General features: G+C 33.6%; 5 protein-coding genes, 2 long non-coding RNA genes and 1 pseudogene across 7 annotated transcripts; 5 read left to right on the top strand and 3 right to left on the bottom strand.

Annotated features, from left to right (window-relative positions):
• Window positions 1–2,710: 2,710 nt before the first annotated feature.
• LOC115230927 (general transcription factor II-I repeat domain-containing protein 2-like) lies at window positions 2,711–4,952 on the bottom strand. Its single transcript, XM_029801029.1, has 3 exons — window positions 4,196–4,952; window positions 3,312–4,055; window positions 2,711–2,772 (listed from the first exon to the last, which is right to left on the bottom strand). Exons 1-3 carry the CDS (start codon window positions 4,950–4,952, stop codon window positions 2,711–2,713), a joined length of 1,563 nt encoding a protein of 520 aa, XP_029656889.1.
• Window positions 4,953–16,779: 11,827 nt separating this feature from the next.
• Window positions 16,780–20,704, bottom strand: LOC115230926 (annotated as a pseudogene).
• Window positions 20,705–28,897: 8,193 nt separating this feature from the next.
• Window positions 28,898–30,081, top strand: LOC115230924 (actin-2-like). The gene has a single exon (XM_029801026.2). The coding sequence runs from the start codon at window positions 28,916–28,918 to the stop codon at window positions 30,044–30,046; it is 1,131 nt and encodes a 376-aa protein (XP_029656886.1). The 5' UTR covers window positions 28,898–28,915; the 3' UTR covers window positions 30,047–30,081.
• Window positions 30,082–32,685: 2,604 nt separating this feature from the next.
• LOC115230929 lies at window positions 32,686–33,275 on the top strand. Its single transcript, XR_003883470.1, has 3 exons — window positions 32,686–32,945; window positions 32,976–33,149; window positions 33,181–33,275. It is a non-coding gene; the product is annotated as an uncharacterized LOC115230929 (long non-coding RNA).
• Window positions 33,276–33,830: 555 nt separating this feature from the next.
• On the top strand, window positions 33,831–34,400 carry LOC115230925. The gene is made up of 4 exons (XM_029801027.1): window positions 33,831–33,907; window positions 33,964–34,075; window positions 34,107–34,289; window positions 34,324–34,400. Exons 1-4 carry the CDS (start codon window positions 33,905–33,907, stop codon window positions 34,398–34,400), a joined length of 375 nt encoding a protein of 124 aa, XP_029656887.1. The 5' UTR covers window positions 33,831–33,904.
• Window positions 34,401–34,419: 19 nt separating this feature from the next.
• LOC118761718 lies at window positions 34,420–35,224 on the top strand. Its single transcript, XR_004997590.1, has 3 exons — window positions 34,420–34,658; window positions 34,689–34,997; window positions 35,028–35,224. It is a non-coding gene; the product is annotated as an uncharacterized LOC118761718 (long non-coding RNA).
• Window positions 35,225–35,744: 520 nt separating this feature from the next.
• LOC115230928 lies at window positions 35,745–36,331 on the top strand. Its single transcript, XM_029801030.2, has 2 exons — window positions 35,745–35,950; window positions 35,982–36,331. Exons 1-2 carry the CDS (start codon window positions 35,781–35,783, stop codon window positions 36,244–36,246), a joined length of 435 nt encoding a protein of 144 aa, XP_029656890.1. The 5' UTR covers window positions 35,745–35,780; the 3' UTR covers window positions 36,247–36,331.
• A 3,088-nt stretch (window positions 36,332–39,419) lies between these two features.
• On the bottom strand, window positions 39,420–43,667 carry LOC118761719 (beta-galactosidase-like). The gene is made up of 6 exons (XM_036499863.1): window positions 43,081–43,667; window positions 41,259–41,402; window positions 40,614–40,919; window positions 40,542–40,582; window positions 40,313–40,509; window positions 39,420–39,626 (listed from the first exon to the last, which is right to left on the bottom strand). Exons 1-6 carry the CDS (start codon window positions 43,665–43,667, stop codon window positions 39,441–39,443), a joined length of 1,461 nt encoding a protein of 486 aa, XP_036355756.1. The 3' UTR covers window positions 39,420–39,440.
• Window positions 43,668–72,089: the final 28,422 nt, after the last annotated feature.

Raw genomic sequence — 72,089 nt, 5'->3', positions numbered from 1 at the left:
TTTCAAATTTAAAACAAAGGAATAATACATATCACAATATTGTGAAAAAAACTCATAACCAACAATTTTTTAATTCATGGAAGGTTCTGAGCAAATATTAATATGCATCAAGTCCTTGAATCGAAATAATAATAATTATGAATAAAAAATTAATATATGCAATAAAAGAACATACGAATCGCTGACGTAGTTAATTAAGCAATGTGAATTTATACAGTTTTAGGTTTACCATTTAATAGGCTAAACTCAATAATATAAATAAATATATAATTTAAGTTTTTTTAATGTGCGTAAAAGAATCATGCTGGTTTAAACGAATGTAATAATACTATTTTTATAGACATGACTGTGAAAAGCCTCATTGAGTTGAGATGGTGAATGTGGCCAAAACTATGTTCGGAAGAATGCCCGTGGAAGATGACCTCTGATTGGTGAGAATTTAAATGGTTAATATTGAGAGAATGTTTGAGGTCAAGGATAGCAGTTTGGGTATATTACTACTACATCGTATTTAAACTCATTTGAAATATTCTAAAAAAAATATCATCAAATAAAATGGTGCTAGCAAGCAATAAGGAAAAATAATAGTTGAGACTCGCGTATATAGTAACATCGTCAAATTCCTACTTAAATGCACGACACTTTGTGGAATGGGTAAAGTTTATCCCAAAAATAAAATGACGATTAACCCTTCTTAATAATAAAATGGTATGGTGTGTGTCTGTCTGTCTGTCTGTCTGTCTGTGTGTGCACACCAACTTCAAATTGGCAAAGTAGAGATAAATTCCCCCCAAAAAAAATTTTCTGCATTTTGGTTAAAATGAACAACTACGATGTCCTCGACTTACATGATGAGGTCCTTAAAACCTTCCCGCCAAAAAATCAAAAAATTATTTTCTGCATTTGATTAAAATGAACAACGTTAATGTCCTCGACATTCATAATGAGGTCCATTAAAACCTCCGAGGCAAAAATCTCACGTATTAAGAATATCCTTGATGAAAACGACAGCGAGAATATTAACAATGATGAACTCCTAATTATTCGCGATAAAGAAATTCAATTCATCCTATGATTTTCTCTTTAAAATTAAATGCATATATCATTATCGACCATGAATCAAAATTAAAGCTATTATCATATTTGACTTTGACAGAATGTGCAATTAAAGATTGCACGACCTTGAATAGAGTGTGCAATTAACAGATTTTGAAAAACACTTTGATAGTTGAAAACCACATTAGCACAATCATTAACACAATTTACCACCAATTGACAGCGCAATCAGAAGAATTTGCGTAAAAATATTAACTATTTAGTTAAGTTTTTCGTAAGATAGAATTAATTTTCTGTATGCCTCTTTTTTCCTAATATTTTTTATTATTCAAAAATAATTTTTTAAATAGATAACCGAAGGAGGAAAAACGAAGCTGAAGAAAAACGGTCAGCTTAGGGTAATTAATTAAATCTTTTTGTGTGTCGCTTTTTTGGCTGCTGCTAAGTTTTTTGTTTAGTTTTTTTTTATTTTTTTGTTTTTAAATATTTATTTTTATTTGTTTTTTTTATTTTTTTGTTATTTTCTAAAAATTCAACCGGATTGAATTTTTAAACTCCTTAGATCCCTCTGGAATGCCGAATCATCTTTAAAGTTAAAGATAGGCGTTCCAGTGGTTTTATTACGAAATCTTGCGCCACCTAAATTATGCAACGGAACGAGGTTAGTTATCAAAAATTTGATGGCTAACGTAATAGAGGCGACGATATTAACAGGTAAGTATAGAGGTGAGGATGTTTATATTCCACGAATTCCGATAATTACTGATGAATTACCATTTAGATTTAAAAGGCTGCAATTTCCTTTGAGGATGAGTTTTGCAATGACAATAAACAAGGCCCAGGGACAGTCATTAAAGGTAGTTGGGTTATTTTTAGAGAGTGAGTGCTTTTCACATGGACAGCTGTATGTGGGATGCTCGAGGGTAGGCAGAAGAGAAAATTTATTCATTAAACCAGGTAGTTTTATACATCTACATAAACTTATAGTTGTTTGATGAAACAGGCCCTCCGCAGGAGCTAGGTCGCGGTGAGCGAAGCGAGCTGCCGAGCTAGTTTATAATAAATTAGCTTTCTGGAATTTCAAGAAAGTACGAAATGTTAATGATTTGATTACGAATGTTAACTCAATTTTAGATTGCAGCAATGACAGTTGTCGACATAATGAACGGTTATTCCGGGTGTTTGATTATATAATTCTTTTTCCCCTGACCCCTGTTTCCAGGGTATGTGACAACAGTTGTAGCCATCAACAACGTACGAACCCCCATTTACCTTCGTTTCGTTGATCACTAGAATGTCCGCACTCGTGGTGGCCAACATCCTCTGAACGGCGTCTTCTTTACCGGACAAGGACGCGCTTATGTGTCTGAAACCCTGACACCGAAAGCATTTGGTTGTTTATTTTATCGTAGGTAGGGTTGCGGAATGATCTTTACTTATTTTTTTTTGTGTGTTGGTTCGAGATAGTCTCCAATCTTGTGTGTGGAATTAAGTTGAAAAAATTTCCACGTTTTATTGACTATAGCTCCTGTGATTGCCGAAACAGTGAGAATCGCAATCTGTCTACCGGTTATGGCAAGACACCAATGCCGATGCAGCACACGTACAGCCAAGTTTAACTACCACTCCCTCTCATGTCGTAACATCACAGATTCTAGACTAGATTATCTGTTAATATCTTAGAACTTTGATTTACTTCACGTGGTGGCGGAGAATCTTTTGCAATATAAAAAATAAGTACGAAAAATTATTTTTATGTTAATAAACGAGAAGAGTTAAAATGCGCAGCGGATCGACTGGTAATTCCCGCGCATGATGGCCAATGAGATCCTTTGAAAGAGTCTGATCGACTCGTTGGGATCTTTCGTGGCAATTACGAGCTTAGATCCAAGGCGGCGGAGAAACGATAGCGTCTGCGGGCCGATGACTCCAGAGCAGGGGTCACCAAACTTTTTGCACTCGCGGGCCGGATTGACCCCAACACAATGAACGCGGGCCGGAGCACGTGCATAGGATTATAATTTTACTAGAAATTCATAAGTGTGTTTTTTACAATAAAAACTAATTTAAACAAAAATAAAGTAAACAAAAATTTTAATGAGAGCTATGGAACTGTGATCTTTTTTTGATAAGTTCATCAATATTTGGTTTTAAATTGCTGCATCCTATCATGAGAATTGATTTTAAGTGTCCGTCAGTCAATCTTGCACGATGGGCAGACTTAACATATTTCATCCTCGAAAACGTTTGCTCACATTGGTAAGTTGTGCCAAATATAGAAATCATCTTTATCGCAAAATTCTTTAGTCTCGGAAACTCATCATCCTTGAGATATTCGTAGAACTCAGCGAGTTTGGTCCGTCTGTGACAATCTTTGAGCTGTTCATTTGATTGTAAGTCAATAACTTCTAATTGTAATTCATGTTGAACATTTTCAACATTACAAGAAAATGGATTTTCGAACAAAATTATATCGCTTTCAATTTTGTCAAGTTCAGAAAACTTATGTAAAAAATGATGTTTTAATTCTTTGATAATTCCAATTTGGAAAGTAATGTCGATCTCATTACAGTTTGCCTCACAAAAACTTTTAAAACAAGAAAAGTGTGAAAACTGACGTACTCCAAGTTGTGACTCGAATAACATCAATTTTTGTCGAAATGCTTTAATTATCCTGTAGAAATCACAAATTAAGTTTTCCTTTCCTTGTAATTTCAGATTTAGCTCATTCATGTGAGTTGTAACATCAACCAAAAATGATAATTTTGATAGCCAAGCAAGATCTGATAATTCGGGATAATAGTTATTTTTACTGGTTAGAAAAATATCAATCTCACTTCGGAGTTTATAAAATCTATTTAATACATTACCACAGCTAAGCCATCTAACTGCAGTGTAATATGGTAAGTCAAAATATTCAGATCCAAAATCGTCAAGTAAAACTTTAAACTGACGGTGATTAAGTGAGCTCCCTCGAACAAAGTTTATTATGCGAATAACTGGATTCAACACACATGAAATATAAGAGCCTTCGCACATAGTGCGTGCTGATGAAGGATGCAATGAATGAACAAAGTGTTTGAAATATGTAATTCCTCCAATTTATTAGTTATTTGCCCAACTAGACCCTTTTTAGAACCAGCCATATTCTTTGCCCCGTCAATCGTAACACAACTCAGTTTCTCCCATTCAAGGTTATAGTCACTTATAGTTTGTTCCAATTCATCAAAAATATCTTTTCCAGTGGTTGTTCCATGAATAGAACAAACAGATGCCAGTTCTTCAGTTATGGAAATATTCTCATCAACTCCACGAATAAAAATAAGAAGTTGCGATGTTCCCGAAATGTCAACTGACTCATCCAATGCAAGAGAATACCACAACATATTACTTGTCTTTTCACAAATTTGTAAATATATATTTTTTCCAAGCTCTTCAGTTCTCCGTGATACAGAACTCGCCGACAAACTTATTCCATCAAATAAGGAAGAATTTAGTGGGCACAAACAATTAACTGCTTCAATAATGCAATTTTTGATATACATCCCATCACTAAAGGGTTTCCCGTGTTGTGAAATAATTTTCGTTATCTCGTATCCAGCTCTTGTTACATTTTCATTATTTTCAAAATTTTTTTTTATAAGGCCTTGTTGAATTTGTAAAGTGCGTTTCAGTGATTCAACTTTATCCTCACGTAGCTTTCCAGTGTACTTGGAATATATCGGAGCATGATTCGTTTCATAATGACGTCGAATGTTATACTCCTTCATAACAGAGAGATGTTCGTGGCATATTAAACAATAAGCTTTCTGCTTTAATTCATCTTTCGCAAAAAAATACTTCAATTCCCATAATTTATTGAATACACGGCATTCGCGGTCAACCTTTCTTTTCATATTAGACATAGCAACAAAGAAAAATTTAACGTTAATGCTGATAAGTTTTTTTTCGAATTAAATCTTGCAAAATAGTTTAATTTTTTAATTAAAGTTTTTATTTAAGTTAATTATTAAGGTATTAATTGAATATCTCGAAATAGTGCGCGGGCCGGATAAAATGTTGTCGCGGGCCGGATCCGGCCCGCGGGCCGTAGTTTGGTGACGTCTGCTCCAGAGGTTTCCACCGGGACTGTGGTGAATTGGTGATTCTATAACGGAAATGGTGATTCTATAACAAAAATTTAAGGAAAACTCTAATAACGGAAATAAGCCTGCAAAGCAGACACAAAAATTAGCATGTAAAGAAGTAATTGGACCAGTGGAGGTAGGTTTCGTAGGCTCATGGAAAAAATTAAGTAATTCAATAACTGGAAGGATTTGTTAATGCTTTAAAAATATAGTTTTCAAATAATTTCCTTTTTACTATTTAAAATCTAAAGTAATTATATCGAGAAAATTTAACAAATAAAATATTATTTAGAAATTTGTAATTAATGCAATAATTTGAATTATTGAGGACACTACTACGTAAGATTGCTCCTTAAAATTAAAAATGACCTCCAAAGGAGACAGGAAGGGAAGCTTGTTTACAGCCTTGGTCGTCGAATTTGATATTTATGATGCGTTCGGTTGTTTTCCGGAAAAGGACATTAATAGAATGAAGTTGATCATTTTCTAAGAAGCAGGGTGACCCTCGTAGCACATGATTTAATATTTGGATGCCAAGGGCATTTTTGAGCAGGAAGAAGGCTCTTTTCCAGTAGCATTTCCTTAGTTTCAAGAGCGTCCTTGATTCCACCATCTGTCAATGGGCAGCCTAATATCTCCAGACTGATACTAGGCGTGATGGACGCTCCGGGAATTATCTCACTGAAAGTGGAAACAATAACCTCGAATTCATCACGACGGAACCCAAAATTAATGATTTCACTTTTTGAAGTGTTCAGTATAAGAGCAACTCATTCAAGTCTCGGAATTAGGTCAACGAGCGTCTTGAAGACAGCTTCGGGATGACCTCCGAGGGTGCAGTCATCAAGGTACCAAACATTCAGCGGGGTTGAGCAGCTATTAGCAATGTGATTAATTCCAAGGCAAAAGAGAACAGGACCCAATGGGTCTCCTTGTTGAACCCCCAAGGACGAGGAAATATGGTAAGGGCCATGGACGAGGGTGGATGGTTTCGCGTATGAGCTGAGAACATAGTTGTATATTTCGGGACAAAATTCAAGACGTTCTCCAATATAGAGTAGCGGCGGATGGTGTTAAATGCATTACGGATGTCCAATTTAACAATAATATGGGGGGTATTGTTGTTTATGTGGTTAAATGCACGGATTCCGTGTATTGCAGCTTCACAACCTCCTGGGGTACCAACTCCAAGATGAATAGGGCACATTAGCGGAGTTAATGATGGGATAACAGCCCTGCATGCCATCTTTGAAGCTAGCCGACGGATGACAGATCCAACTGCAATGGGTCGAACACCCCCTCCTTTCTTTTCTAGGGCGATCAGTTTTGCAGAGAAGAAAAAGTGACGGACTAGCTCTGGAAGATCTCCCGAAAGCATTCTGTTGATAAGAGAACAGATCGACGAAAGAAGCCGTGATCCCGAGTTTCCAATGTCCGGCGAGATTAGGTCCTTAAAATGTCCTGGTCGCAGCCCGTCTAGACCAGCCCCGCTGCTTGGAGCGAAGGATAAAATTCCGGCTTTAATGTCATCGTCCGAGACAGACAATGGCTGAAGAATCCCTGGGAGAGGTGGATTTCGTGAGTCGCTTGGAGCGGCCGGATGTCGATCCAGGAGAGCTTCATGAGTCTCAATTGAAGGCTTCAGGAATGGACTATCACTGGAGAGCAGTCTCAAAGCCGAGCGTATTCCCCCTTCCAATAATTTAGAATGAATGGTCCCATCTGCATATCATATTACTTGATGCGGGATGGCGGCAGAGGTTGCAATCTATTGTGAGTAAACTAACACACCATATGCTTCCCCAGTGATTAGTGTTGCCTCTCAAGATGTATCTGCATTTATTGCTACACTTTTATCAGTTAAAAAGATATTTAGATTATCCGTCATTGTCGTAATCCTTATATGAGAATATATATCTAAGTATACATTGTGGGTTGGGACCCATTTTTGAATATGCACATTTTCTGACCCATCTGCATACTACACAGTCAGTAATTTAAAATACTCCAGGTTGAGGGGACGACTGATTTTTGGCGACCGAAAAATGGCATTTGATGGCATGTAACTTTAATGTTAGAATAAGATTTGTACAGAGCACTTAAACTGCCTAGACTTAAAAAAGCATCTACATTCAAGTAACGAAGGTCACTACAGTAATATAGTGATCTAATGATTCAAAATACTTGAATGTACATATAGTGTAGGTGAATCAACCTATCAAATGAGTTGTTTAGTATTCTCTTTAGCGAGTCTCCATCACAAAGACTAGTGTTAATAAAATGTTGATTACAATTGCTCCAAGTTTGTTAAATTCGAGAATATTTCTCCATTTGGAAATGTAACGTTTCTTAAAATTGAAATTGCTAGCGTCCTTGCACTCGATTGTGTTGCCCTTTCCGTCAGTCAGTCTCCCCTACATTCCCCCATATACTCACCTCGTCGAATAATTGGAGCATTATAGTCAGAACGTCAGGATGAGCCTTTTCTATCTCATCAAAGAGGACGACGGATCAGGACACTCCTTTAGTAGATTCGTCAACTGTCCTCCCTTCTTGTGACCCAAGTACCCAGGAGGGAACCCTATGAACCTGGCCACCTCGTGTCGATGCTGGAATTCAGACATGTCCATTCGAATAAAGGCTTTCTTGTCTCCGTGAAGATATTTTGCCATCTGTTTGGTCAATTCTGTCTTGCCGGTCCCCGAAGAGCCCAGAAAAAGAAAAACAAGTGGATGGTCTCGGTCCATCCAACCAGTCTGCTTCCGTCTAATAGCTACCACATCAACGGAAGGAAGAACCTGAGGATACCGTGGAAATGGCACTCTCCTGCCCCACAATCGACTCTCTCAACACATACTCTATCAGATGCTTACGTCGCTCTTCCGCAGCTTTGGAATTCCGTTTTTTAATGACCTATCATTTGGGTTCCGCTTTTAACCTCTTTTATGTGGTTTTCCAACCATTTCTTAACTTTCTTACTACTGGCGTAGTCCGCCGGTTTGTGGCCGAGTTCGTTCTCTACGAAAGGGTCCGCTCCTGTCATGACTGAGGGATGAGACCTGCTTCAAGCAGAGCTACCACAATCGGGATTCTGTTTGATTTTACTGCGTAATGAAGGGCCGTAAAGCCACCGAAAGGTCTGAAAAATGATAATGATTCAATGACACTCGAAAACTCGTTCTTAATGTTGGGATCAGCACCGGCAGCCAGCAACAGCTTTGTCATTCTGTCTCAAATCATTCTTGGAGTACTCAGTTAGACCGTAGAAGGCTGCAATCATGAGCTCAGTCCACCCACGAGAGAATAGCCAAATGGACTCCGAGTCGAAGAACATACAAATCGCTGACGTAGTTAATTAAGCAATGTGAATTTATACAGTTTTAGGTTTACCATTTAATAGGCTAAACTCAATAATATAAATAAATATATAATTTAAGTTTTTTAAATGTGCGTGAGAGAATCATGCTGGTTTAAACGAATGTAATAATACTATTTTTATGGACTTGACTGTGAAAAGCCTCATTGAGCTGAGATGGTGAATGTGGCCAAAACTATGTTCGGAAGGATGCCCATGGAAGATGATCTCTGATTGGTGAGAATTTAAATGGTTAATATTGAGAGAATGTTTGAGGTCAAAGATAGCAGTTTGGGTCAATTACTACTACATCGTTTTTAAACTCATTTGAAATATTCTAAAAAAATATCATCAAATAAAATGGTGTTAGCAAGCAATAAGGAAAAATAATAGTTGAGACGCGCGTATATAGTAACGTCGTCAAATTCTTACTTAAATGCACGACACTTTGTGGAATGGGTAACCTTTAACAGTTGTAGCCATCAACTACGTACGGACCCTCCTTTACCTTCGCTTCGTTGACCACCAGAATTTCCGCACTCGTGGTGGCCAACATCCTCTGAACGGCGTCTCCTTTACCGGACAGGGACGCTCTTATGTGTCCGAAACCAAGCATTTGGTTGTTTATTTTAGCTAATCGTAGGTAGGGTTGCGGAATGATCTTTACATATTTTTTTTCTTGTGTGTTGGTTCAAGATAGTCTTCAATCTTGTGTGTGGAAATGAGTTAAAAAAATTTCCAAGTTTTATTGACTATAGCTCCTGTGATTGCCGAAACAATGAGAATCGGAATCTGTCTACCGGTTATGGCAAGACACCAATGCCGATGCAGAATGTCCGTATCCGCCCCTGCATCTATTGTCACAACCACGGAATGCAAAAAGATGCGGAAGTACTCCTCACTTATGGAAAAGTTCCAATTCCTCCCATTCGCAGTTGAGAATTCCGGTTTTTTGGGCAGTAAGGCAATCAGCTTCGTTCAGGAGATCGGGTCCCGCATGTCTGCTATCACAGGTGACGCCCGCGAATCAAGATGGTTTTTCGAGCGGATATCCCTTGCGATAGTACGCTCTAATTCTTTCTCGATCGCGTCGGTTTCCCGTCCATGAAGCTTTCGAACACTTTTCGTAATAAAAAAAAAGTACGAAAATATACAAAAAATTAAAGTTAAGCCATATTCAGCCGATTCCGGCCATTGGCGATTCTGTAAGACAGGTCCCTCCACGAAACTCTATCCTCCACCAGCTCTGCTATTTCCGACAAATGATGTCCGGTAAGTTTCACTACTTCAGATGTCCAGTTTAGTTTCGGTCTACCCTGCTTCCTTTTTCCAGCGAACGAAAACAGAAGGATTTCTTTTCCTATCCCATACTCCCGAAGCACGTGCCCCAAATATGATAAATGTTGCTTCCAAACTTTCGCCACAAGCGACAGTGTATGTTTAATCCTTTCGAGAACAACATTTGACACTTTGTCGTACCAATTTATGTTCAAAAGTTTGCGCCAGCACAAAAAATTACTTTAAAAAAATAAGCCTGCTAAGCAGACACAAAAATTAGAATTTTAAAGGGTAATTGGACCAAAGAAGTTAGGTTTGGTAGGCTCATGGAAAAAATTAAGTAATTCAATAACTGGAAGGATTTGTTAATGCTTTAAAAATATAGTTTTCAAATAATTTACATTTTACTATTAAAAATCTAAAGTAATTATATAGATAAAATTTAACAAATAAAATATTATTTAGAAATTTTTAATTAATACAATAATTTGAATTATTGAGGACACTACTACGTAAGATTGCTCTTTAAAATTAAAAATTTAATTTTTCGTTACATTTCAGGAAGTATTACATAACGAATTGGAATAAAGTGACTGGATGATATATTTATTAAATTTGACAGTAAATTATTAGCAGAAGCCTCTATAAGACAAGTTTATAGAAAATTTCTAACTGATTGGTGTACCAAAAAAGTCGTGCACAAACCCAAGTTAATGAATTTAAAATCTTGTTTTAATTATTTAATGAAAGCCTTGGTTTTTATGGATTTAAAGTTTCTGATTTAATTAGAAATCTTTTAGACGATGATATATTTTTTGGTTTTCTTGCAGTGGTTTATGAACTTTCTTTCAAGCATATACACTAGGTGCAAAAAAAAACCGTTTTTTTAAATACGGGATATTTTGCAAAGATAACCGTGATTTTTCTTTGTCGATATCGAAAGGGATCATTAAATTAACCCTAAATCAATTTTGTTATATTTTTTTTGTATTGTGTTATATGTCTAAATTACAAATTTTAATTACACGAGCGCAATAAAAAACCGTTTATTCTGGTGAGTGTGACATGAGTGATTCTAAGCTTGAATGCGTTAAATTGGACCACTAAAAAAATATCTGACGAGCTTAATATCCCGCGATCAACTATCGCTGACTTCATCCAAAAATTCATTTAAATATGGTACGACTGAAAGAATGAAAGGTTCGAAGAGACCAAAAATTCTTAATAAGGACGATATCCTTATTTTACTCAACCTGGTTAAAGAGGACCCCCAAAAAAAGCTGATTGCTTAAGGAATGATCTCCGTAAAATAACCGGAAGAACAGTCGGTAAAAGATCCATCGCAAATTATTTAAGAAGGGAGCAAATATATGCTCGTGTATGTAGAAAAAAACCATTATTGAACAAAATAAATAGTGAAAAACGCTATAACATGGCAAAGCATTTCATTACTGTGCCAAACACTGAATGGATGAGGACAATTTTCAGTGACGAATGCAGTTTCGAAGTTTTTAATATTAAAAAACGGCAATATTGTTATCGGAAAAACAATACAGGCCTTCAAAAAAGCAACCTTTCGCCTACTGTAAAATTTGGTGGGGGGAAAGTTATGGTCTGGGGCTGTTTTTCCTATTACGGAATGGGCTCGCTTGCTTTTATACACGGGAATATGAATTTCGCACTTTATATCAACACACTATGTAACCATTTATGGGAATCTGCAAAAAAAATGGAGCTTAGTGACTTTATTTTCCAACAAGACATGGCACCATGTCATACTTTCAAGATGACTATGCGATTTTTTCAAGAAAAGAAAGTAAACCTTTTACCATGGGCACCTCAATCACCGGATTTAAATCCGATCGAACATATATGGGCTCATATGAAGAGGGAATTAAACACCTTTCATCCAAAGAATGTTTCGGAATTGAAAGAAAAAATCGAAAATATTTGGAACGAAATACCGATTAGTTTTATAAAAAAATTAATCGAAAGCATGCCGAATAGAGCACAAAAGCTTTTTAAGGCAAAAGGGGACCATATTGAATACTAACTTTAAATAATCAAAAATAAAACGGTTTTTTATTGCGCTCGTGTAATTAAAATTTTTAATTTAGACATATAACACAATACAAAAAAAATATAACAAAATTGATTTAGAGTTAATTTAATGATCCCTTTCGATATCGACAAAGAAAAATTACGGTTATCTTTGCAAAATATGCCGTATTTAAAAAAACGGTTTTTTTTGCACCTAGTGTACGACTAATTGATATATGGCAAACCTGTTAACATAATAGCCCAACAGTTTGTGAATAAAGTACAGTGAAATCTCTCGAATCTGCTATTTCTCCGCCGTTTATTTCTATTAACGAAAATATTTCATATAACCCATTTGTTTCTACACCTCAAATTTCCAGGATTTTTTTTACGATTAAAGAAGAAAATTTTTTTAAGAACTATAAAAACCTCAAATCAAAATCTGACTTTTTGAATCGAACTGATATCAATAAACATAAAGAGAATTCCTCGGTTTTGCAACCAATGGATCAAGGAATTACAAAATGCTTTAAATCCGAATTTACAAGTTTAAAAATAAATGATATAATTGAAAAGGTTGAGGCAGAAGAAATTGTCAGAACGCAATTAATGCAATCACTTATATGACTGGTGTGACATCAACATTCTTTGCTTGAAATAAAGTAACTCCTACGACTATTAAAATTGTTTCCGTCATGCTCAATGGATAAAATGTGAAACAATCACAATTAACAGTGAATCTAGGAACTACAAAAATAGTTATGAAGAAACAATTAAGAAATTTTAAATTGACGATAAAACCCATGCTTCTCGGGCAAGTTAAGATAAAGATGATCACGAAAATATTATGTAAATTGAGGAATTGTTATGAATATTAAATAATTAAATAAATATTGTAAGTTCATGTTTCCGCAAATTTTTTGCTCTGCTCCCAAATCAGTAAATTTGAGAGGTTTTACTGTATATTTTATATGAATTCATATTAGGTTTGTTCTAACATTTTGGTTTTAGTTTTGACTGAACTTTATTGTGGCGATCTGATTCAAATTGCGCTAATTACTACTAAGACCTATCATCTCAACATGTTGCTATAAATAATTACCGTCAGCTTTATTTACGGAATTTTTGTGCGACTAGAACATAAATATAATCGTTTGTTGATGCTTACAGGTTTTTAAAAAAAATGCAACATCTCTGAAGAAAGAGGGCCAAATATTATTCATACAAAATTTGAGAAATAATAATATTTAATTTTAATTCCTTCGTGCTGTTGCAATAAAAGTCTAGAAAAGCGTTTCAATAGTACTTAACACTGAAGAACATATTGTTATATAAAAATCAAACGAAATTAGAACATTAGTAAAAATTTTAAATAATTCAAAAAACTTATGAATAACTGAGTCACTGGTAGATTGAACTGTAGTTTAAGATTTTATTCAAAAATTGTATCCAACAGTTCCCCACTAGACGCGATAATCTACTAGTTGTCCTATGACATTAAATATCATTGTTCAGAAAGATATTTTCATATACTAGTTCACAGAATCGGCATTTCCTGCAGAAAATAAGAATTCTAAGAAGCGTGTCGATTTTTATAAATAACTAATATAAAAATGATTGAATATTTTTGGCTTACTCTTTAGAATGAAGAAGCTATTATTTATAATTTGCAATTCCGAAAAGCTTGTTAAAGAATAAGCAAACTTTTTATAGATCTAAATTTTTATTTATCGTGTTCTTAACACTATCTAAGAAATTGTAAGGAATTATATTGCAAATTTCTGATTTGCATTTTTAACAAAATTCCATCAAAGTTAAACTATGAGGACTATTATATTTCAAACCAAAAATTAAAAATCAAGAATTTTAGCTTTTATGATAATTAAAATCTAGCAGAATAACTGATATACAGTCATTATCAACACTAAAACAAAACCTACGAATTTATAAAAATAAATAAAACTTTTTTGGCATAGATCAGGTTTTTGAGTTGATTTTTCTTGTTGTACCTGTAGTGGTGTTTACAGTGGTGGTTATATTTGAACAAAATTTTTCTAAATTAACCATAGACTGTAGCAATGAACATACAACTACACAGTTGATATTTTACAAAAAAGAATTATAAATTTCATTTAATCTTAATCAGAGATTCGCTATAAATATTAAAATATTCTAACTGCGAAATGTGTTAAAGTTGCAATTAACAAAATAAATTATTCTTTTAAATCAGTTCAAAAATTAAGCGAGCTTAAGAGCGAAATATCAAATTTTTCGAATTTATATTAAATTTATTTTTATTTCATAAGATCTGATTTTTTTATTCTTGCACTACCTAAAGAGAATATGACTTTAAACGAGCTTATAGACTACTAGCTCGGCAGCTCGCTTCGCTCACCGCGACCTAGCTCCTGCGGAGGGCCTGTTTCATCAAACAACTATAAGTTTATGTAGATGTATAAAACACATTAATCAAATAGATAACTATCACATGTTTGGCCCGTTTGCAATGGAGACGTCGGGAGTCCTCGGTCCCAGAACTAAAAAATTTCTTATTAAACTGGGGGACCTAGCAAGCAGAAGGAGAAACGATCATCGGGAATGGACATGGCTTTTCCAACGCATATCAATAGCCATCTTGCGTGGGAAATGCCATTCCATCCTATCCTCTGCTTAAAAATTATTTTTGAATAATAAAAAATATTAGGAAAAAAGAGGCATACCGAAAATAAATTCTATCTTTACGAAAAACTTAAATAAATAGTTAATATTTTAACGCAAATTCTTCTGATTGCGCTGTCAATTGGTGGTAAATTGTGTTAATGATTGTGCTAATGTGGTTTCAACTATCAAAGTGTTTTTCAAAATCTGTTAATTGCACACTCTATTCAAGGTCGTGCAATCTGTAATTGCACATTCTGTCAAAGTCAAATATGATAATAGCTTTAATTTTGATTCATGGTCGATAATGATATATGCATTTAATTTTAAAGAGAAAATCTCAAGATGAATTGAATTTCTTTATCGCAAATAATTGGGAGTTCATCATTGTTTATATTCTCGCTGTCGTTTTCATCAAGGATATTCTTGAACGTGAGATTTTTGCCTCAAAGGTTTTAATGGACCTCATCATGAATGTCGAGGACATTCACGTTGTTCATTTTAATCAAAATCCAGAAAATAATTTTTTGATTTTTTGGCGGGAGGTTTTAAGGACCTCATCATGTAAGTCGAGGACATCGTAGTTGTTCATTTTAACCAAAATGCAGAAATTTTTTTTTAATTTTTTTTGGGGGGGAAGGTTTTAAGGACCTCATCATGTAAGTCGAGGACATCGTAGTTGTTCATTTTAACCAAAATGCAGAAAATAATTTTTTGATTTTTTGGCGGGAGGTTTTAAGGACCGCATCATGTAAGTCGAGGACATCGTAATTGTTCATTTTAACCAAAATGCAGAAAATTTTTTTTTAATTTTTTTTGGGGGGAAGGTTTTAAGGACCTCATCATGTAAGTCGAGGACATCGTAGTTGTTCATTTTAACCAAAATGCAGAAATTTGTTTTTTAATTTTTTTTGGGGGGAAGGTTTTAAGGACCTCATCATGTAAGTCGAGGACATCGTAGTTGTTCATTTTAACCAAAATGCAGAAATTTGTTTTTTAATTTTTTTTGGGGGGAAGGTTTTAAGGACCTCATCATGTAAGTCGAGGACATCGTAGTTGTTCATTTTAACCAAAATGCAGAAATTTTTTTTTAATTTTTTTTTGGGGGGAAGGTTTTAAGGACCTCATCATGTAAGTCGAGGACATCGTAGTTGTTCATTTTAACCAAAATGCAGAAATTTTTTTTTAATTTTTTTTTGGGGGGAAGGTTTTAAGGACCTCATCATGTAAGTCGAGGACATCGTAGTTGTTCATTTTAACCAAAATGCAGAAATTTTTTTTTAATTTTTTTGGGGGGAAGGTTTTAAGGACCTCATCATGTAAGTCGAGGACATCGTAGTTGTTCATTTTAACCAAAATGCAGAAATTTTTTTTTTAATTTTTTTGGGGGGAAGGTTTTAAGGACCTCATCATGTAAGTCGAGGACATCGTAGTTGTTTATTTTAACCAAAATGCAGAAAAAAATTTTTTGATTTTTTTGGCGGGAAGGTTTTAAGGACCTCATCATCGAGGATATTCTTGATATGTTAGATTTTTGGGTGGAAGATTCTTGGAGGAGTTCATGATTTTAAGCTTGTTCCCCATTATTGGCTAATAAGGGGAAAGGATTTTGACAATTTATCTGTACTTTGCCAATTTGAAGTTGGTGTGCACACACAAACAGACAGACAGACAGACAGACACACACCATACGATTTTATTATTAAGACTAATCATGTAACCCATGTCCAAAATACTTAAATGAATTAAAAAACTCACTTATTGAATTATGTTTATTTCTCAATGTTCCCATTTTGCATGAAATTTTATAACTCATCAAGATTAGCAATTAATTCTCTTACAAACTAACATGAATAGTTCTAAATAATTAATGCGAGTGTTCTTGGTTTGTCAATTAGTGCAAATCGATTTAATTTTTCTCTTCAGAAACATATGAATAGAAAAAATTATGAAATGTAAATTATTTTTGAGGTAATTTTTTCTTTCTTATACGTGAAACTCGTAATCCTCTTTAGGAACCGACCAAAAAATTCTGGCCCGAAAACTCTATTTATAGAAATTCTAAAATATTTTTAAGGTTTCGAAAACCAGTATGGATTCTACAACATATCACCTGGTACTAAGAGAGACGAAAGTCAAAGACCCTCACATGATTATGGATTAGCATAAAATAAATACACAGCTAGCTTGCAACCATCTACTAAAAACAAAAATCCATTCAAAGAAATCAAAAATTATAAATAGAAACCGAAATGAAAAAATTATTTAGGCAAAGGACGCATTGCAGGGAAAAGGAGAACTTCCTAAAATAGGAAACATATAAAACAAAACTTTAATGTTGACATTATCTGTGAGGAGCATTGTAAGCCTGTCGATTCCCATTCCCCAACCACCAGTCGGTTTCAGACCATATTCGAGGGCAGTACAAAAGTCTTCGTCAATACACATGGCCTCGTCATCCCCTTTCTCAATATCCTTGGCCTGTTCTTCAAACCTCTCTCTTTGCACTGCGGGGTCGTTCAACTCGGTGTATGCGTTGACCAATTCGTGGCAATTTACAAACATTTCAAATCTCTCTGTCAAACCAGGTTGTGTCCGATGCCTATGAAATAAAACTATATGTTAAAATCACCATTTCGAAAGAGGACTCATTACTTCAGGATGGTCGATTATATAAGTCGGGTTTATACACTGACTTTCAATATATTCCCCAACAAGCTATAGTAACAAAAACGTGTAAAAAACCTTATCGAGAAGTCGGGCTGAGGTACGGGGCTCAGAACAGTCAATGTTATTCTGTACACACAAACTGTCAATAAATAATCGACTTTCTACAAGAACTAAAAAATAAAACAACCATCAGTGTTTAATGTGCGTGCATCAGGAAACTCAACTTGAAGAATCCTCTCCAATTCGGTAATCATAGGAATACGACGATAGGGGGGTGTAAAGTCAATTGTCACAGCCTCACCCTCCATCCCCTCTGGATGATAAGTAACCAAATAACTTCCAAACAGTTCCATTACCATTCCTTCTATAAACACAGGAGAATATACCAGAAAGCAAGTTTTCAGTGAGTGTCATGAGATCGTTATAGTCAGCATAGGCCATGTAGAATTCGCAAGTAGTGAATTCGGGGTTATGTGTTAGGTCAATCCCCTCATTCCTGAACTGCCGACCGATTTCAAAAACACGATCCAATCCCCCCACAATCAGCATCTTTGATAATCAAACCCCCAATAAATCAACTTTAAGAGGAAGTTCAGGGGCAACCCGGAGATAAAGGTCAGTATCAAGGTCGTTGTGGTGAGTTATAAACGGCTTGGCAGCAGCACCGCCAGCGATTTGACTCAGTAAGGGCGTCTCAACCTCGATAAAATTTTTGGAAAAAAAGAAATTTCTGATGTATTGAATAATCTTTGCACGTCGAATAAAGATTTGTCGATTGCTCGGATTGGCAATGAGATCTAGGTACCTCTTTCGGTAGCGAGTTTCCTAAAATAAATTAATATTATAATTTAATTAAAATAGACTGCTAATTATTAATTAAATAAATATTATTTCATCATCACTAGGGCAACCAAAAAATTGCACTTTTTATAAAAAAAATTGCAAAATGATTTTAAAAATTGTAAAAAATTGCAAAAATAATTTTTTTAATTGTAAACATTACATTATGCAAAAAATTAACGAATTATTTATTGTAATAGGAAATCAAATATTCCTGAACATTTTCAGGTTTAAAGTTCCTCTCTTTACTAAGAATTTTCGTCAAAAGAGATATTGCCCTTTCGATAGATGCTGAACTTGCGCTACATTTTCTGAGATGTGAATAAACTTCTGGCGATAGATTCTTATTTGAGAATTCAAGAATACTTAGTATTCCTGATTTCTCAAGCTTTTTTGATATATAGGATTTTATGTCGCATGGATCTGATGTAAAGTCTAGGGTGTTTAGATCACCATAAGCTGTTGCAATGGAGTAATCAAGCAATTCAGTATTTGAAATCATTTCAATTAATCCCAAATAATTTGAACTGATTTGGGTTAAGCTTGGAAACAACGTAGGATTATTCACTGATTTTTTTGCCTAAAATAATTAAAAACTAAAACATTTTGTATTAAAACTCCATCTCCTTCAAATTCAGATACGATTTTAATAATTTCTGGAAGATTCTGGGAGTAATATTTTGCTGCTTTTAGCCAGCTTCCCCATCTTGTAACCACAACTTCGGGTGGATTTCCGATTCGTGAAAACATCTCCAAACGTCTCTTGTTTTTGACTGTGGCAGCCTTTATAGACGAAATCAATTCATCAACATCTGCGAAGTATGCCTTAATCTTTAGAGCACAGTTGTGCAATAAATGTGACACGCAAGTCACGTGGAAAAGATTTTGGTATATCAATTTCATTGATGCCCCAGCTAAAATTAAATTTATCTATATATACCACTGGTCATATATCTCGCCCCATCTGTAACGAATAATATAAAATTTTCACGTTCAATAGAAAATTTCTTTATTACTTTGTCCACCTCAACACAAATTGTTGAAGTAGTAGGCGGATAATATAGATTGGTACACGATACTAAATGAAGATTTTTTGGAGTGGAGATTTTCCCAATCAAAGTAATTAAAAAACGAGTTCCATTGATTTGGGCTTCATCACAAACAAAAAAAACACATTCCCCACTATTGAATAACTTAAAAAAAACAACAGTAAATGAGTCTGAATGGTATTAATTTTATATTTTGATATTTCTTTAACATTTAACCTGCAAGATGATTCAGATGGCAAAGGATATGTTTCCTGCTCAAAAAGCCGTATGAGGGAAGGATGTCTGATTTTATAAATTGGTATGTTTGCCTCCAAAAACGCTTGTGTTACTTTGATCCCCCAATCCTTTCGAGTATCCGTTATCGCCGAAAGAAATGTTTGTGAACTCTGAGATGAATTTGTCCATTCTATAAATTTAAATTCAAAGAAATACTGTGTGCTTTTAAATGTTTTTTTGAAGAACGGTGCGCATCAACAAAAAATTTTGTGTCACACCGTACAACAGTTGAGCAATTGGAGCAAAATAAATTCCCTTCACTGTCAATAACAAACTCGGGGAATTTCTTTGCATAAAATGAAATTTTCTGTGACACTGTCCTTTTACCCATTACAACAAACAACTAAAACACGTTTTAATAATCTTTTACTTATAATTATATTATTTTTTAATAAAAAATTTTTTTTTAATTTAAAAAAATTGCAAAAAATTGTAAAATGACTACAAAAATTGCAAAAAATTGCAAATTTAAATCGAATAAAAATATAATTAAAATTAATGTCTATTCATTACTTTATTATTTATCGAATTTTAATTAAATTATATTTAATTGCAAAAAATTGCAATTGGTTGCCCTAATCATCACATAACAACGTGGTATTGTTATTGCATCATCAAAATTAAAATCTTGTTAAACCTGATCTTTCAGTCCGTGGTAGGCAGGTATTTGATGAAGACACGGCGAGAGAAGAAGACCAGAATTAGCCACCAAACTAAGCTCGCCTGTTTGTGTTCTACCTGTTAAATTAGCTACATCATTTTAATAAACCAGGTTGACCCACGAACCCCACAACGTCTCCACGTCTTATATCATTTGAAAAATTCAAAAATACTTTCTCAGACTCGAAATTCCTAATTTATTAATTAGCAACCACTAGCCTTGCATTGCACATAACCTGGAGAGTCAGACCATCGCTAATAACACTATAAAAGATCAATTTTGACCCAGATGAACGAATAGCATTAATCCGTCCTAAAAAGTCAGAAATTTAATTATACCAGCAATCGAGACAGTAACGGGGGCTGTCTCTTGGTTGTCGAGGTAAGAATATTTTTCGATAAAAGACGAAAAATAAATGCTGACATCGAATTTGTGTGGATAAACATTGATGTTGTTTTGTTTCAATGTCTGTATCCAACCACAGCGATTTTTATAGTATTCCTATTATGTGAGCACGTTGTATACATTGGGACTGATGGTTAATGAACTTAGGCCCTGGATTTGCTGTCTCTCGGCTTGTTCGGCAATTTTTTGCTCATTTTTAAGTCTTCTTTTTAGTTCACTGTTGTTTATTTAAATTATTGTATTACTTTTTAGATATTGGATCACCATTCTCGTTCACGTGACTAGACATTGTAGTTTATTATTTATAAATACTGTATTAATATCTGCTAGTTTTATATTAATAGAAATAATAATAAAATAAAGTAAAGGAAAATCAAATTTACTGATCATAAATCATTCAGTTACTTTTCTGTTATAACAACTGCCTTCTCAAGTGCACGGCTTATTTTTGTCTATCACTCAGTCTCGTTCTTTAATTAGTCAGCCTATACACGTTTTCTAGTTGATTCGATGCACACATCAAAGTCTCTCATTTTTTTTTATAAAATCACCTCAAATCAGTTCTCCTTGATTTACGGAATCTGTTTTACTGAACTTTGTCTTTAAATGGGTCTAATACCCAACGAACCAATATTTAGCTCATTTACTAATATTTGACATTGCCTTATATTTGTTTCTTGTCTACGGTTGAAACAGTAGCTTTTTTGATTTACCAGGACTATTTTTGGAATTGACTTTTCCAATTTGACTTTTTTACGTTGGGGGGACTGATTGAGATGCTGGAAAGCTTTCTAAATCGGTCAAATTGATGCAGACATCCCTTCAGGTTTCTGCTCCAAATAAGAATTTATAAAACATTTATGAAACCCGTTTAAAATTCTAGCACCTGGGAAGTCTATTTTCTAACTTTTAAAGTATTTAATCGACAGACCCTTAGATTCAAGTGATCACGGAGTCGTACTGGAATCTTTTTGAGTATATCTAAAAATTGAACCTAACCACATTAGCAAATACAGCGAAAAATCACTGAGAGACGACAAGATCTCAGAAGTCAACGTTCGACCATATAAAAATTAGATTTTGTGTTTTCCTTTCTGGTTTGGACAATTTTATTTTTTCCACGGCCTAACGAGTTTTTAAAACAAACAAAAAATCATCAAAGTGTATAGCGAAGTTAAAAGAATGTTATCGAAAATTATGTCAAACAAGTTTCAAGCCATCCTGATTATATATCTATTCGTGCGATCAAATTATTTTTTGCAAACAACATCCTACTTACTCACTCGAAGGTTCTATCGTTCCAAGCGTTCTTTCTACAGAAATTGCGGCTAAACCTCACTCAAGAACGCTTTTGCCACCACAATGGACTAGAAACCTACTTTCAAATATGGTCTGAATAAAACTCTGAACTGTCCAAACTGTGGCTTACTCAATCTAGCCTCATGATTATTTTCATAAGCTTTTCGTTAACTTTACCATATGTTATTTATGGTATATGTAAATATGTGTTCTATGGCAACGATAAAAAGAAATTTTAAAATTAGCAAGATTTGATATTTCAAGTGCATTTGATTTCTGAACAAGAAATAATGTTCCAAAAAATCGATTTGGTTTTAGTCCTCCTTCAGAAAAAAACAAATCCATGTCCGTTTATGCCAGCATTCAACAAAATGTCTGTCGTTTGAGGTTTTTATTTTCCTTAGGTCAGATATCTTTCTTGATTAAAACATATTCTTAAATAATATATATTTTTCACAGAACTTTCAATCTTCAAGTTCACTAAAACTTAACAAAAGTGGATAAGGTTATTTTCAAATGAAAAAATGTTTCTAATTAATCAGATTGAAATAGCAAAACTCCGACAATGATTTAATCAAAACTTAAGATTTTATTAATGCGAAATTCTTTTAAAAAAATTAAAACGGCTTGAATATAGTTTAAACAATTTTCAAAATTGAAATTAATAACAGCATGTGATTAGGGGGTTATAACTCTTTAAATAATTCAATTTTTCACTTAAAACAGGAAAAACCAATAACCAGAAATTATGTTCTGAATAAGCAATGTAATTTTAATTAAAATTAAAATAGTTAAATTTTTTAATAAAAATTATTTTTTTGTTTTTTTAATCAAAAACGTTTGTATTGAATAAAATACAGTTACAGTGAAGTTTTACTTTTCATTTAATAGGATTTTAAATAAAGTACTGGAAAACTCGATTAAACACCTTTCGAATAACTTTCAAAGTTTTAATGTCACAGGCGCTAGCGCTGCGGGTTTACCGAATGCTCGAATTTAACATTTTAAGCATTTTTTATAAAAATTAAACCTAAATTTTCTTAGTTATTATATTAAATTAAGAAATATATAATTTCAATATTTTTAAAAGGCGCAGCATTTGATAATTTTTAAATTGATGATTTAACATGCGTATTCTATAAAGTTTTCTTGATGCCTCGCTGTTTTGTCTAAACTGTCCAAGAATATGATGATATAGTTAAAATATTGGAAGAGCAGGGGATCATTGGAATATCTAAACAAAAAATACAAATTAATTCAAAAGTCGAAGAATTTTACTTTCATTACCGGACGGCTATATCTTAAAGACTCATGTGGAAACCATAAAATAGTCATTTCTGCAGACAATCATGAGGAGATGTAATTAGTGGCTACGCAAATTCATCAACTGACTCATTGTGGACATAACACGTTGGAAAAGTTTTGTAATTAAAGATATTTGTTTGTTAAACGTGAAATTATCAGGAAAGTAGTATCGGAATGTGATATACAGTAAACATCGGTTAATTGCATATCGGTTAATTGCATAAATCGGTTAATGGCATAAATTCATGTTTAAAACCATAACTTATATGGTTTCCATTGAAAAAATATCGGCTAATTGCATATCGGTTAATTGCATATGGACAACTTCTATGAACTAGAAAAAAGCGTCCTACGCCTTTGCCGAAGACTAGACAGTCCAAAATTAATGATTTTTTTAAACGTTTTTGATTATTTTCTTTTCTTGACTATTAAAAAAATTATTGATTTTTATTAAAACATCGATTAATTGCATATATCGGTTAATTGCATAAGATTTTTCGTGGACAAATGTTATGCAATTAACCGATGTTTACTGTATGTCGATTTGCGACACCATTAAAAATAGTTGATCCTGAAAATCACATAATAGCGTTGCAACCAAATGAGAGATTTCAGATAGATCTGATTGATCTCAAAAGGTAAGACTTTAGTATTAAATAAATTCAAGGTTTAGTAAAAAAAACCAATCTATTAAATGGCTTCTCACGTTCATTGATCTACAGTGCGACCCCGGATTGGAAAAAACCAAGTAGCGGGGGAACCCTCTTTTTTGGGGAAAACCTTGCTTTTGTGGAAATATTTTCGCCATCCCTATAAAATACGATGAAATAAACCCCCTACTAGAGAAAAATTTTATATTATCATAAACGATTCATTAATATATTTGTATAACTTTTGATTTATTATTATTTATTGTAACCTGTTTTTCCAAATTTGTAATCAATAATTTGTAAAGTTATAAACAATGCGGAATGCGCATTCACAATGTTGCTAAATGTTATTAAGCAAGAGACTTCGGAAAATGTACTTGATGTATTCAGATTCAAAGCAAATATTATGAGTTCAATGCGAAAAAAACAAAAAACTCGATTAAATTAACTGATTTTTTTATTAAAAAATAAAAATTGTAGTTATTCGTCTCGGTTATATTATTAAGGTAGGATATCAAACAGGAGAGACCTAAATTTAATGAAAAACCTTTTTTTGGAAAAACCTTAAAATTGGGGAAAAGTTTCCCCAATTCGAGGTCGCACTGTATATCCAAAATATGGATTCACAAAAAATTTGAAAACTAAGAGTGGAAGTGAAGTTGCAGAAAATCTTAAAGAAATTTTTTTTTGATTTTGGACCATGCCGATTCTTGCATTCTGACAATGGAACGGAATTTAAAAATTCCTATGTTAGAGCATCATGTGATCGCTTCAATGTTCAGCAAATTCATAGTAGACCTAACAATCTAAGGAGCCAGGGAATTATTGAACACTTCAATCAGACAATCACAAGATCATTATCTAAGATGATGTCCGAAGATAAGTGTTGGACAAAGAACATAAAGGAAGAAGTGTATTTTTATAATCTGTCTACCCATTCCTCAACAGGTAACATTTAAAAAATATTTTAAGGCAATACTCCATTTTACAAATATCGTGGGATCAATGGATTCAACAGCATTGAGATTAATAGAGATATTGGTAGTTTAAATGAGATAAATAAAAATTTTTTAGATTGTGAAGAAACACTAAATGATGAAAACTGTGCCGACATTGCTTTTGGGCAAAATGAGCAAGCAGGTTTTCATTAACATTTGATTTTGAAGTCACGTCATTTAAATTTACATTTAATCTTTTGGCCGCTCACTTCCTGACGTTGTTAATTTGATTTTATTATTATTTGAAAATAAAATTTCAAGTATTTTTTCTTGATTATTTTCTAAGTCGATTCGGGTATCCCGTAGCGCTCGGTAACGCCCAGCGCCTGTGACATAATAATAAAATAAAAATTGAGCTGTTTACTGAACATTTTTTAACGAGAATCAAACATGTAGTAGAATTGAAAGTAAAAATAATTAGTTCTAAATAGAACTTTTAGAACTAGAACTTTTACTACGATATTGTACAAAACCAGATTTTAACGTCGGTTATTTTTTTTTAATTTGAAGTATATAAAGTAGTGACATATTGGTATTGATCATGGAATATAGAAATCAATAGTAATTAATATTATCGTCACGAATCTTAACATTCGCAAGTATATTTATAAATATTAAAGTAAGAATACAAATTATAATGAACAATGAAGAGTCCATAAATGATATCAGCAAACTTCAGCCGAGTGATTCAACTTTGAGAAAGAAAAATCGTGCGCTAGAAATATCCCAAATTTTCCAAAATACTCTCAAAAATAAAACAAACAAAAAATCTTATCTCCAAATACTCAGAGAATGTCAGGTTACTATCAATTTTTATCGAAAAGACAAAACCTGTGGCATTTGCTGTTATAACAAAAGTCAGCTACGACTCAAGTTTGGACGAAGGAGTTCCAGTGAGAGATAAAGCGGTCTCTTTTCGTTCACTTGAGTTTATTCACATAAAAGAGGTGAAAACTAAGTTAATTTAAACCAGAAAATCAACGATGAATGGTGGGCAGGTCGGTTAGTCAAAGAAGGGGCAAAGGTGGGATTTGTTCCCAGTCCCCAAAGGATAGAAAAGATAAGACTACAACAAAATATGACATTAAAAACTAAATTTACAAAGTATGAACAAAGGCTAATTTTTAGAATGAAGGATACAAATAAAATAGTAGATGAAGACCACGGAAATCAAGAATACAATAAACTAATCAATTCTCGAAATATATGGAAATATTTTTTCAAAAAAGTAAAATAAATCCAGTAAGAGTAGTCCGAAAATACTCCTCCATATGAAATAGTCCCTGCGATGAGACCAATATTCATACTCGGGCCTTCTCTTCGTTGCTATGCTGTGACAGAATTAATGCAAAAGGCTTTGATAGATCACGTGCAAAGAAGGTTTGAAGGCAGGTTTTGACTGTATGCGATAAAAGTTTAGAATAGTCACTAAACGAATTAATGTCGATCTGTCATTGGCAAAAACTCAAACAAAGGGCGGTGATAGTATGTTTGAAATAAGTTACTTTTAGGAATGTCAGAAGTGCAGAGAGAAGTAGAGGGAATATTTGAAGTAGCCAAACTGCTTCAGTTGGTACTGGTGGATTGTCCTCACATCAATTACCCATCACAACTTATGAGGACTCCACTAGCCCCCATTCAAATACAAATAAAAATAGATTCGCAGAAAGTTCTCCAAAAACTTATAAAATCTCGTGGAAAATCTGAAAAAAAACATTTGGGAGCACAGTTAGTTGCAGCAGAAAAATTAAATGGGAGTAGTGAGGTTAGAGTAACAGATGTATTTATAGATGTTTGACGTAGTCCTAATTGAGAATGAATTGGAGGAGGCGGGAAACCATATGTGCAGCTATTTGGAGACATACTGGTTGGCAACTCATCCAGATAATTAATTTATAAATACAATATTTTTACATTTGAAAAAATAAAACTATCGAACTTCTTTATTAATAAACTAATTTAAATGTTACAGTGCTAAAAAGATCCTCAGTGCTGTAGGAACACACTTTGGATTTTGAATGAAAAATAAATAGGCGGAAAAAATTATATGATACGAATTATTCTTTTACTTATATTGAGATTGTTAAAAGAATATGTTTATGGAGTAAAAAAATCAATTTGAGGTCTTCCCCTGTATCATGTCAGAAAACATAATGAATACAAAATTTGTGATATTTATTGAGTATTTTAGCATTGGTTGTTTTTTGAGTTAATGAATTGGCAATAAGGGTGGGTTCCATCAGAACTGAGAAGGTTTTTAGCAATGTCAAATTTAATAATATTAAAAATATGAAATTTCAACAATTAATCTCACATATTAACTTCTTTAAACTTCAAAAATAGATTGTTAATCTTTTTGATCTGGTCATCTTTGATAGAATTAGAAGGCTAAAATAAACCAAAATCATTTTATACCAATATTTGTATTTAATAATCTATGTCTACCAGACTTTTATTAAAGAACAATTTATTCAACAAAAAAATGGATAATCAAGATTTCAACTGATTGCTATCCACTCTATAATTGAAAAACTAGGATAACTTAATGAAAATACGATTTCGATAACATAAGACTTTGTAATTTTAAATTGTAATAATTTTTTATACATAACATTTTATTATTGACTAGTTAACAGTACCATGTGGGGAATTATAAAATTTGATTGGTTTCTATAAATTTATTTCTATTCGTACTGTTTAATAACTGTAGAATTTAACCCATTATTTGGTTTTAGCGTGAGTACTACGTCTAATATCGAAATCTAACGTTTAGAACAATATCAAAGAAACAGTCTGAATACTCATCAGTGAAATATGTTTGAATTGAATTCTCACTAGTAGAATTAGGGCCTCAATCAAAATCATTTTGATTGTTATTAAAACCATGGTAAAATTCTTTTTAGCAATAAAATTTATTTATCTTAAAATTAAAAAGAACAATAAAACAGATTTAACTAAGAAAACTGTTTTTTTGACATGTATTTGAAGTTTTGAATAAAATTTGAAAAGATTTTCTTGCTATAAAATTTTGAAAATCATTCTTTTATAGAAATCTTTTAACAATATTATCTCATTATCTTCTTAAACATTTGTTAAATAAAATGTTAATTTTTCATGACTCTGAGAGGGTAGGAAATTTGTTGGAAACTAAACTAAAATTGTCTAGGCAATTCATATTTCATATTAAGCGTTTTTGATTGTAAATCTCGAACAAATTATACAACGTAAAAATTTATGTAAACGAGTCACAGATGGACAGATATGATCAATTAATTTAAATTAAAATCACGTGATTTTCTAAAAAAAATTATCTGAGCATTCTTCGAGGTAATGCTGATTTAAACCCGAGAGAACCTCCTTTAAATAGCCTTGAACTTATTTTCCACTAAGCTATTAATAGAGGTCAATAATAAAAGCTGTGATGGGATTATCTGTTACGACTGAGGTTTCAAATGCTCAATGAAATGGCACATTTTTATGATACATATTAGATCCACATTAAAGCAAATCTCTTCCTTAGAAATAAGTCGCCTATTTACGCTGTAGCCAAACCCGAGATGCTTTTCTTTGCAGTCTTAAAATTATCAAAATATTGGCCATTTTATTACATCGCTGTAATGCGCTTTTGTTCTATTCTTACATTTACAATCATATTTCATGGACTTTGAGGGATCAGCAACTCTTCTTTCATGACTGACCATGGGAAACAATTATGCTATCTGGTCTTTTTCTATCTGGACTGACTTTAAATCGAGTGACAAAATCGTTAATCTTCTTGTGTCTAAAGGACCTGTCGGAGCATCTTATATTTAATAACTAAGTACTTAACAGAATATCAATGAAATTAATCGACAAGTTTTAGGCTGTAATTCAGCAACAATTGGTTTTTATGGTTGCCTGATAACATACAATCTAATCGATTATCTGGAATTTAATATAAATCGATAAATCCAAATTGAAGAGTAAAGAAAATTGGATTACATGTTTATATAATATAAATTACGCAGAAAAGACCATGATACTAATCTATAACTTCTCTCTTCTGAATTAAGTTATATAAATACTAAAAAATATATGGTAGTAATATCATTTTCTAATTAATTTATATAGTTAAATTATTTTTAATACATGAATAAATCTCTGTCAATAAATATAATTTACCGACAATCAAGTGCTATTAAAAGTTCCTAATTAGGAAATCGCATCGTCGGTTATATAACAACGCGCTCAGTGAGCGTTATTGTTAAAATGGGTGACGAGGAGGTTGCTGCGTTAGTTGTTGATAATGGTTCTGGAATGTGCAAGGCAGGCTTTGCAGGGGATGATGCTCCCCGTGCAGTGTTCCCTTCCATAGTGGGCCGTCCACGCCATCAAGGAGTAATGGTGGGTATGGGACAGAAGGACAGTTATGTCGGTGATGAGGCACAGAATAAGCGAGGAATACTCACATTAAACTATCCAATTGAGCATGGAATTGTTATAAACTGGGATAATATGGAAAAAATATGGCATCATACGTTTTACAACGAACTCAGAGTTGCCCCTGAGGAACACTCTGTCCTCTTAACTGAAGCTCCTCTCAACCCAAAAGCAAATCGAGAGAAAATGACCCAAATTATGTTCGAAACATTTAACTCTCCGGCAATGTATGTGGCAATTCAAGCTGTTCTGTCTCTCTATGCCTCTGGAAGGACAACTGGGATAGTAATGGACTCGGGAGATGGTGTCTCCCACACAGTTCCAATCTACGAGGGCTATGCACTTCCCCACGCCATAATTAGAATGGACATTGCAGGGAGGGATATGACAGATTATCTAATGAAAATTCTGACTGAACGAGGATATTCTTTCACTACAACAGCAGAGAGAGAAATTGTAAGAGACATGAAGGAGAAGCTGTGTTATGTCGCTCTTGACTTTGAGAGAGAAATGGCCACAGCCGCGTCTTCTTCTTCTCTTGAAAAGTCGTACGAACTGCCAGACGGACAAGTAATAACTGTTGGGAATGAACGTTTCCGTTGTCCGGAGGCAATGTTTCAACCCCAGTTCCTTGGATCCGAGTCTGCTGGAATCAACGAGACCACTTATAACTCGATTATGAAGTGTGATATCGACATTAGAAAGGATCTCTACGCTAATACTGTCTTGTCTGGTGGTTCGACCATGTTCCCTGGCATTGCTGATCGAATGCAGAAGGAAATTACCTCTCTGGCTCCTTCTACGATGAAGATTAAAATTGTAGCGCCACCGGAGAGAAAGTATTCGGTCTGGATTGGGGGATCTATTCTTGCTTCTCTTTCCACTTTCCAGCAAATGTGGATCACCAAGCCTGAGTATGACGAGTCTGGCCCAAGCATTGTTCATCGAAAATGCTTTTAGTCTATTTTAATTAATACTTTAATTTCTGATATTTTCCCGTCTTATTTCGTATATATTATTCTTTATTAGGTGTGATGAGTAATCCTGTCTCTTTCAATCGTGATGTTAATTGCCATAATTTATCATTGAGTTGTCAGAATTGAATTATTGACATCAAGGTAACGGCCGCATATGTTGTTTTGTCGATATATTTGATTGTTGTTCCGATAATTTAAAATGATTTTGATCCCTTTAGTCCTGTTGATAAGGTGGATATTTACAATTAAGGATCATAAAATTGGTATTTTTAATCATTTATTGGATAATTACAGTTTATATGAATAAAGCCTGTGATTCAACGATATCTCTTTCCTACACTGATTCCCTCGATGTTCTTTACTCATATAATTCTGGATATTCCCCCACTGTATATATTTTCCAAAAAATTCTAAGAATATTTCATGTGTCCTCATGATTATTTCAGAAATGCCACTCGATATTAGATTTATCATAAATATCGAATTTATCGACCTCAATTCCGATTCTAACTTTTGCGGGGCTACAATCAGTGATGAATTCCTACAACTAACAGACGGAGATATTAACAGTTCTGGTAAAGAATTCCTTATATAAATAATTCCGAGTACTCTGTGGACATTCCATAATGAGGCATGGATTGATGACTAAAAACGGAAATCTCAAGATTACATTTACAAGCAAACACGGCTCTAAATTCAGTCGTGGATTCCGGCTTATAATAACGCCGTTTCGAACAGGTTTTCTACATAAACACTAAAATTAAGGAGAATGTAGGGGATTTGAAGATTTCCAATGCAAAAATAAAATTTCTTGTATATTTAGTCATAATCACTGTGATGGGATAAACAACTGTCCTGATGGAAGTGATGAAAATTGCAGTTGATGACTGTTCTGGTTATTATAGATTATATGGAGACGACTTTGAGCATTATACTTTCAGTTTTAACTTGCATAATATCTTATTCAATATTGTTCTTCGCAGTTCTCAAGGATAATAAACAAGTAGACATTGGTCGGGAGGATTTAAATGACGACTTTTAAATATATAAGAAAATATGACACCCTAAACATTTATTTAACAATATTTTGTTATTGATATAAGCAGTAAGTCTAAAAGCTATTTAATACCAGATTTCAAAAAGTGGAAAAAACTTTATATTTAATTTTTTTATATTTATTGGCACTGTTGCTAGCTTACAGCACTAATAATGGTTACAAGGAAAAAGTCATTAATAAAAACAGAAATTTTAAATGTATTACGAAAATTACATTTCAGGAAATTAACAAACCGATGATAATATTTGTTACTCCAAATAAAGCCGAAAACAACGATATAGTCAAACAGCTATGCATTTCAGTAAACCAAAAACGAAGAAAGCTTTTTACAGCAATCACTAAAGAAGAAATATTAAAAAATGTAAAAATTAAAATTTATTTCAGATCAAAATGACACAACAGGGAATGAAAACCGTAAAGGAAATTAACACAACGGGAGAGCTTCCAGATAATGAAGCTTTAATAGAAACACAAGCTTCGATTATATCAGAATGTATTTCACAAATCTTGTCGCAAAAAGAAATACAAAGTACATCAGATAAAAAGGCGAGAATAATTCAAATAATTTTTAGGCTGTCCAAAAGCCGAAAGATAAACCAAAAGGAAAAGGTTCAGCGAAAAAAGGTGGCACAAAAACCGTCGAGAGTACGCCTCCAAAATCAGGGACAACTCTTAAAAAACGAGGGGAAGAAGGGGGTGAAATAAAAACTGTCGGTTAGTAAATTATTTTAACAATTCCCAGATGACGAACCTGTTGATGGTCGTATTCATTACATTTTCATACAAGGAATGGAAAATGTCCAACTGATAAAAAAATTGACAGAATTAGGAATCTCTGTAGATCTTGTTTTAAAGATCACTCCTGAGTCGCAAACAACTGCTAACCAAGTGATTGCATGCGCCACAAAATTCCTCAATCCACCGTCTCCAGAAATGATCGATCAGGAAAACCAAATGCTGGACAATTTTTGGCATGATTTAAACGACTATTTTGACAAAAATGAATCTGAATCTATCATAAAGGACACATTAAGATTTGATTATACGATCGAAGAAAGTTTGTTTTTGAACAAAGATGAGATTGACCTGAAAGTTAATTCTATTTGTATAAAATTAATAGGAAATATTTAATAATATTTTTGATCAAGTCGCAGAGTTGATTTATCGAATAATCGACCTTGAATGGGAGCATAAACAATATTTGAATAATATTAAATATATAACGGTCACAGGTAATTATATAAACATATTAAGATGATAATGTTTCAAATACATTTCCATTTTACTCCGAACTACTCGAGCCGCTCCCTGTCGATTCTGTGAGCATCCCTTACATGATTCACTGCATTGTTGAACATGTATATTGAAAAGATTCATTTAATTAGGTAGTTCTGGATTTGGAAAATGACATATCACCGAGAGAAGCCTACAATAATAATCGCGAAAAAAGATTATTTGACATTGATACTGCAAATAAAATTGAATCATTAACAAAAAAATTAGGCTTAAATGAGTCTGAAATTCAAGTTAGAAGATAAAATCTAATTTTAAGAGTTTAAGGCAGCACATTTCACCCGAAATTAAATTTGAGAAAAAAGCACTCCATTCACCGGAAATTATAAACTACGGAGATGATTCAAAGCTAAAGTACCTTCCACTTACAAAGTGGACACTGAAGCAATTCGAGAAGCAGAATTCTCAATTCTTTCACTACTGCCCGAGTGCCAAGTGCTATTTCCAAAATCGACACAAATTTCATTGGAAACCTTAAATCGAACCCAAAGACTTTTTGAATTGTTTGAAGACAAAAACATCAGTTCTTATGGTGATTTTGAATAAAAAGTTTATATTACAGAAGCTGACAGATTATTAAAACAGCTAATGTTTGAATCAATGAATTTATCATCAGTGGACCCTTCGGGTCGCCTAGTTAAGGTATCCAGTGAAGGATTTAAAAGAACATTTTTTTGGGACGATATTTTTACAAACTTAAAGAATCAAAACTCAAGACAAAGTTCAAAGAATTCAAGTATTACAATAATATTGATTAAAATGATCAGTCGTGAAGTTTGTGACCAGTTTGAGCGGAGAGGAAGAAACTGATTTAGTAGAGAAGTACAGAAAACGAAACCTCAGTTCACATTGCTGTAGTGAGTTATATGACAGATATACTTTAATGCAGGTTTATAATCATAGATTATATTTTAGATATTCAGTGAATTAGTACAGCAAATGCCTGTAATTGATAAACACGAATGCAGAACTGATGGAAGCACACTGGTGGTGTTTAGTGCTCCATTCAATCAAGAAATGTTTAGTTACGACTGTTGTGATTTTTGGTTACATACTCGTGTCGGATTAAGGTCTCAAGTTAATCGCTAAAAATAAACAGAAATTACGTTGAGCACGTATCAGAAGAAATATCCCCGTGGATGGAAACAGTCAAGGCTCGTCATAGAGAACTCAAATTAGCAGAAAAAATGCAAATGGAAAAGCTGTCAAGGGAATCGTCCAAAAGTATATCAATAATGTAATATAGACAGTATGTAGAAGTACTGAACGACTAATAACAGAATCGTATGTTTGTCAAGATTCACTTAAATCTTTATCGTTAAAAAATAATGACCTTCATGAGAATCAAAATTCTGGAAAAGTTGTTCTTCCTATAGATTATAAATATAGCGTAAAAAAAGTCAAAAATTTAGCAGCTGTGCAAATCTAAATGTCCCCGAAAACTTTGAAAATTTAGTCAAAGAAAACAACGAGTCAGAAATAAAATCTTTAATGGTATTTGTATAATCGATAAAATTTTAACACTATATGATTAATTTCTATTTTAATAGTTCAACGGATATGATTTTGGAAACCATCTTATTAGTGTGACCCGTTCAACATCCAACTGGTATCCAGTCGACGGAGGGAATATCAAGATTGTCGTCGAGGAACATTTGATGGGTTCAAAACTATTTAATTTACTTTTTCTAAGGAAATAGAATGATAAACGTCTCTGTAAATGTGAACGACAATATATTCATTATAAATAAAGATGAATCAGCTTATAAAAGTTCATCCAGTCAATTAGATGAACGGATTTTTACTGCTCTTTTGTCTAACGGATTGAATATTGCAGTCAAATCTGATCAAATATCTGTTCCTTGTGATAATTCCTGTATTCATAAATAAGCATTATTTAGTACAAATAGACAATTCTAATAACGAGATGCTGAGTATAGACGATGCACAAATAGAGAATTTTGAGGTTTTTCTATTCAGTAATTAAAATAAAGGAAAAAATAAACTCAAATAATTCAGAAAAATCTTTCAAAGAATCAGCCAATTTTATACAACTCTGTGCTTCTACAAAAACTGGATTATCTTTTAAAGTTGAACAGGATCAATCAAAATCAATTTTTGTGAGACAAACCATTTTTCCAAAAATCAATTTGAATAGTAATTTATCAAATCAAAATGGAGAATACGAAAGAATATTTTATAAAAGTGGAATTTAACAAAAAAGTATAAAAATGGAGAAATGACGGTGACTATTTAAATATAAGTGAATTATTAGTTTTATGAACTACAAGGAAATATTTATTTAAAAAAAGAAATACAAATCGCGATTCCGAAAGTAGTCAAGGAGACAGAGGGCAGAAAATTAAGCTTGCAGAAATGTGACTAAATGATTCTTATAAAATTAGCATCTTCAAAGCGTAAGAATATCCAGAACGAACCGACAGAGAACATAACTTATGAAACAATCACAGAATGGACAGCGACGAGTGTTAATGGGGACAAAATTGTCTCATTCTCAAACGACAGTCCTCCTTCATTTACAAAATTGGCCATCCATGAAGTGACCGACCCCGAAAGTGGACAAGTTATCATTAATTATTACATAATAATTCAGAAAATGACAACGCGTGAAGACGGGACTGTAATTATAAATTTTCCAGACGGAACGTGTATTTCTGAGTTCCCAGACAAGACGAGGATTACATCATATACTGAAATCTTTGAGGGTGATAGCGATTTGGTGAAATTCGTCAAGTTTGAACACCCAGATTACGCAACAGTCTTATTTAACCAACAAACCAATAGTCTGATGTCCATGTTAGTTTAATGAATTCATATTAAGATTTCCTGACAAAAGTTTGCTCACTCACACTTTCAATGATGGATACAGTCTTCAAAATGGAAGAGATTGTTTGCGAATTAGTCCAGACGGAGAAATATTTTATTCATTTGTCAAAGAAACACCATTTGTTCAGTCAGAATGCATTTATACCTTTTTTTGTTCTCACGAATGTGACTTGGCCAAGGTTGTGGACTCTGATAAGAACGTATTTTCTATAAATTCTGAAGGAGAATGTCATGTCGATAGACTAGCAGGATTTATGAGTCCTGAATCTGTTTATTTGTTAAAATTGGTGATTTTAGGACGATTTTCCTTCTCCTCTCAGACGATATTTTGTTGTTAAATCAGATGGGTCAGGACATGAAGTAATTCGTTATTCTGAAGTGGAAGAATTCATTTCTCAGATGGATGCTAATTCTCAAATATACAGAAATGACATTGAAAATATCCCTGGTCTCTTTATTTCTGTTTATTTTAGGGTCATATTTTTTGACTGTCCATAAACCTCTGTTTGTTGGGGAAATTATGCCTCCCACTAAAATAATTCCTCCTGGACTACGTGATCGGGACTTTAAGAATTGGCCTCAAAATAGTTTTAATGAAGACATAGTATTTGAAACTGACAAGTCTCCCCAGGCAGTGCAAGTAAAAAGGTTGGTCATAAATGAAGATCTGACTGATAAATTACTTAAAAAGTATCAATAATTATTTATTTGCTTTTAAAAGGTTTAAAGAAGTGATTGGAATATATCTCCAACAGTCTTACGAGGAAGGAGATTCATTTGGCTTATCGAAGATTGACGAAGACCAAGAACAAACTGAAATTGCTCAGAGGGTCAAATTAATGAGGACGCTTCAGAAATTGCCAAAACAATCTCTACAAGATGATTCTCAAATTGAGAATAATGACTTCAAAGACAGTCCTCAAAATAAAAATCAAATTAACATTGTTGAGAAAGAGTGCACTATTGGGATTGGTTATTTCAAATAATGTCAGATCTAGAAAAAATATTGGAAAAAAGAAATTTAGAAATTCTTAAAAATAGAATTATTCCTACATTTTTTGAGAACGAATATTCACTAGAAATGCTCCAAAAGGTGATTTATGTATTTTGACAATTAAGAGTTCAAATGGAATTCAATTATTAAATCATTCAACTAAAGAAAAAGTGAAAATTAAATCAAAGAAGAATTTATCTAATTACCAAGAGAGTTTAAACCAAATTGATATGAGTCAAACTATCCAAGATCCGGAGAGTATTAAGATTTGTTCTGGTAAACTATTATTAAATAAATGAAAGAAAAAGTATTTATTAACAAGGAGAATACTAATGTAACTAAATCTGATTATTATCACCAAAAATGTGTAAATACTAATATCCCACTTCCACACTATTTTAACTACGGCAGGCCTGATGAAACTGTCGATTACAAAAAAGTAATTTTCGTATATGAATATTAATTTATAAAGAAAGAAGATATTGTTCTTAGAACTAAAAATATTTCTACGATTGGTTCATTTACTCCGGAAAATCTCTTGGACATGCAAGGTCTCCGTATATCAAAGAATTTGATTGATTTTGGCACCATCGCGTATGGAATAGAATACAGCAGGACTGTATTTGCTATTAATAGTGGGACTGACATTTTGCGATTTAAAGTTATTCCCCCTCCTAAGAATACTGGAATTTATGTCTCCTATCCTCGCGGAATTGTATGATAATTTTAATATATTTAGATATTCCCTGGACTGAGTAAAGAAGTAAAAATTTATATTAAATTGGAAGAGTTTGTCGACGAGGATTGTGTAAATTTCAAACTGGAAATAGTCGACGAATTCAGAAAATTGTATTTGCCGATAAAGGCTAAGGTCATTTGGTTGAATGAATATAAATAAAAAATTAATATTCTAACATACACAAATTTAACAATAAATCATTAATTAGATTCGTTTGACTTTGATAATCCGCTTTTCTGAGTCAGAGTCCTTTATCATAATTTAGCTACTGGTCAAAATTGAATGATTTGAACAACTTTATTTGAGATTAAGAAAATGTTTTATTTATTCCATAATTCAAAGAATATATAATAAATGACAATATAAGAGTAATTACTCCCAATACTAAAAATATGATTGGTAAAAACAATCTCCGAGCACCAAAAAAACTTGTGTTTGTTAACACCAACTTTTTAGAACCATGAAATAAAAGTACAGGATAATCTAAAATATTTGGTACAAATACAATACTGTATTCAATTCTGAACCGATACATTCCAACAGGAAGTCCATTTGTGAAAGTATTAACGCTATGATTTACACGGCGATAAAATTTTTTAGAATTCTGAGTGGCGGATACTTTGATCCACACAATAAGATCTTCATTTTCGTATCCATTATTAGAGGAATCATTAGAATCAAGTTCCCACACATTTTTAAGCCAATTGGGAGGATGAATTGTATTATTCCATTCTATAATTAGTATTTCAACAAACGTGCTGGGTTTTTGAATTTTTCTTTATCATAATTCCATGCAATCCCTGTTTTTATCAAGGGGACCTCGTGATATGTGAAATTGCTTTCTTTTTCGAGAGTTATGGAATCTATAAGTTGATAAATAATGTATAAATGCCGTTAAATAAACTGTTTGCTATTATTCCACACGGGGCATACTCTAATCCCGCCGGATTTAGCCGATATGGTTCACATTCACTTCCAATATTCCCGGTCGACCCACTCAATTGTTTCCAATTCACAGAGCTTGCATACAATCGATGGTTTTGATTGTAGTTGCTCAAAATGTAGTAAATATATACATTTTTCTAGAACAAAACAAATTTAATCATACATTCATTTTGTGCTGTAAATTAAAATATATATAACATGTACATGATGATTTGTCCGTTCTGTTTATTTGACGAAAATGACCACAATTAATTTTTGTGGTATTATCTCTGCAACCTGTATATTCAAATATCATTTCTACAAGCTGCTCTATATGAAAATATAGTATTTACATTTAAATTAATGTAAAGAAGTACTGATCCAAGAATAAAACAAAAAATAGAACTTATTAATAAAATATTCCCAAGACGGAACAACGTGAGCAAATATTTTTTTGAAGGCAGGGTTTGCTGTTTAAAATATTCATCTTAAAATTATTATTAATTCGATTCAACTTATTCGATCATTTCTAATTTTTCTTGTTAGTTTTTTGAACTTTGATAATTCTTTATTAGAATTCATCTACAAATAATTCTTTTTGATAATAAAAAATATTTAATTACAGCATTAAAGACCATAAATTGTATCTATTAGAAACATAATTTGATATTTTTTTATTATCAATTTAATAATAACCGCAATATAAGCAAAGATGATACTTGTGATTAAAAACAAAACAGTTAAAAAATTTAGTAATGATAAATATGAATAATTAGAGAAAATTAATTTTTTTGAAAAATAGTTTGGCTAAATTGAAGGCTGATATTATCGAGAAAGCAAAAATCTTAAATGTCATTTGACCTGCCAAAAAATAATCTTCCTCAGGTCTATAAAAAAGAAAAAATGTAAACTTAGTAAAAAATGTTTCTTATCAAATTTAATTGAATATAACTTTAACTATTAATCTAATAAAATTTTCAAACAGTCTTTTTCATGTGACACAGAAGAAAAATTCTTTTAGTTGTTGAACAATGCCCATTTTATATCTATTTTCAAACAACAAAACTACAATTCTACAACAAATGAATTTAAAGGACATTTTAATCAATTAAAATTTTACTATATGGAAAAAAATCGAAAATAAATAAAATCAATTCGAGTCTTATAGGAAAATAAATTTAAAAGACGGTCCTTTTTTACTCATTTGGAATGGAAACAAACTGAACAATCAAAAGCTGTTTTGGTTATTTAAAATTGATTCAATGTGAATTAAACTCAATAGATATAAAACCCAACTATAAGAATACCCTCCAAATAACATGTACTAAAAATATTAAAATATGATATAAAAACCTCACTATATTGTAAAACAGCCTGCTTACACTGATTCAATATGCCTTTAGGTCCACAAAATTTTTATTAACCAATCTTATCAATAAACTTTCAATTATTTAAACAAATATATTTAAAAAAAGAAAGTTCAGATAACCCAACAATTATTAACAAGGATTATAAAAATTAATTTAATCCCAAATTGCTACATCTGAGAACTCCAAGTAACGATTGACCATTCCAGCCAAACCAGACAGTTCCAAAACAGCAAAACGATTAATCCCCTCAAATAAAAACGGATAAGGAAGATAAAGGGACCTCTGAGGTCCTATATTCCAAAACCTCCCAAGATTGAATCCATTAACAAACACAACCCCCTAAACTCATTCCAAATATATTACTCTGCCCCACATCGACATGTCCAGAAATGTGCTCGAAATATTCCCCGTTATTTCGAGTGACCCAAAGTATATACCACGTCCAGAACAGTCCATTTTATACCTTGGAGGTAACCTCGATCGGTAAAATTCCATATCTTTGTTCGATAAACCAGAAAATTCAATTCTGGTCATCTTCCATCCTTCCAATATACTTTTCCTCTTTTTATTCGCCACAGTAACATTGGAAAGTAATCCCTTTTAATATAATATTAAATATTATTATTTAATTATAATAAATATTTAAACTTTAAATGCAATATCAATAGCATTGCAACTTCTTCCTTGGTTCTCCACAAGCAAACTCAATGTGAGTACTTTCTGTGGGTATAAAACGTGGATAACCGGAGAGGTGGCATTAATATCTCCATAATATATCTATCGATAGAAAACAGTGATTTAACTTCATTAATATAGATTTGAGCAATATCTGCCACTTTTGAACATTTTAAAGTAAAGTTATTCCCATAGTTCCAAATACCAGAAAAAGTGTACAAAACAAATCCATAAGGCTGATCTATGTCTTCAAATTTAAGTGGATATTTTGAATGGACTGAGCCATTTTGGACAAATTGGAGCAAATTAAAGAAAGAAATTGGCTATAGTAACAATCACCTACAATAAACCTGAGATAAACTGATTTTGGGGTATTTTATATTTATTACAGGAGGGGGAACTTCTGGGGGATTCCAGCCCAAATATTTGATTATACTATTTCTAATGGAGTAATAGAGTGGCGTGTAGGTTCCCCCTTCTCCCAGTGGAGCAGAATAATCATAGCTTGTAATTATAGGACTCAGTCTTTGCCCACTGTAATAGCCTCCTGTATCAAGTCATTGGCACCACCAGACATACCATTATAATATTCAAAATTGGTTCCGCCTTCGTAGACATAACTATATTATAAATTTAATAAATTACAAATTAATATTTGCTTTCATATAAAGCATTTGATTAAAGCTTTTTGTGACAGAATTTACATTTTGTTTGACTTTAATACCTCCCCAAGTAGTGAACCATCCAGGATAAAACTCACTGTTTAGAAGAGGCCCGTCCTCTTGCACTCTCCTCATGGCCAAAAATGCCTTAAAAATATCTCCAGGACCAAAATCGACTCCAGTGTAGACACCTTTAATAGAACCTCTTTTCAAGGCAGACTCCCAGTCACCGTCAGTAGTAAAGAGGACACTTATAATTGGTCCGCCCATTTGGTATGTACTGGGAAGTAGTTCTCTGAGTAATACAGAGTACCATTCCTTTACACATTGCATGTAAACTAGACATTTCAATACATGTCTTTACATTTGTCTTTGGATGAACGAAGCTTCACAAAAGTCCGATTTGAAAGCAAAAAGTAGGGAAGTCCACCCTAGACAGTGAGGATTGGAAAATAACAAATTCCCATTCTGCATCGATGTAGGGACCTGGTCTGACGATGGCGAGCATTTGGTGTTTTTTAATTAAATTGAAAAAGTTTGAAATATTTCTATTTCCAGCAAAATTATATGATCCGCGGTATTTTTCGTGGTAGTTCCATGCGATGTATCTTGGCTATGATTTGGGGGGCCGAACGTTTGAATTGCGTTTAATCCACCTGCTTTCATTCTGATGATCCGGTCTTCCCATTGGTCTTGGGTCACTCGAAAATAATGGAGTGTCCCGGAGACGTATTGGAAGCAAACTTCATTTTTGGTAAAACAATTTTTTTCATAGTTTATCGATACTTTTTCTTCATTTTTAATCAAATTTAGCTATTTATTTATTATTAGTAAAGAACCAATAAAAAAGCCACTATATAACACATTAACTTTGATATTTAGTAAAATTGATTTATAAAATGTTATTTTAAGACTTTTTTGTTAATTTCTCAATAATTAAATAAATTTAGTTAAGAGATCTGGCCTTTACCTTTGAATTTATTATTCATTTTCACTATTCTCAATTGATCTATTCATTTATTTTGAAACCGCAGAGCTCACATTAATTTCGATTGTAGCTGACATAATTTTTTTTGTTAATTCAAAATATTTGATTAGGAAATTTAGTTATTAGATCTCTGGACATGGATGGCCTCGCAAACGCAACTATGTAGGATTACTTTACAAACTTTTTTAGACTAGGGACCACATTTAAATTATAAAATTTTGTGGGGACTACCTTAAATAAAATAAACATTTTTTGCTATTACCGCACAATTTCTGACCTTTTCAGGAGCAGGTTTAGACATGCTTGACTATTTAATATATTAAAATAAAATGAACATAACAGACAATTTAACAGTAATTCAGTGAGATTTCTGATCTTGTTTGCTAAAAATAATTTTACTTATGTCTGACTCTATCTTCAAAAATTGGGAATTTTTAGACTTTAAAATATTCATGTGAGCAACAAGTTTCTGGCTGTACAGACTCTTTGTGGTACTTAAGTTGAAAGGTTTCAGTTAATTGTTTCCCAAAATTCTATAGAAAATCATGCATTTTGCATTTATTTTATTATTTGAGGAAGTGAATTTAGTCAATCCAAATTCAATGTAAGAATCCGATCAAAGACGACGATTCAATCAGGTTAATTTTAACGTTTTAGGTTTATACTTAAATACAAAATTAGTTTTAACTTTAATATATTTTTATTTTTTCAAAATTCCTGGGATCACTAAAAATTTTCTGGGGACCATGGTTGAGACCTGCTGACTTAAACACGCACCACAGTTTAGATAAGGATAGCATTCTTAATTGTATTTGAAGAGAATTTCGAAATCATTTTGAAGCAGCTTAAAAAGGAAGAGGATCTCGAAGTGTTATGGAAGCCAGCTCGAAATAGAACGAAATGATAAGGTTGTCCAGGGATCTGACTTATTGTGTTCCACATGTCACAATCGATGGCATCGTTAGTCTAATAATAATTTATGCTCGACCCGGATTTCTATCGTCTCGACTGCCAGTTTTTATAATTTAAAATATATGAATTATTTACAAAAAATATAATTTAACGTACTTTTATTTCTTGGCGACATTTGAATGAAAAAGCAAAAATTGGGCAGATTTTCCTCTGTATTGAATAAATAATTAATATAGATACCTTTTTATTGTTTTAAATTGATTTTTATTTTTTCCGATATAAATTCAAAATGAAATCATGGAATAGAATACCCCTTATACAGTCTTCCCTCTATTGCTCGCCATTTTTGGGACCAAGCCAAAATTGGCGACTAAGAGAATTTGGCGAGTAAGAGAAATAATCAATATCCTATTTTCTATCAACAAAAAATTTCTATAATTTTTAACTATCTAAACATTTAAATAAATAGCCGAAACATTTATTTAAAAAACCAAAATTTTAAGTAAAGTAATCATTTATAGTTTTTTTGTATGATCTTTTCACTATATTTTTTTGCATTTTTAATAATCTTTCTAGCATATTCACATCAAAATTATCGTCATGTGAAAAATATTTTTTGAGGTCCGAAATACATTTTATCGCATCTCGATGTGTAATACAGTTGTTTCTTTCACAATCTTCAGTAATTGAACTGTCTAAAATTGCATTTTCATCGTTATTTTCATAGTTATTGTTTTGAACAAATTCATGAAGTTCGTCATTTTCAGAGTACGTAAAGTCTATAAACTCCTCCTCTTTTATGGGATCTGTGATCATTAATTTTTCTATAATTTGTTCGAAATTTTTTATTTTATGGTCTCCCATAATAGGTTCTTCAATTCTGTTTTCCCATTTGGCGTGCTGAAAACATTTTGATATTGTATCCACTGACACATCTTTCCAGGCTAGATAAGAAAATAAGATTGCATCTTTCTGGGTTAATTTTTTATAGCATTCAATAGTTGCGTCACCGTAGTTTATTTGTTCAATTATATGTTTAAATTTAAATTTGTTGAAATGAGATTTAAATGATCTAATGATTCCTTGATCCATCGGTTGAAGCACAGTAGTCGTGTTTTTTGGTAAATATAAAACTTCTATCATACTTAATTCGATTGTTATTCTATGCGAAGGACAATGGTCTACAACCAAAAGTATCTTTTTTTGTTTTTGTTTGAGAGTCTTGTTCCAATTATACAACCATTCGTTAAATATTTCCATGTTCATCCAAGCCTTTGAAGAATTCCGGTATTGTAAATATTCATCAACGTTCAAGCTTCAAAACACCTTGGTTTCTTAAACTGCCCGATCATCAAAGGAGTTCTTTTATCGGATCCAGTCATATTTGCGCAAAGCATTAATGAAAATCTGAAAATTGGCTAAAAATGTTAAACCTATCTTTAAGTAATTTTTGTCCTGGTCGGCGTTTCCTGCAGACACTTTTTGATGGAATGGTCTTGTAAAATACGCCGGTTTCGTCGGCATTATAAACATTTTCTGAACCATATTCATTTATTTTAGAAGAGATAATTTTTTTAAAGTCTTCGATTTGATCTTTGAACTCATCCGCAGTATATCCCAATTCACCATGAAAAATTCTTAGTTTTACATTGTGCCTTTTTTTGAACTTTTCAAGCCATCCTTTACTGGCTTTAAATTTGAAGAGACCGTTTAACGCAGCAATTTCAGTTGCTTTCGACAAAATTATCTCATCATTGAGGTAAACTCCAATAGATTCCATGTAATCTATCCAGGCAATGATTTCAGAATCAATTGCTGAATATCTAAGTTTCGAAAAACGAGAACTTCTCCCATAAATTGGATTAATTCCAAGAATCTTCTGTTTGTTCAATTTAAGATCGTTAATTGCACGTCTCGAAATTGATTTTTTGAAACGCGACGAAAAAATTTCTGAAACACGCCTTAGACCAGGGGTGGCCAACCTTTTTCACCGGCGAGCTACTTTTCATTTTGCGATTTTTTGGAGATCGACTTATATATTTTAATATCAAAAATTTTATTTTACAATTAAAAATTAATGCGATTTTTGGCATTGTAATTCACTTGCGATTATTTCAAATTCTGGCTCGTATAAGCTTATTGCTATTCTCATGCAATCCCCAAGATGGTCATCCGTTAAACGTGTCCTGTATTGAGATTTTATCATTTTCATACTTGAAAATGATGTTTCGGATAAATATGTGCTTCCAAAGCATGAAAGAATTCGTTGATACGAATCAATCAAAATTGGATATTTTTCCTGAGACATAAATTTCCACATGTTGACATTTGAATGTAATTTTAAAGTGATGTCATTTTTTAGATTTATAATTTCTACTAGCTCAGCAGTTCGCTTCGCTCACTGCGAGCTAGCTCCTGCGGAGGCCCTGCTCGCTACGCTCGCAGTTTCCTTAAATAACTATAAATTTATGTAGATATATAAATGCGACCTGCTTTGATATAACCTTATTCTAAGGCCTGTGGATAAACGATGTTTGCAGTCCGTCCATCCTTGGCAAATATAAATAAATTTCTCTTCTACCTACCCTTGAGCACCCCACATACAGCTGGCCATGTGAAAAGCACTCGTTCTCTAAAAATAAGCCTACTACCTTTAAAGACTGTCCCTGGGCCTTGTTTATTGTCATAGCAAAACTTATCTTCAGCGGAAATTGTAGTCTCTTAAATCTATCGCAGGCCCTTTCATGGTCCATAATAACGTCGACCGATTTATATATTCTTTCTCTGCCAGGGATTTTCATTAATAAATCTAAATTTATATTAAGTACCTCATCATTAAGTGGAGCTAATATAGCTCGTTCACGCAGCCAGTCGAAATTCACGTAGTGTTCAGATAGTTCGGAATAGACGGCATTCAATAATTCTTCTGCTGTTTCTACGAAAATACATAATTCTTCCGGTAGCCTAATTTTCTGGTCGTGCATTTCTGAAGTGATTGCCCCATTTCCAATATCTAGAAGGATTTGTGGGAATATGCTATTAACGCCTTGTAAATGTGCATGTACATTTACATCTAAGCTTACCTTTTTCACGTGTGTCCACAAATATGACGATTTGAGGCAGGCATTCAATTCATCCGCAGGCGTCCCTCTTTGAATAATTGGCAGCGTCTGTCTAAAATCACCTGCCAATACAACTAATGCTCCCCCAAACAAATGGTCGCTACAATTCTTGATATCTCTATATGTTCGGTCAACTGCTTGAATGCGCCTTTATGAGCCATCGTACATTCATCCCAAACAATTAACCTAGAATGCATAATTCTATTACCCGTAGTTGAGTCTAACAGCAGTCCTGACCTTGTTCAGCTGTTGTCTAAGTTCCCTCACCATTTAAGCACATCTTCCCTTGTTTCTCTTTTTTTGTTATATGGTTCATATTCTCTTGTTTGTTAACATTCTCAGATCTCTCTTTATAGGACATTCTTATGATTTTGTAAACGCGAATCAGTAATTTATATTAAATTTTCTACGTAAATTTATTTAGTGAAATTTATGTAAAGTGTATTATCCAATCAAAGCCATTATACTTAATTGCCTCTATGTTTAAAGGAATTGAAACTTTAGCATAATCGAACTTGTCTGTTTCGGTAAAGAAAATGATAATCAGCTTCATCTTTGTAGTATTATAAGGAAAAAAATTAAAGCCTGTTAAATCAAGGAGATTTAAATATAGGCAAATTGAAATTTACATGACTAATTTAAATTTTATTTGCCTCTATCTTTTAAGAAATCTAAACAGTAGCATAATCGAATTTGTCAGTTTCGGCAGTTAAAAAGAATCAATTATGTAAATCTCTAATAATTTTTGCTTTTTCCTTTTTAGTGGTTTTCAAAATCTGATAATTGCACAGTCTATTCATGGTCGATAACAATTAGAGCTTTTATTTTATTTTTTTAACGAAAATTTAACAAAAAAGAATTTATGTCATCGAAAAAAGATAGCTAAGCTAATTAATGGCCTCACGAGGCTTGAAGGTTGTGGAGGACCTCATCATGTGAGTCGAGGACTTTCTTGTCGTTCATTTTAACAAAAACGCAGAAGAAAATATTTTTTTTAATTTTTGGCTTGAAGGTTTTGGGGGACCACATCATGTGAGTCGAGGACTTTCTTGTTGTTCATTTTAACAAAAACGCAGAAAATAATTTTTTTTAATTTTTTGGCTTGAAGGTTTTGAGGGACCACATCATGTGAGTCGAGGACTTTCTTGTTGTTCATTTTAACAAAAACGCAGAAAATAATTTTTTTTAATTTTTTGGCTTGAAGGTTTTGAGGGACCACATCATGTGAGTCGAGGACTTTCTTGTTGTTCATTTTAACAAAAACGCAGAAAATAATTTTTTTTAATTTTTTGGCTTGAAGGTTTTGGGGGACCACATCATGTGAGTCGAGGACTTTCTTGTTGTTATTTTAACAAAAACGCAGAAAATAATTTTTTTTAATTTTTTGGCTTGAAAGTTTTGGGGGACCACATCATGTGAGTCGAGGACTTTCTTGTTGTTCATTTTAACAAAAACGCAGAAAATAATTTTTTTTAATTTTTTGGCTTGAAGGTTTTGGGGGACCACATCATGTGAGTCGAGGACTTTCTTGTTGTTCATTTTAACAAAAACGCAGAAAATAATTTTTTTTAATTTTTTGGCTTGAAGGTTTTGGGGGACCACATCATGTGAGTCGAGGACTTTCTTGTTGTTCATTTTAACAAAAACGCAGAAAATTGACTTGAAGGTTTTGGGGGACCTCATCATCGAGGATATTCTTTCTTATTAAAATTTTTTGACAGGAAGGTTCTTAGAGGATATCAACCTTTTATTGTGCCTCATTATCGAATAACTACAAAAGGGAAGGTTTTGACAATTTGATCTGGTTTGTAACAATTTGAATGTGGGTGTGCACAGACAGACAGACACACAGACAGACACACACCATACCATTTTATTATTAAGATTTGACTTTTTCTTCGATCAACGTCAAAAATCTTGCTAAATTCTTCTGAAATATTTTCGATGTCTACATCCATGAACGGAGAAACAAAGAAACTGCATAATATAGTAATTTTCTTGAAATCGCTAAATCTGTTATTAAACTCGTTCATTATTTTTTCTAGTACCATAGCAAATTCATTGACATAATGATTTTTATTCACAAGTTGTTTTGTGAATTCATCTTCAATGTTAGGAAAATGGGTAAAATTTTCTTTTCTGATTTGAGATATCCATAATTCCAACTTCATTATGAAAGCATTTATTGAACTGATCATATCGATAATATATCTATTCTTTCCCTGTAATTCTAAATTGAGTTCATTCAGTTTACTGGTAATATCGGTTAAAAATGCCAAGTTTATTAGCCAATCAGGATTTTCAAGAAAATGCCAATTCTTGTTGTTTTCTTTAGAAAATTCTTTAATGTATGATAATAATTATCTGAAACGACGGAGAATTAATCCCTTGCTTAACCATCTTATGTCACAATGTAAAGGTAGATCGCCATAGATTGCATCGACTTGTTCTAGAAAAAGTCGAAATAATCTTCTTTGTAGGGGCTTGGCTCTGATGGAATTAATAATTTTAACTGTTGTCTCCATAACATAGTTGAAATTTAACATTTTCCCACATAATGCATGTTGTTGAATGATGCAATGATATGATAAAAATTTCGGAAAATGTTCATCTTTCCGACAAAATGCAATAAATCCATTTTGATTCCCAATCATTGCAGGGGCTCGATCTGTTGTTATGGATACAAGTTTCTTCATTAACGGTAATAATTCGAATGATAACAAAAACGTTTTGAAAGAATTATAAATATTTTCACCAGTTGTTCTTTCTTTCATAGGTATAATAGCAAATAACTCTTCCTTGACAGTTAGATCATGGAAGATTAAACGGGAAAATACACATAGTTGGGCGACATCAATAGCATCGTTTGATTCGTCAAACTGTAGAGAAAAACACGAACATGCGTAAAGATCCTTTTTTAACTGCGAAAGAAGATTTTCAGAAATGCTTTCAGCCCTTCTGACAATTGACTGTTTTGAGAGCTGAAGCTCTTTGATGCAATTTGAAATTTCCTGTTTATTTTTCATACCATCAAATAGTGAATCGGCAGCTTCCAAAAAACAAGATTTTAAAATTTCCCCATCAGTGAAAGGTTTTTTGTGTTTTACGAGGAGACGAGTCACTCGCAATGATGCAATTGTTGCAGATCTGGACGAATTAATAGACTTTTTCAAAATTGTATGTTGTGAAAAAAAAAGATTTTTTTAATTGTTCAACTTTCTCTTCCCGTAATAAGGAATTTAAAGGAAAGTGTTTGTTGAACTCGGGATGTAAAGAATTAAAATGCCGACAAAGATTTCCCCTTTTTGGTAATGAAATGATTTTATTGCATAGCATACATGTGCATTTTTCCATGTGCATCGTAAAAATATAGTCTTTTTCCCATTTGGCATTAAATTTATATGATTTGGACTTTTTGTTACACCTCATAACAAGACACGTGAAAAATACTTACTTTAATATTGATAAATATTTTTTTTATAATAATTTAAATACAAAAAAAATAATTAGCAATTTATATATCGAGCGATCGACCACGAAACATGCCGCGATCGACCGGTTGGCCACCCCTGCCTTAGACTTAGAGAAGAATTATCAATAAGATAATTTATAATTTCTCTTTTTTGATCATAAAATAATCTTGAGCACTTCCTCATGTTACAAAAAAAACACGCGGTATAAATATTTGAAAAAATTATTTTTTTAATAATAAATTTTAATTTTTTAATACTAAAACGTGGCGAGTAAGAGAATTTGGCGAGCAATGGAATTTCCTTAGTAAAAATGGCATTTTTTCCAAAAAAGTGGCGAGTTATAGAAATGGCGAGCAATAGAATTGGCGAGCAATAGAGGGTAAACTGTAATTTGATACAACCATCTATTGATACATAAATAATTAAAACCAGGATGTGTCACATTATAGTCTAAAAAATGAAAATATGAATTTATGAAACATAATTCTGATATCTATCTTGACATAAGACATCAGTAATACGTTTTAAACGGTCTTATTTAAGAATAGTCAAAATAATGAATTGCCGACTGTAAATTCGAAAATAAATTGTTTTTTTTAAATAATTGAATTCAAACAAAGACAGAAATTCAATATCGGGCAATGCGATGTACGATCAACTAGAAAATTTTGGTGAATAATTTTGAGATTAGCGATAATCGAATAGATACTTGCATTTTAAATTAAAATTTAGAGACATAAAAATTTTTGATTAAAAATAAAAATAATAGAAGTGTTTTGATTAATCACTAAAATGATTGGTGTTATTTTCATAAATCATAATAAAATGCTTTTAATAATAATAAAAATATATTTTTTCTCCAAACCCACCATCAACATCAGCCCTCGGGATCTCTTGGAGCAATCAATAATAGCTTCCCGTTTAGCCGCCAGGCTTCTATATCGGGGATTAATAACTACATAGCTTTTCTTCCATAACTGTGTCTTATGTACGTTTCCTTTTTTCGCTCGTTCTAAAGGTGTCCGCTGTACGGAAAAAATTAACTTGTTGCGTTAATGATCGCGGTGTTAATTTAGGAAGTGTCCTAAATCAAACACCAGGCTTTTCAGATGAACCTAATTTTATTTTGACTTCTTTATAGGTTTAAAAATCAAATGTTAAAATAGAGATAACATTTGGCATACACAATATGATTTTTTAATATTTACTCGAACCAACCCTCTTTGAAAAATATAACTGTACATGTGCCAAAAATAAATGTGTAAAAATTGTAACTAATTTTAATTGGAACACTTTTGGTTACGAGCAGCATGTTAATTTATCGACTATCAAACATATAAACAATATCCACAACTGAAAACCATTAAATATATAAATAATCTACGAATTAAATTCACATAACCTCGTTTCTTTTAATAAATGAATGAAAACACTGATAAAACTTTAAACTGTAAAAAAACAAAATTTTTTTTTTTTTTTTTTTTTTTTTTTTTTTTTTTTTTTTTTTTTTTTTTCCAGTAAAAAAAACATAATTAGAAAGAAAAAAAGCTGTTTCTATTTTTATTATTTTTGTTATCATTTCATTATTCTATCATCTATTAATCTATCCTGTCGTTATCATTCTATTAATCGTTCCTTTTCCTTTTTCTTTCGCTTTATTGCATCATTCTTTACATGGCAACTTGTTCCTCTTGTAAATCATCCAATTCCCGCAAGAAGGGCCGCTTGTGCTCCTCTTGCGATCTGTACTTCCATCTATCCTGCGTCGGGCTCTCCAGGGCCAGCTCGGCCGTTATCCAATGCTGGAAGTGCCCGAGTTGCCTTGGTCTACCCAAACGCATATCCCCAATTCCCGGGAGCCATTTTACCCCTTCTCAATTCCTCAAATCCTTATCTGCTTTCCGAAGCGAATCATTCATCCCAGTAAGGATTCCAAAATCGGCCAGACCCACTGTGGCCAAGTCCCTCGCAGCCTTGATCGACCAGGCGCTGGCTTCCAGCGCTCCTGACCCTTGGTTCAAGCTGTTCTCTTTCTTTCCCGTTTGCCTCAATTCTTCTCCTATGCGCTCATGCGCTGCTAATCACGTTTCTTCTGCCCAGCGGATTAAGGACCGTTGTACATCTTACGTCCACTCAGAGTTCAACTCTGATTGGCTGTCTGTCTCTCTTACGCCCCCTTGTAAGGAGGCACCTTCAAAACGGCCCGGTCTCGCAGAATTGCGCTTTTCCCGGGCAGTCCGAAGCAAACTCCTCCAGGGCGATATCTCTGGAGCAGTGCGCGCAATTTCATCCAACTCCTCTGTGGCTCCTCGGTGTGATGCTGTCCTGAATCAACTCCGCAGCAAACACCCCCAAGCTCCCACCGACCTCCGTGCAACACCGACGTTAGTTTCGGCTCCGTCCAACCCGATAACCTCGTCTGAGGTTTCGGCCGCTCTCGGGTCTTTTGCGCCCAGTAGCAGCGGCGGGATAGACGGTGTAAAGCCCATCCACCTACGCGATCTCCTGAGCCCATTGACCCACGAATCCGGAAAAGACCTGCTATCTTCTGTCACTCGTCTTTGTTCGCACATTGTCTCGGGCGAGATTCCAACCGTCGCCAGAGATCTTCTTTTCTCTGCTGGCCTCATTGCCCTGTCGAAAGCCGATGGCGGCGTGAGGCCCATTGCGGTCGGTAACGTTTTCAGGAGACTCTCGGCCAAGATAATGTCCCGCAGGGTGGTTCCCCCCCTGAGTCTGGAGTTTCTCCCTTTCCAGTACGGTGTCGGCGTCCAAGGTGCCTGCGAAATTCTCGCGCACGGCACTCGCCAACTTGTCCAGTCAAAGCCAGAAGACTGCAAGTTCATCGTGAAGCTGGACGTCAGCAACGCATTCAACTGCGTCCGCCGGGACCATCTGCTCGAAGTGGTCTCGGCACGTTGCCCCGTTCTCTTCCCAATTGTAAAGCTGGCATACTCTGCCCCAAGCTGCCTTCTGATCCATGATCAGATCATCATGTCAGAATGCGGCATTCAGCAGGGTGACCCACTGGGCCCATTGCTGTTTGCCCTCTCCGTTGACCACATTGCACGGAACCTTTCTTCCACTGTTAACTTCTGGTACCTGGACGACGTGACGATCGGTGGACCTACAGAGGTCGTTATGGAAGACGTTAAGAGAATCACTTCCGGTTTCTCCAAGATCGGACTATCTCTTAACGGCGAAAAATGCGAACTCGTAAACATTTCTCTTGCCCCCGCCGCTCTCCGCAACACATTCTCCTCTCTCAGCAGCCTGATCGTTGGGTTAAGGCTAACGCCCACCAGCGATCTAGTTATCTTGGGCTCTCCAATTTCCGCTGAAGGCATAGAAAATGCCTTATCGTCTAAATGGGACGAAATTAAACTACTCACTGATCGGATCCGTGGGCTTGGCTCGCATCTTGCGTTTTTCTTGTTGAAGAACTTTCTTTTCGTCCCCAGACTGACCTATATTCTCCGTTCCTCCCCGTGTTTCGCTGCCACAGACTCATTATCCAGAATCGATAATCTTGTCCACCAATCGCTAACATTCCACCTCAATTTGAGGTTCACTGGTGACGGTTTTACCCGTGCCAGTTTACCAACTCGCTTCGGGGGGATCGGGATCCGCTCTTGTGCGGACCTGGCCCTACCCTGCTATCTCTCATCCATGTCGGCTTTCAGGAATTCCGTTTGCTCAGTTCTACTTCCCTCTCTCGAACTTAATGAGCTCTCGGAATTCTCATCTGCATGCCGTACGTGGTGCTCACTCGACCTTGATTTTCCCACGATCCCTTCAGTTCAAAGGGGCTGGGACGAAATTCTCTGCTCGAACACATTACGAAAACTTCGCTCCAAGTCGGACCAACTCCAGCTGGCCACCCTTAACTGCGCCTGTCAGCCGCACACGGGTGACTGGCTCAAAGCTCTCCCCACTCCTAGTACGGGGTTACTACTGGACGACGAATCCTTGCGGATTGGGATCAGCTTACGATTGGGTTTGGACATCTGCCAGCCCCACCCTTGCCGGTGCGGGTCCTCAATTTCGTCAAACGGCTTGCACGCCTTGTCGTGTAAGAAGAGTGCCGGGAGAATTCCCCGTCACACTCATCTGAATGACGTTGTGAGGAGGGCTCTAGAGTCGGCTGGTTTCCCTTCCACCCTAGAGCCAGTCGGCCTTTCCCGGAGCGACGGCAAGCGTCCCGACGGGATGACGACCTTTCCTTTTAGGGAAGGCAAGTCCCTGGTTTGGGATGCCACGTGTGTCGACTCTTTTTCGGCGACAATGCTTCCCAGGACTGTCGCAAACCCGGGTTCCGCCAGTGCGCTGGCTGAAGAGACAAAGATGACGAAATACCGGTGTATTTCGGACGCTTTTGAGTTTGCCCCCCTCGCCTTCGAAACCTCTGGAATCGTCGGAAAGGCTGCGACTCAACTCCTCACCGCCATTGGTAGAAAAATCTCCACAAAAACAAACGACCGGAGGGAGACGAGCTGGCTGTTCCAGCGAATCTCGGTTGCTGTGCTCCGCGGAAACTGCCACTCAATACGCAGCGCGGCATCGTTGAGCTGACCCTCAGGCCCTCGACAATTCCCTTAGCCACCCAATTGCTTACTTTTTTCTTTCTTTCTAATTATGTTTTTTTTACTGGAAAAAACAAAAATATTGACAAATTAAATGACTGCGAAAAGACGAATTTTCTTATAAATGCACGAAGCCTGTACATTTTCAATAATTCTAAGAGACATTGTTTGCTCACGTTCCCCCTGTTCAGAACATCCATAAACACGATAAAGATGATATGCAGATCCAATAGAAATAGCAGTCTTTATCTCATTTAAAGAAATAGGCATAAAATCCTTCTTATCATAAGCTGTGGACTTGACTTCAATATAGCAATATTCTTCATTTTTCTTCTCCACAATAAAGTCGTAAGGCAGCCCGGACTCGTGCATTTGATTGAGCCATTCAACATGCACTAAATCGTCCTCTCCTGCCTTCAGCTTCCCCATCAAATATTCAAATACAAACAACTCTCCTCGATACCCAATGTCCAAGGCATTCTGACTGCTCATCACGTCAGGAATAGAGGAAGGCAATTTATACTCGTTTTTATTAGGCAATGACATCTTTTTATTCCCACCAGACACCAAAGACGTTCCAATTCCACGTTTTTCAGGCTTTACTGATATTGTCCGATTAGAAATGGAGGGAGCATCCACCAAAGAATTAGTAACCATCCTGAAATTATATAAGCGCAACTTTACTCAGGAGTTCTATGAATAAGACTATCCATAAACTGAGATAGTTCCTTTCTAACTTCAGAATCGTCAACCAAGTGACCAGCAAGTGCATTATTGAACTCACTCAATAACTCTACACAGTCTGTCCTTCGGTAAAATTCCTCAATGTTGTGCACTGCCTCCATAGAATCCATTTGACAATAAATAGTATTCGCCATTGTAGACACACCAACCAACTCTGATACGACCACACGCTTGTCGACTCCCTGTGCCACCAGTCTATACTCCACAGAGAAGCCACAAGTCTTTGAATTACAAAATGCTAAAAACAGCTTTAATACGAAGATTCGGTATCTTTCGAGCACAGTCCTCAACCCTCGATATCTCTTTTTTGAATCTACCCGCCAAATACTGTCGGACTAATGGAAGAACTCGATTTGTGTAAACGTAGAGAGATTCAAATTCAAACACAGGTCCCTCAATACCAACGACTTCACTAAAAATGCTTTGACTCAGTCTTGGGACACCAAGATTAGTCAATAACCCTTCAATTTCTATATCAATAGTCACTAAAACGAAAATACTTTCATTTCCAGAATATAAACGTCTAACCACAATCTTGATAAATGGAAATATGTCAGAGGAGTCTCCAATGAACACTTCTGACAACTATTTAAAGAAAAAACAAAAAATTAACCTTACATACGCCCCCATCCATCACAGGGATAAATGGAATATGGAGGAGATCATTTCTTAGTCTCTCCCATGTAACTCCCTCACTGGCGACAGCGTCAAACAACGCTGGTAGGACTACCACCAGATCATCGAGACAACACTCTCCATTCACTCCCATTCGTTTAATCACAGACACACATTCACTAACACTAAGACGATTCTCCAATCCCAAAATTCCAAAAAAACTCAAAAGCTTGAATTTATGACCCAAAACTCGAACCTTCGGATATACAGTTTGTAGCGAAATTCCACAACAAAGTCCATATCTGGACAGCAGTTGAGCATTGGCGTGACAACACACTTCTCCAACATGCAGAAATACACCACTCACTACATCAGTACCATCATAGGGCAAATTAGGGACAAATATACACGACACTTTCCTAAAAAACGTTCGAATATCATCAAGCGGACACTTAATCATCAAAAATGAATAAATAAGTGTCATTGATGATATTGAGGATAGAAATGGTTTAGGTACATCTGTTTCTCTTTGTCCCCAAAGGGAAAGTAGAGACATTAATATGGAAACAGATATCGAAGAGGCAATTCCACAAAAATCATAAAAATTCCTACATTGTGGCAAATTGGCTGGACATTCCAAATATACCACGTGATTCCCCAACATGTCTTCAATTTCTTTCAAAGGAAGAAACACTCGACTCGGCCTCATAAGAACAAGATTAGGGCATTCCCCATCATCTGCCCCGACTGGTAATTTCACACCAGGAATCCAACTCTCGTCTACCAAACTACTACCAAACGAGCTCAACTTGGACTTGTCCGACATCTGTAGTTGTAATATCAACGCAAAACATACATAAGAATATTTAGAATAAATGGTCATCCAATTTTCTCCAATATGCTCAAAAAGAGCTCTTAGCTTGAAACGTTTTTCAGGAGATGACGACTCAAGGCATGTTTTGAATATGCTAGTCACTTCAGGACATTCAAAATCAACGACCCCCTTAACATAAAATTAAATAAAAATACATTAATTGTTTTGCTTTCAAAATAAAACCCATTAGAAACGCCACAATGTGACAAAAAATCAACAAATAATGACAAATTTACGGATATGGAATGTTTATTGAAATATAGTGGACTTATTTGGTCTGCGAATTGTCCCACGTTTACAATTGACTGCCCCTCCAATGGTCGGAGGTGTACTTTTCTTCTCATTTCTCCTCTGATTAGTTGATTATTCTCATCCAATATTGGGAGTTGTTTCAAATCAACTTCATTGGACGACTTTTTCCATAAAATGAAAAAAACAACAGTAATTGCCACCAGCAGTTCTCGATCTGATTCCAATAAACAATTCAAATGAGATATCGAGGGTATAATATGAGAATTAAGTAGTCGAATCATCGACACAGATTCAATACCAAGTAAAATAAGAAGCTGCTGTGCCTGCGAGGTTACTACAGAATCAGAGTCCTTAAACAAATCCGAATGAATAAAACTGAGATTTTCAAAAAACGGAGACAAGATCTCTAAAAATACTTTAAAAAGAAACGAACCTTTATTTTTAAAAGAATTGACCTCTTCGAATTCAGGGGAGGATGTCTCATGAAAATAAACCCGTTTTTCATTCAAAGACACAAGAGAGCAGTCCTTTAATGGAAATAAAGGCAATTGCATGACGTAATTCATCATATGACCACTTACAAGTCCGAATGAAGTGATATGCTGATAAATTGAAGCCAATAGAGCACAAATATTAGATAAATTATCTATAAAATAAAAGCATCTAAAACCAAACTAAGAATAACTTCTTTTGGCCATATAGCCAATGATTTAGACACTTGAAGTGCTAAATCAACAGAGAATCGCCTCACCCCTAACTCCCACAACAAAGTCTTGTCTACTTTACCAGCAAAACAGACATCGACAAGTGACAGTTGGGCCACATCAGACCAAAAAGTTGGCGAAAAATCAGAATGAAGTCTCAGATCATCAAATAAGAGACATTCAACTGTTTTTTGCATACCCTCCTGGCCAATGACAGGAATTAAGGGCATTTCCCGAATCAAAACCGAAATCGAAGAAGCCATTGATTGAATACAACATTGACTTCAGATTTCCTCGGAACAAATTTTAAAAAATTCAAAATAGATTCATGTTCCGAATAATGTCGCGAAAACGACTCAAAACCATCAGAAACAAACATTCGAGGGAAATGAGCCAATAAAAACTGATTCCAAGCACTGTCACATAAAATGTCCTCACGAGACGACGACAAATCAAAGTCCCCGTGGAGAGCAAATCGAAGTCCATAGCTACGAACTGGAAGGAAGGCATAGACCGACTGTTGACCTCGTCCATCATCAAGTGGAAAAGCTAATTTTATTGTCGTAGTACGACTATGTGCAACTTCTTTACTCACAACAAGCCAATCACTGACTGTCCTTTCGAAATTATACTTATAAGTCTATCCGATTGATCTTTCCGATAAAAATCGGAAATTGTTTCATTCTGAAATATTAAGTAATCACATATAACCTCATATTGTACCACAATATGCCTCAATTTGTTAAGGAATAACAGAACACTTCCATCAACATCACATAACTTGTCTTTAACAGAAATATCTCTATTCAACGGGAGGATAATCCTTGTATTAGGGAGTGATGGCACGTTCTCCACCAATTCTACTCGACTTGTAAAAATAGATAACAAACCAGGAACAATATAACCAATTGGCTCAGATTGACTTGAAAACTCAATATGGAGATTGTTTGAGTGGATTTGCGGACAGTCACTTACTTTGAATACTGACTTGAACCCGATCCCTTTCCTACCTATCGACGTTGTCTTGTTACTACAAGCCACGTCACATATGCTTGTCAAGTCCCCCACAGTAAAACCCAATTCATTATTCCATATTTCCACCTAAAATGTCTCAGACATAAACAAACTATATTTTTAGACAGTTTAAACCAAATTGTAGGACGGTCGTTCTCATATTGGTTGTCGTCCGCATTTTGGATTAATTCCAGGACAAAATGAATATCATTCGAATACAAGTCCTTTTAATATCAATAATCTGGTCATACAGATGAAAGCTGTTGGATTGTTCGAGACAATCTTCTTTGCTGCATTTGAATAACATTCATTGTCAATTCATCACAGACATCAATTCCAATTCCAAATTGACTTCTTCTCAAATCATGTACCTCTTGACTCCACTCTTCCAATGACAATCCACGACGAGTATCCAAAGTCCCTAAACTCCACTTAAATACTACCAACTTGTTTCTATTTGTGAATCAGTTTGAATTGTAAATTCTTCTTCAATGTGATTTTTTTCAATTTCTTCTATAACGATGGACTCTTTAGTAGGAGAACGAATGTATTTTTGTGTTTTAATATGTTCTATTGGAATGTAGTCCGGTCTGTACATCCTTAAAATCATACGAAGTCTGAGTCTTTGTTGAACATTTATAGAGTCAAAGATAAATAAATCGTCCAACACGGCAAGACCACATTCAATGAATGGGAACAGAATTATCTAAAATGACAACCAAATATCCTCAACCTTATAAGCGAGTGTGGCACATGTACGCCAAGGGAGTATCTCAATACATTTCAATACAAATTCGATTCCCTCGTACTTATCGAATTCAGAAAAGTGCTTTTTGGTTATTTTAACTAACATTTCTATTTTTTGGGGACATGAGGGACTGGCAAGGAATGACATGAGGTGTGCACAAAATAAACGAGAGTTGTACTTTTGTAACGAACTTTCCAATAGACCAAACGAATATTCTTTAGGAATTTTGTATATAATTTGAGGGAACGACTCAATAAACCGACAATTCACATCTATTACTGAATAATCATACAAAAAACCATGAAAACGTACAAAATCTGTGAAAGAACCCAAACTCTGCTGATATTTTACTTGCCAAGAGCAATACTCAATAATATTAGTCATGTATGGACACTCCTCAATTTCTACAATAACATTGGAGACCAATTCATGTAGATTGACATACGAATTACATGTGATAATAGACAAAAGACTAGATTATATAAAATCATAAATAACCTATCATTATCAAGTAAAACACATTCATAAACAACAGGTGATTGACTATAGTCGGATAATTTATACTTATTTAAAAGCCCGTGATTATCAGAACCACTGCGATTCCTTTCAGAAGAGAATTTATCACCAATCCAACACTTATTAACAGCTCGTCAATCTCATCACCACTGTGACTTGCTCTTAAACACAACTGATCTGCAATGACTTGTCCACTAACAGGCTTAAATAAACAAGTTAACATACATTTGGATTTATATCCTTTCTCTGCTGTACAATCTCCTTTATTCCCTCCAAGAGTATTCGAGGGATATGTTCCTCCTCAATTTCTGGCGGAGTATCCTTCTAAATATTGATTATAGACAACTACTGGCATTTGAATTCCGTTTTCATCCATAAATGACGTTAGTGACCCAAATCCGAGTTGTTCGAAAGACTTGATGGAATACTCTTTCTTTAGAGACTTCTCCAATTGTGACAAACATTTTATAAACGCAGAAAAACCAGTAAATTTCACCTCCTTAGATATCAAATCAATTAAATATTCTAAAATCATAAACAAGACACAATACCCCTAGAAAGTTCAGGTTTGTCTATCCGAGCTGACAAAAAATGTACAAAAAAGTCATCATCGAAGTCACTTTTACTGACACAAACTGCATATTGAACAATAAGCTGTAGTAGTTCATGAGAACGTACGATCCGGTCAAATTTAACAATTGCATCTTTGGCCACATTTAACTGAAAAATGTTGGAAAGAAATACCATCGTTCTAATACGAGGAGGAGCCTGTGTGACAGCAGCCTGCATGAGCCTCCTCAGTTTGTCAAAAACATCACAAGCCACCACATTGAATGGCTGAGTGGAATACCACAACCTTAGTTTGTCTATCACTCCTTCATTAAAGAAGCTCTCCTCCAATTGGATAACTGAAGTCTTTAACCTTCCACATAACAGTCTTAAAAATGAAAGTCCAATTTCGGGTTGGTTTCCTCTGTTTGCATTTAAATACTAACAATAATTGGTTAAGAATACACCGTGATTAAAGCTGGGAAGTTTGCAATCACAAGACCCAGTTCGTAAGGACTTTGTGACCTTGTTTTATGGACAACAAACTGAACAAAGTCAAAAACTGACTGAGTTCTGAAATTTCCCAATTTAATGAACTCTTCTAAGAAATTTAAGACGTCGGATGTTGTTATTTGAGCAACATGGGGCATTCCATAATTGATCTAATATTAAGAAGGGGAAATACGTGGAATAATTCGATCACTGTTGGGTATGTTGTGAAAGGACCAATTTGATTTTGTGAGAAATCAGAGACTCCTGTCGTTTTATTGTAGGCGATTATTAGTTCGTGGAGAGTGCAGATTGACCGGCAGTGGACAAATGTCCGAATAAAGGCATCAAAATTTTGCATTCGAGCCATTTGATTTGGAGGGCGATGAGTGTTCATGTATATATTTTTATATGTGTAAAGTGTACACAACAAATTAAAAAACGTGAATTTATGATTTAGAAAAAATTAATTTTATTTATTTTATGAAACCAGAAATACTTTAAATTTAAATTTAAAAATATTAAAATAATCTAAGAAAGGCAAGCCGGACAGTCTACCACCCGATTTTTTATAAAGTAATACGTACTCATTTTATTTTTAACTAAATGTATTAATAATAAATATTTACTGAGATAAATGTGGAACAACGTCAACATGAGAATTGGGATCGTAACCAATGCTACCAAAAACATAAGTATCAGTGCACAAAAAATCCAATAAAAATCATGAACATTGATCCAACAGATTTTCAATCCAGAATATGTAAAATAGACTCCTATTTTTATCACTTAAAAAAACTATTTTTTAAATCGCTGGTGGTTTGTAGATCCACGAGACCATCTTGTTTAACTAAATATAATTTAAATTATTTTTTCAATACAAAGTAAATTTGATTCTTCTCTTTTTGCAAAAAAAATATAAATTTCCAGGAAAATAATAGTCAATTTGAAAAGATTACAAAACGATGCCAAGGATATCAATGCAAAAAATGAACTACAATCATTTTTTCAAATTACCGATAAATTCTAGTTCCAATGCATTTGTTTACCCAACTACAGTGGTGGTCAAACCCGATAATGCAAGTATTACATACTCGACAGTGTTTTGAATTTCTATACCTAAAAAATTATAGTATAGATATTTAGAACACATTCTCTTCGCAAAATAAGCAATAAACGTAAACTATGCTGTTTGTTATGTCAATTATTTTATTTCTGTTGAATTGTGATTTTTTGTGATTAAAAAATGAAATTCGAATGTAAAGACACCAATAAATTATATATTGAGGAAGATAAACCTAAATAAACCGATTCCAAATTTTTATTATAAAATAAATAATAAATAAAAATACCATAGAAATTGCAATAAAATATTCTTTGTTGAGAACAGGAAGAATTATAGATACAAACAAAAATCCAAATATGATTGAGATGATAAATCCAATTCTTTGTTTTGATACATGTAAGTAACTCATTTATTTAAAAACTGAATTAAAATACAAATAAACTTACATATTTAATATATAGTAAATTTGCTAAATTAGATTCAAAGACGTCCTAATATCTAACAATCAGTATTTTACATACGCATTTCATGAATCAATTTGATACTTTTCTATGTCAACTAATTAGTATTGTATTTTTAACGTTAACCAAAATTTTTTATAACAATTTTCTGACAAATGGACTTAAAATATTTTATTTATCGGTCTAATAGAGAAAATATTATTTTAAATTGATTCTTTGTCGCAAATTAATTTTTATTTGTTTAATATAAAATTGACTACGATAGGTATTCCTCTGATGCAAATAAACTTGCGGAGCTGGAATGTCGCAAGGTACTCAGCTAAATAAAGAAATAGTAGCAGACTTTGATAAAGAAATAGCAAAAAAAACTTTGAGACAAATTTTTTTTCCAAGCGAAGAATAGAAATATTTGAAAATATAAGCCAAACTCTTAATTAGATAATTTAATTGTTTATTGTTTGATTTTATAATTAATGTATTCATATATAAAAACAGATAAAATAATCTAATTTCCCAATTAATTGAGTATTCAAAACATTATTTTTAACCGAAGCAAAAAAGATTTTCTCAACATAAAAATTTATCAGAATCTTGGTTTTTTGGTGAAAGTACTACAATTTCTGACATAAAATATACAAGTAAATAGTCTCTTTAATAAGTTTTTTTCCTTCAATATTCTATATTACAAATTGATATAAGCAATTCTTCGATTAGTTTTACAAAAATTGAAAATAAAAACATAATTGTATAAAATTAAGATAACATTCAACAAGCATAGAATAATAAATCTATTTTACAAAATACAATTTCAACATCCGTCGAAAATTTGGATTCTAAGATATATTTATGTCAATTTCACGAAAGATTTCTAGCTGGCCCCTGCTTTAAAGTTATTTCTCATTTGCTTGCTGGTGGCTACCACTGTTTATTGAAATTGCTTTCCAAAAAAGTATTAAACTAATTTCTTTTTACACCTTGAATAAAAAAAAGCTTAATCTTGCAAAAAATATTAAAAAAATTATTTCTAACAATTTCCAAAAATTATCAGGTATTTAGAAATAAAATACAAAATAGTATTCTAGATAGTCACTCAACTAGGTTGACAACGACAACCAAGTGTAATGAGGATTCAAGTGTTATCGCCTATTGCCATAAACCCAGTGGAATGTTCAAAAACCAAATCAAATCCACTTTTCTCAGCCAGTTCATCTCGCTAAGTCGTCTACACTCTTCTCTTAATAGATTTGTACTTTGCTAAAGTGCACGCGTTTCAAAAAATGCTAAATTTGATGGCACAGCTTTTACAAAAATTGGAGCCATTTTTACGTATTCTGCTCAGAGCCGCGGTAGCAAGCATCTTTCTGCAGGAAATATCTTCACTGTCTCCAAGTAGGGAGCCGAGTTTGTTGACGTTCCTCCATGTTTCACCAACGTTATCGTAAATCACATAAATAAAATTTTGAAGCATTCAGAATCGAGAATTTAATTATTTTATATTATATTAAATTTAGAATAAATATAAACCAAATATATACTGGCGCATATTAATTTATTACGCAACAACAACTTGTGTGTTTATTCAGAGCAACAATGGACCGACGATTGTATAAAATTAATATTAATTATATTTTAATCTTCAAAAATAATGTCAAATAACAACAACTTTTAGTAAAAAAAGAATATTAAAGGAACTTGGAAATAAAAAAACGCATAAGCTTCTTCTCCCTGACGGTAATTGCTCTGCTCTAAACAACTAGAAACCCAAATCCACCCAAATGACCAAGATCACGACATTAGCGGATTAGAAAGCACTCGTTACGAAGGACAGAGCCATGGAAATCCTCCACCAATACAAGACAGGAGCATTATGGTTAACAATTCCATCTTAATCCCACAGAATAACTATCTAAGCCTATTTTCAGCTCCCAAAGATAAGACAAATCATCCATCCGTAGTAAAATTCCAACCAAGGTCATCAAATGTGGGCAGAAATAGCAAAAAATCTGAAAAAACCACCGAATTGTTCCCTGGGGAGTCCCCTATCATGGATGACATGCTAAGAAGCGCTGAATATGCCAATTTAACAAAGTCCTTAAAATCCTCAATTAGAGGACCTGTACAAGGATTGATTCCTCGTAAGGTTTCTCACCCAAAGTGGCCGAATTCGACCTACAAGATGAGTATTGAGCAAGAAAAGCAAAACCCTTTATGGAGGGATGATCCCCAGGATATCTCAATCGCCTCAGTTCAAAGAGACTCTACACAAAAGAGTCAGAATAGACCTGAAATGATATCTTTGGGCTTTCAAGCTGGGACAGATGTGGATAGAAGTGATTATTCTTCTGATTTGGCTGATGAGAACCCCCAATCCTCTGGACAGGAGATAGAAGATGTCGAAATTATCTACGAATTACCTTCTGGTGTTGAAAATAGCAGAAATTCAATCCGGAGAGCTTCAAGGATGACGAGAAATAGCCATAATAATCGCACTCGTGAAGTTTCCTATGATAAAAATTCTGATAAAACGCATTTGTTGGGACAAGAGACTGTTATGAGCAACGAAGGTTCCAATTTGAATATATCTGACTCAATTTCGTCAAAAAAGTCGTCAAAAAACTCGAAAAGATTGCTCAATAAGGAAAACTCTAAAGCCAAAAGTCATATAATACAAGATGAAACTGCCATTCCCCAAAAGAATCTTAATTTTGGACAAGAGACTGTTATGGGCCACGAAGGTTCTAATTTGAATATATCTGACTCAATTTCGTCAAAAAAGTCGTCAAAAAACTCGAAAAGATTGCTCAATAAGGAAAACTCTAAAGCCAAAAGTCATATAATACAAGATGATCTGTCATTCCCCAAAAGAATCTTAATTTTGGACAAGAGACTGTTATGGGCCACGAAGGTTCTAATTTGAATATATCTGACTCAATTTCGTCAAAAAAGTCGTCAAAAAACTCGAAAAGATTGCACAATAAGGAAAACTCTAAAGCCAAAAGTCATATAATACAAGATGAGCCTGTCATTCCCCAAAAGAATCCTAATTTTGGACAAGAGACCACCGATGTCCCTCATTCCAAATCGACAGTGTCCATTTTAAAGAAAGGTCGAAACACGACTGCACGTGAAAACCTTTCCAGACGAGACAAGAGCAAGAACAAGACTCATTTTGGCGAGGTGGGCAAGACTGTTGAGAAGGAAGCTGTTCATTTTGATTTTGAGGAATATCTATCGAAGAAAAAAAGAAGAAGAGTCACTTTTATTGCTAGTTCTGATAGCGAACCTGAGGATGTGATCCTCGTTGGCCCCTCCTTGAACAAAAATCGAGAATCATTGAATTCCGGCAACATGTTTATTGAAAATAATCCTAATGTGTCATTTTCCGCCTCTTCGACTGTAAATTCGGAACTCAATAGTCCAATTCGAGTAACAAATTCCGTCAAAGTTGGGTATGTTGTGTCCTGATACACATTTTTAGTGATCCTAGTCTGTTTACTGATGAAATTTTAGCAGAAAAAGTGGTTAAGGAAATTAATTCTCCTGTAATGGTTGATAAACAAATCGGGACGGATCTGATGATGGCTGATATCCCTGATGGATCACCCCGAAAGTGGTATTCTAAAATATTAGTATATATATATCAGGAAGGCTAAGAACAAGAAAAAACGACGTAATAAAAGGAACTTCTCTCAAGTGGCAGAATAAATGATTCGATGATGCCCATAGCCGATGAAGAACCTATCGCTGACATAATCGCCAGATTTGAGGGAATCAACGAGGTATGGGCGTGTTAACTAAACGTACATAGCGATTGGCAGCGGATGGAATCCGTGCTAGAATAAGTTTGTGTGTAACTAATTTAAAGTTGTGCCTGAATTGAACCCGTTGTCATCTCGCCAGTCAAATCGAGTACGAGTGGTCGGGCTAGACCCTTTTAATGGAGAGAGGATTAAATATTCGGATTTTGGCTATGGGTTGCAGATTGTGGGGATAACAAAACACCTCCGTTCATATCGTGAGTTGGTATAAAGTCAATTTAGTTCATAACGACCCAATCAAGTCAAAACCCAATAATGTCATTATCCCTCAATTTACTTCTAATTTGAGGGAAGTTAGAGATCAATGTTATTTTAGTTTTTATTAGTTTGTTTAGTGTCGATTGTGAGGAGGGTACAACTGTTGGAGTCCTTTGAGACACACGCGGTGTATTCCCACTGTGATGACAGACCCAATTTATTTGGATTGTTGGTGGTGTTTCCTCATTCAACAAAGCCGTTGGTGACTTTGGAGGGGATATACTTGGTTAGTTGTGAGGTAAAACATTCTAGATTTTGACAGTGGAGGTTGGGACTGTAGAGATGAAGATTGACGAAAGTGATTCTTTTGTGATGAGGAGGGGGAATTTTTATGAAGTGTCGGATGGTAGAAATTGTGTGTTATGGTAGGGATATCTTATTCATTGATTAATAATACCAACTATCCGGCTAAAATGAAGTATTCTTTGCAGACTGCTGGTGCTACTCCTGTTGTTGATTTTTAACCTTTTTGGCTTTTTATTTCCTGATATTTAATTTGTTATGTCAATCATTATTTAGTCTAAATCCACAACCAGCGAGGAATTATGATTTTATGCTTTTTTAAGTAGCGATTAGGAATGGTTTGGAAATGGTATTAGCAATGTTCTGTTTTCTTATAAAACTACTGTTTTAAAAACCTCCATTAATGTCTATATTTTATTTAAAAACAACGTCAGACGTTTATATGAATAAAGATTTTAAACAAAAACGATGGCAAAAGAGTATTTTAAATAAACTGTAAAAGAATATTTATACTTCACTAGTTTTTCTAGTTTTTAAGTATGGTAATAACTAAGGCAAAATTTTTATTGAAAAAATGACCTAGAAATATTATTTGGAACTTTACTTTATTATATAAACTAGTCTTATTAAAATTTAAATTAATTTTATAGATTGTTTGTCAAGTTATTAAGAATCAAGTAATATTTTACATTTTAAAATTTGAAATTCCTATCCTTTGTTAAGATTTTTTATAGAATCAAAAATGATCGTTCACTCCGCACGATGAGCCTAAATTCATTATTTTTCTGATATCATTCAAATTCATCCTTTTGTTAATATAATTTTTTATTTCACATACGTCTTCTTTAAAATCCAATTTTTTCGAATAATTGTATGTTTTATTTATACTAAAATTGGTCGATGCTAAATCATCAAGGAAATATAATAAAGGTTAATATTTTGATGTCACTTGGAACTTCCAACCGGATATTGAAACTCGGAGGCTCTTAATGCCTACCGAAAAAGGTCTTTAGAACTCTGACCCTGGGACATCGTCATCCCAGTCCGATCATTGTGGGCAGGATCTAACCTTTCAGAAGGATCTTCGTCGCTTGCGAAATAAATCGGGGATCACGGGGATTATAATTAACTAGGTTACCCTGGTCCTTTGGTCAATAAATGTCTGTTAATATTGTGATATTATCGTCGTTAGATCTTCCTGAAGTTGTTCATTAAATAAACAATTCTTGCACTCTTCTAATAAGCAAAGAATCCCCTTCTAAAAAAGTGCATACTTGAGTAACATTCGATAATTGTTTTTTATAACAAATGCTTTGACACAAAAAATCAATTTGACTTCGGGATTCCCTTTAAAGGGGACTAGCATCGTATTTAGGCTGAGATGTTGGTACAAGGAATACGGGACGATTTCGATTCCCATCTTCAGATTAGCATGTTGTTTAGAAGAGTTTTACTGGGAATCTTTTTAGACAATTTCAACTTTTTTTGCCGTTATCTCTTTAATACTTTAATTAAAAACTAGTTAAAGTAACTTTTCATTAATCTCGACTTATGTACTTTTCAGAAAAACCCAATTTTGAAATAAATTTGATTAATTCCCAACTTATATTTATTTAATTTTTGATGTTTTTTCAAATTTGTAGCATTCAAAATGAGAAAATGTATTTTGGCTGTTTTATTAATTAAATAATTTTTAAAAGATAAAAAAAATTTTAATTGTATGTAGAAGAAGTATTTTACAAGTTTAGTCTAAGAACATTGTGATTCTTTGTGCTTAGATTTGTATGTGCAAGAAGAGAAACAATTAACGAATAATAGTTCTTTTAATTTTTTAATCAAATTTAAAAATGTTGTTTTTATCTTTTCTGATTTTGGTCGCGACAATTCTTATTTTGTTTAAGAAAATGTGACATTTTTTATGAGTCAATTTTAACCAGCTTTATAAGATTATATACTTTTCATAATTTCTTCAAACTCTAATACAAATAGTTATTGCATTGTCGTTCTTTGAATGCGATTACCGATGAGTAAATGTTTTAAATCGTAAAGAACGCAAAATGTTAAAATATATTATGCCCGTCATCTTCAAAGTTATTTTTGATCATTGAAAAAAGATATTATTTATCAAAGAAATATAAAATTTTGGACTTTGATCTACGAGGACTCCCTCAAAACTAGAGTCCCTCTTCGACTCGGATTAAATCGATCCACAACGACTTACATCGCTACGGGAACAATGAAGTGTCATTTCATAAAAAAAGATTGGAGATTAAAACCTATCTTGTTGAGTTCTGCTTTTGTAAATCCTTTAGAGTCTGTCGAGACTCATGCTTGGATTTAGAAATTTTTATTAAAAATTTGCAGATTGACAGAAATATAATCGAATCGTCTCAAATGGGATCACTTTGGTTTGTCGACAAAATGTATCTCTCTTCTAACTAAAAATTATATTTTTAGCTGAATTTCAATTCTAGAGACAACGTTTATTTATTAAAGAACTCTGTATCTGGTAAAAAAACAAAGTTTCATGCACTTGAAAAAAACCAATTTCTCCCTATATTTCTCCCTTTTTGAACCGACGGGCCTTGTTCTTAAAGATGCAAAACGTCCGGACGGCTGTACGCTGTTCGCTTTTGAATCCGGGAAACAGCTCGTTTGGGACGTCACCTGTTCCGACTCTTTCGCCAAGGGTGCCTTAAATGCTACGGCTTGTCGACCCGGTTCGTCGGCCGAGAAGGCCGAATTCGCAAAACTAACGAAATATGAGGATTTACTCGATCGATTTTGCTTTTGGGCAATTGCCGTCGAAACTTCCTGTGTTTTTGGAACCAAAACGCTTGCTCATCTCAAGAAACTTGGCCGCTTGTGCACATACCGCTCCAGAGATCCGAGGGAATTTATATTCCTTATTCAGAGGATCTCGCTGGCTGTTTTACGCGGGAATTGTCTTTCAATCCTGCGAGCCAGTTCATAGTAGCTAGTTTTTTTTGATGATTTCTTTTGTGGTTTTTAAGATATATAAATAAATTAGTTTTTATCAAAAAAAGTTATAAAAACTAAATTCAGAAAAAAGAACCTAAAGATAAAAGTTACATTAAACTTGTTTATGGGCAGTAATCCTGCAACAAATTAACTGACAAAAACAAAAGAACGAACTAATAACCCAGAAATCGACACCAATATTTGGCGTGTTAGCAAAAAAGTAGATGAGGAGAGAGATACATATTGTATTTGCAGGGAAAATAAATATCGGATGATAATTAAATGTGATTTTGAAAAAGTAAAAAAGATTTTTTGTAGTGTTTAGTTGGATGGTATAATTTTGAGTGTGTTGAAATATTTATTATTAATGCTGAGAACACATCAAAACAAGTCAATTAATATTCCCTTATGCCGCGCCGATCACGCTTTGCACCGATCGCATTTAAAGGACTCTCGTTTCGCGAGCAAAAATTATAATATAAGTTAATACGAATTTAAAATTTTGAATTACTATTTAATAAAGTAAATTGTTAATTTGGTCAAAGTTCATCGAAATTTATTTTTTACATACACGTTGCTATTTCGTCTACTTTTAGCTCGAGCATTTTGAAACCAGACCTAACAATAAATCATTTACAAAAAACTTGAATTATTCGTTTTGAAAGACCAGATTGGTAAACTAATGAATTAAGATTATTCGAATCAGGATTTTGGTTCACCGAAAAAAATGATTTGAGTAAGTTCAATTGAAAATTTTTAAATGTTGTTCTTACTCGTTTATGTTTTCTGTTATTCTCATTTGAAATATACAGATCTATTTAACAATAAACTTACAAATCAAAGACCATTCGAGATTGTTTTCTGTGAATATTCAAAACATCTTATTTGGACACTAAAAGGAAGTTTATAAAAAAAACTTATCAATCTCTTCAAAACTTTGATTTGACGCACAACACGCAGAGTTGTAACATAATATTTTTGAGTTTTCAACTCTGCAATGTTCTCCCACAAGCAATCTGTTGCCACAATCCATACATCGAAGACATTCTGGATGATATAAAAATCTGTTTATTTCGATTACAAAATCTGTAATACTTAAAGAGACTCCACATCCAAAACATTTATAAAGATATGACATTAAACTATAATTTTATAAAATATGTCTTGCTTGATGTAATCGTTCCAGCAATAAATATTATTGTCGACAACATAACAACTGCTTTGATTTTGTAAAGAAATGTTGCATTTAATGCAGTTTAAACAACAAATGTGATAAAAATTAGAATTTACAATTAAATATGGCAGGTTTACAACAGTTTCTCCACAAGCTATACAAATTTTGTGTGAGGAATCAAATTCCATTTTCACAAATTAAAAGTACTATTTTTTAGCTTAAAAGTTATTTTACAACTCGTAATTAGTCCCATGTTAATTTAACTAATAAGGCACATGTTTATTAAAATCAATGTCAAAAATATTTTTACAAAAAAACTTTAGAAAAACAGGTGCAGTCCAGGTAAAACTGATAAATTAATTCCCAAATGTATTCAAAATCTAAGAAAATTAAATAATTCGTTTTTTATTGCATTATTTATTTGAGTAAGTTTATTAAATGAATAACAATTTTAAGGCTTAAGAATTCACATCATATTCGCTAAACTACTAAAACAAGCAGAAATAAACAGTTTAAATAACAATTTATCTCTCTCCCAACCAGCAACTTCTCATGCCTCTAACGCAACTTTCTCTTAACCTCCTCTGCCTACTACATACTCTTGATGTTAAAAAAATAAATTATTTTTTTAATGAAAGACCCAAAATAAGAAAATCTAAATATATAATCATCTTTTAATTGTCCTTAGAGCTACTTCCGGATGATTTACATCTTTTTCCGATACAATTATTTGTGTAGTTCAGACTTTAATTAAAGCCGATGGATTTTAATCTGTGAATCGTGTTCTATAAGGAGTTTTTGTTTATCTCATAAATGAAAAAAGTTGTTCACACACAAATGTCGAATCAAACACCTTTAATTTCCATAAATAAAATTATTTCCTGTCTTAACAGAAATGAACAAATCATTTCGTAATTAATTTAGCCTTAAAACACACATTGAACCTTTTGGTTAATAAACAACTTAGTATCTTCGAAATAATCGTAGGATCTATGATTGGAAATTTAATTCTTTAAGCTTTATTCTTTGGGTATAGCGATTAACTGGTTACATATCAAACAATCGGAGTGCACAGTACTGTTGCATTACTGTTGCACATGAGCAATGCGGACCGCATTTATTAATGCCGAGGGTTGCATGTCTGACACCCTTCGTTGAAACATCCTTCACGACCTGACAACATTCACAATTTCTTTAGCAGTTACACCTCATCCATAGTTTATTGGTCTCCCTGGCTCAGTTTTGAATAGGAACACCACTTAAGCTATAAATCTCTTACTGGCGGTGATATTTGTGTTCAGACTTTCCACACCCAATCCTTCAGAGTTGTGTTTATTTTGTTTTCTCTTGATCACTTCTTGGTTTGTTCGATATTTAAAGCGATAATTCTGCATACTCTCATACGCTTTCATCAAGTTTCTTTTTTACTGTTGTTTCTTGAAGAAAGGCTATAACGACTAGGTTCTACGTCCAATTATGTCCTTTGAGGAAGGAGGAGTAACTTTTTTGACATTGAAAGTCATTAGTACGAGTTATCCAGGGTGTATTAGGTATTGTGCAATAGAGAGACGTTAAAATTTTAAACAAAATAATCCACTATTCATAAATTAAATATTTTTTTAATTTTTAATATATATTATTTAATTAAATATAAGTTATATATTTAGCATGAATTCAACATTGAATGTTGTTGTGGGTACATATAATGGACTTTTATTGGGCTACGAAATTATATCAAATAAAGTAGATAATACATGTTTTCTTTCATAGAAACATATAAATTTTAAATTAAAATTTACTACAAACTACCATAACGGGATTATCAAATGCTTAGCAATTTCTTCTCACGGACTTCTTGCTAGTGGAGGAGACGACGAGAC

Source organism: Octopus sinensis, unplaced genomic scaffold (assembly GCF_006345805.1).
Source record: "Octopus sinensis unplaced genomic scaffold, ASM634580v1 Contig16795, whole genome shotgun sequence".
NCBI lineage: Eukaryota > Metazoa > Mollusca > Cephalopoda > Octopoda > Octopodidae > Octopus > Octopus sinensis.
This window is presented reverse-complemented; position numbering and strand designations above follow the sequence as displayed.

Bases quoted from the DNA above. Each gene is read 5' to 3' on its own strand.
- LOC115230927 (XM_029801029.1), bottom strand. From the start codon at position 4,952: ATGAAAAGAAAGGTTGACCGCGAATGCCGTGTATTCAATAAATTATGG. The intron at 4,056-4,195 runs GTTCTAAAAAGG...TGTTGAATCCAG, and splicing joins CGGGGCAAAGAATATGGCTG to TTATTCGCATAATAAACTTT. The intron at 2,773-3,311 runs GTGAGCAAACGT...ATATTGCAAAAG, and splicing joins ATTTGGCACAACTTACCAAT to ATTCTCCGCCACCACGTGAA.
- LOC115230924 (XM_029801026.2), top strand. From the start codon at position 28,916: ATGGGTGACGAGGAGGTTGCTGCGTTAGTTGTTGATAATGGTTCTGGA.
- LOC118761719 (XM_036499863.1), bottom strand. From the start codon at position 43,667: ATGATAGAAGTTTTATATTTACCAAAAAACACGACTACTGTGCTTCAA. The intron at 41,403-43,080 runs GCAAAAAAATAT...AAAAGTATCGAT, and splicing joins CTAGAAAGATTATTAAAAAT to AAACTATGAAAAAAATTGTT. The intron at 40,920-41,258 runs GTTCGGCCCCCC...TGTATTACTCAG, and splicing joins GGATTAAACGCAATTCAAAC to AGAACTACTTCCCAGTACAT.
- LOC115230928 (XM_029801030.2), top strand. From the start codon at position 35,781: ATGCCTCCCACTAAAATAATTCCTCCTGGACTACGTGATCGGGACTTT. The intron at 35,951-35,981 runs GTATCAATAATT...TGCTTTTAAAAG, and splicing joins ACTGATAAATTACTTAAAAA to GTTTAAAGAAGTGATTGGAA.
- LOC115230925 (XM_029801027.1), top strand. The intron at 34,076-34,106 runs GTTCAAAACTAT...ACTTTTTCTAAG, and splicing joins CGTCGAGGAACATTTGATGG to GAAATAGAATGATAAACGTC. The intron at 34,290-34,323 runs GTATTCATAAAT...TAGTACAAATAG, and splicing joins TGTTCCTTGTGATAATTCCT to ACAATTCTAATAACGAGATG.